We start from the raw sequence: 72,089 nt of genomic DNA, 5'->3' as shown, positions 1-72,089 counted from the left end.
CGTAAGGCTGTAGTTACGCGTACTTTGCTTGATGTCTTGCTGTACTTTGTGTGTAAGGCTGTACTTTGCTTGATGTCAATTCTTTGCCTCGAAAAAGGCGGTAGTACGTCTTTTGACAAACCGAAAGCCTCGTCACCTACAATGACGAAAGGCATTTTTTTACCGTCTCTGTCAAATGGCAGAGTTTCCGCACTTGGAATGTTGAGAGCTTAAGCTTTCAATTTTTTGCCGAAATTCGAAGCTCGAAAAACCGCAGAATCACTTGCGGAACCAAAGGTTCAACATCCACTGCCGCAAAACAGCATTTTGCATCGGCTAGGGCTAATAGCTAGAGCTATTATAAAGAGTGCATTAACAGTATGAATGATAATAGTAGAAATATTTGTCAAGAAGTTACACAACAACAAAAAAATTTCTTACTTCTGTTTAATTAATTTAATCATACTTGAATTGATTTCATTCAAAAATATATATGTATATATATTTATATATCGTCATTTCATAAGCCCGTCTTAATCATAAAATATGTCATTTGAGTTAATGTATAATCAGTATTTATTTAAAGACAAAAGATTGTTATGAACCAAAGTCTTACCTAGCATTTTTCATTACTTTACAATATATTGTGTTACATTAAACAAAGTGATGGACATTTATGTATACATAAATATTTACATAACCTGATATCCTATAAAAAGAAGGAAGTAGAAATGGGAATAAAATTATGTCATTGTAGGTGACGAGGCTTACAGTATAATGAAACAAAATTTTGAAATCTTTGAAATAAAAAATCTGCAATATATATGTAATTAATAAAAATAAAGACATGATTAGTAGGAATTAACAATATCAGTGTTTCATATTGCAGTATAACTATGGTATTTATTTATAAAGAAATTGACTTAGCTAAATTCTCTCACTCGCATTTTTATAAGAATGAGCTTAAATGGAAAATATTTTAACTATTTATTTATATATTTTTAAAATTTTTCATTTCAATTTAATGTAAATTTAAAAAATTCAAATAGAAATGTAAGGAAGAAAAACAGAATTTTTTGTTTTATTATTACTATAAACTTAAATTAATACTAGGTTCGAAAATCATTTGTTTGCGTTGAGTGTAATTTAATGTAAATAATGCAAAAAGGTGTTATAAATACTATTGTTTCATATATAATTAAATTTTTTTATACTGCCAAGAGACAGAGCCAGAGGGTGATACAAAGTACTCGGCAAAATATTCCCTTATATTGTCAGACCCCCCAATGGAAGTATTATTTGCTCCCTGAATCTTAATACTGTCCATGGAACAAAGAGACAATTCTTTTTCTTCCTCAATCACATCGAAGTGTCGTACAAAATTATGCAAGATGCATGCCGCCATTACAATTTCTGTAACAAACTCTATCCCCGCATCGATGGATCTATAAAAATTTATAAATTTTTTAGCTAAGATGCCAAATGTGCACTCAACCACCCTTCTGGCTTCGCGTAAGGCGGTAGTTAAAAACTCTTTGCTTGATGTCAATTCTTTGCTTCGAAAAAGGCCGTAGTACGTCTTTTGACAAACCGAAAGCCTCGTCACCTGCAATGACGAAAGGCATTTTTTTTACCGTCTCTGTCAAATGGCAGAGTTTCCGCACTTGGAATGTTGAGAGCTTAGGCTTTAAATTTTTTGACGAAATTCGAAGCTCGAAAAACCGAAGAATTACTTGCGGAACCAAAGGTTTAACATCCACTACCGTAAAACAGCATTTTGCATCGGCTAGGGCTAATAGTACAATTGAATGATAGCCTTTATAATTAAAAGATTGTGAGTCGGCTCCTTCAGGCTTTTCAATTCGTATGTGCTTCCCACCTATGGCACCTACACAATTTGGGAAATTTGTAACCTCGAAAAATTCTTCGGCTATTGCTTTCCAATCTTCTTCCGTCTTAGGTGCCATAAAAATGGGAGCTAAAACCGTCCACAGATGTTTGCATATCTCTTTAACTATGTTTCTTATTGTTGTTTTGCCCAGCAGAAAGACAAAGTACAACTCTCCAAAACTTGCGCCGGTGGCTAGGTACCTGTAAAAGAGTAACCAAATTTCAGTGCCTTCATTATGTGCGTATTATATATATATATATATATATATATATATATATATATATATATATATATATATATATATATATATATATATATATATATATATTTAATTCATATAACAATTATTTAATCAGAAACATCCTCCCCCACTATGAACACTTAGGGGGTTCATAAAATGTTATTACATTCATTCAAACTTTAATTTCAAAAGTAATGCAGCAATAAATCAATTACTGAAAATTTTCAGTTTAAGAATCAGTACACAAACATTAAAACAACCTTATATGAAATATATGTGAATCGTAATCAAACAATAAACAAAATTAATCAAATGAAATGCACTAAAAGACAAATATTAAACCATCATAAAATTTTGAATTGACAGAAAATTGTAATTAAGAGTTCAATGTTCGTATGAGTTAAATGTTTGAAGTCTATTATTGGTAGTGGGCAAAGTTTAACAATAGGACGTTTTAACTCACCATTTGCAGTTTTTAACCTTACCACTCTGATTTTACCGTCTGCTCCTGGAAAGGTCTCTAGCACGCGCCCCAACTTCCACTTCAATAGTGGCAAATCATCGTCTTTGATTAGCACCAGTTCATTTACAGCAAGATTTCTCTTTACTTGGAGCCATTTGGGACGCCTTTGAAGAGTGGAAAGATAGTCAGTTGACCACCGCTTCCAGAATTCTTGGATCATTCTTTGCATTAACTTCTATCGTTGTAAAGGCGTAATCACTTCCTTTGAAAGATCAGAATTAGGCACTGATGTCAATGAAGTGCCAATGAGGAAATGACCAGGCGTCAATGCCTCACAATCACCAGGATCATCTGACAAAAGAGTGAGTAGTCGAGAATTAAGGCAAGCTTCTACTTCTGCAATCAGGGTTAGGAAAGATAGGTGAGGATTTGTTCACCGACAGTTTTTTTTAAGGTGAGACTTCATAGATTTGACAGTGGATTCCCACAATCCACCGTGATGAGGTGCCGCAGGAGGATTGAATTTTCAAATGATATTTTCCTTTGCAAGATAACCCTGAAATCTTTCATCTGAAGAGAGTGATGCAATTAAACGTTTCAACTCTCTATATGCACCAACATAATTCGTCCCACACTCACTGTGTATCTGATCAGGTTTTCCTCGTTGAGAAGTAAATCTTCTTAGCGTGGCAGTCAGAAAGTCAGATCAGTAACAAGTTCTAAGTGAACGGCTTTTGTGGATAAACAAACATAGCATTTCATAGTTTTAACAGTTTTTATTAACTGCGCGTTACTACTTGAACTAGCTAAAGGGGGTGTATTTTCTCTACTTTCTCTCATACTTAAATCAACTGAAATATTTTCTTTTGTGCTCAAATTATCAATTACATTTATAATCTTTTGTTTCCATAGAACAATTTTCTCATTATATTCATCTGAAATCGAAACCTCATTTTCGATTTCACTAATGTCGCACAAATCTTCAACCTTGCTATTTACACTTATAAGCTCGCTTTCTTTGTGAATTAATTGTTCGCGAAACTCTTTTAAAGCATGAGTTTTATCCATATCAGCCAAATCAACACACTCATTGAGATACGTTTCAATTTTAGTAATTAATTTGGTGACCTTATTTCTTAAAACTTTACGCTTAGCCTTTAATTTTTCAATTTCTGACATTTTAAGAAATTGACAATAAAAGCACAATAAATCAGATCAAGGAAATAACACCAACCTTCACACGGAACTATCGTCATTAGTATCAAGAACATAGTATCAACCTCGTTCTGGAACTCAAGATTGAAGCATCGATTCGACAACTCAAAATTCCATTGCTCGCTAATATATCCCGCTAACTGACAACAAAAAATGGCTACTAAATAATTGAAACTAACGACCCCTTAAAACTGACATAATTTAATGACGAACACAAAATAAAAACATACACAAAATACTAACATGACAAACACAATATCTATTTGTACGTCATTTTAAAGCGAACTAACTGCATCATGAAACATTTACTAATCACGTGATATTTTAAAATGAAATATAGATGGCAGCACACAATTCTTTAAACAGAAACAATATTGTCTCTAATTTCGTTCGGAATTTCGGTCTTGATTTGGTTAACGATCCTTAAATTTTGAAGTTCATCAAAGGATTTAACTTCCATAGTTTTTAAATATTCTTCGAAATAAGTGGTAATTTTAAATCCGAAATCTCTCCACGATGCTGTAGCTTCTTTTTCTGTGTTACTGAATTTATTTTTTAGTTGTTATGATGTCAACTTAAATCGGTTTAATAAAAGTTTCTGTACATAATAAAAATCATTAGAAAGTTGTTCAGGTTCATGCGCTATTAAATTAGCTATATCAAGAGGAAGTAATCCAACCAAGAAATTAAACCAATCTTCTTTTGGTATTTTACCTCTACTTATTTGTTTTTCGAACTATGACAAATTAATTGCAATATCTGAATCGCTTTCCTATTTATTAAGAAATCTTAGCATTTCTGTATTCGCTGTTTCTGCTTTAGGTAAATTAATCGCTATTTTGCTTTCTAATTCTAGTTTCTTTAAATTATATTCACGTTCTTCTTTTTCTAGCTTTTCTGAATTCTCCCTTTCAAAAGTTATTGTTGTAAGTAAATTTTTCACTAGTTCCTCATCATAATTTTCCGATTCCGTGATAGTCTTAACTAATTGTGGCGTTTTCTGGTGCATTTAATTCTAGTTCACAAAGTAAATTAATCAAGTCAATTTTTCTGGCTGTACTAAAATAGGCCATTTTAAAAATAAAATATTCTACTCCCAGGTTTTGTAGAAGTCTCATGAAGTCATCACAGTTTCGTTGAATTACGAATTAACAGTTCAGGTGCATCGGCCACACAGCTTGGAAACACAAATGATCATACAATTGATCACCACAGTTCAACTATATCCCGGTTAGAGCCGTAACCCCTGAGAATGGATTCTTTCTCGGGGGTTACGTTAGAGCCTCCATAATTTTGTGGGGTTTTAGAGGAATGAGCAGTTTTTTCGATGATTAAAATATTTAATAATGAAATGAATTTACATATATGCTGAAATATTAAATATTTATGAAAAAAAAACATGAAAGTTGAAAAATATGGGCCGTCTGCCCTGTTATCATAGGCAAGAATATGGGCCGTCTGCCCTGTTATCATAAGCAAGAATATGGGCCGTCTGCCCCATTTACACAAGTATATGCCCCGGCTGGGTTATGAAGTTTATTCTATCAGCAACAAACGAAGACTGCTTCTCTCGATAAAAAAGGAATGGTGGTGGAGCCAGGAAGTTGTGGCGCTGGAATGATGGCGGCAGTAAAAGGGATGAGAGGCAGTTCTTTTCCTCATCCTCCACATATATATATATATATTACTTATAGAAATAGAATACGACGTCATGTATTTAAGGCAATAAATAACAGAATCAAATTACACACTTCCTTTTCGAAAGGAATTAATTAATACTTATATATTCGAAACAGAAAATTTAAATTTTGCTGTGTACCTAAAGGAAAACAATCTTCAGAATAGCATTCATGGAAAATATTGAAAATACTTCGCAAAATATTTTTAAATTTAACATACACTTCTTTTATCTTTCAATTCTAGAACACATGAAGTATGAAACAAAATACTTATAGAACAATATTATAAACCATTTTGCAATGTTTGCTGAAAACTAAGACAAGTGCTTTACAATTAAAACACACAAATTTATGAAACTAAATACTCATAGAACAAAAACCTTTTTTTTTTTTTTTTTTTTTTTTTTACTTTGCCGGCCGGCACAAAATTTAAATACTTAACATTACTTTCATATTTTGATCATTGCAGGTTTGATTGATCGATGCATTATTTTCGAAATCCCTGCTTAGGATTTCTAATTCGGAAATTCGACGAAAACTATTTCTAATACGGAAAAAGACGAAAACGAAAGCAATGCAAATATGCACAAACATCACTATTTTCGCTTCTTGTCCGAAGGCATAAAAATGTAGACTTCGGGCCGCCATTGTAATAAACCACTCTAGCTCAGTTCATTATTTTAACATTTTAATTACGATAAAACACAACACAAACATCACTTTTTTACGTCCACTCAAATTAAACGTTCGAGAGAAAATGCGGAGAGGATCAGGGGTAAAATTTATAACTAGCGCAGTCTTGCGGGCAAACCAGGTACCAGACATTAAAGAACTTCTTATTTTTATTCTCTGTTTTGAAAATATTTTATCTTCATGCAATTTTTTTAATTTTTTTTTGTAACGCAATAAAACTTGAACAACATTCTTTATCTGTTTAAAAAAACAAAAATAGTAAAATAGATTTTAATTTTTATACTAATTTAAGTCTCTAACAAAATATACAAGACAAATATAACATAGTTATACCAAAGAACCAAGGATTACGAATTGAAGACAAACACCAGATCTAAATGCATACTAATTTTTTAATAAAAAATATTTTGCCTTTTACAGTATATATTTGCACCAATAGTCGAATATTCTCCACTAATAATATCTTAAGAAAGCATATCAATGTTAATAAATATTAGTAAAAATTTTTAGAGTACAATATAATTTCAAAAACATTATAAATATAAATTCATTTTCATTCATTAAAATTAAATAATAATGAAATATGAGAAAAAAACACTATTAAAAATATTGCGAACGAAATGAAGTATTATTAAAAAACATCACTATTATAAAATAAAACGTCATTAAAAGTCTGAAAAATGCAAGGGGTATGAATATTGCAGAAGGTGTAACAAATGAAAATTAAATGTTAAATTAAAAAAAAAAAAAAAAAAAAAACTCAATTGATGTATATTGATGAATTAATGAGGTATATTACGAAAAATTTTTTTTTTATAATTATTAAAAAAAAATTAATTGAAGTTAACAAAAATTAATGAGGTTTAGATAAAAAGCTTAGGAATGGGTTATTTTCGGAAGAAGGGAGGATTTATAGAAAAAGTGGGGACATTTGAAGAAGAGGGAAGGGTATTAGCAGAAATAAAAGGGTTTGGTGTAGAAGATGAGGGAATAATCAAATGAGGCGAGAAGATCAAAGGTGTAGGTGATATGAATCTTGTAGGTATGGGAGAAGGGGAGTTATTGTATATGATGTTTAAAATTTCTGCTTTTACTTTTAATTTTTCTCTATTGCTAAGTTTTTTGAGGCTAGGAATTAAAGACATTGCGAAGTGGTAGTCTTCATCGTCCTCTTCTTCCTTAGTAGCTCTAATAGCGTCCTTTCGAAAGGTTCCATCTCTTTTCTTTTCCTTCTTTTTGAGGAAGTTTGTGTTTCTGATAGCTCATCATTTTAGCCGCTTCTTCATCACCAGGAATGTTCGACATGGTTTTTGATGCAACAACTGTTGGTACCAGAAAAGGAACGCTTCCTACATCCAAAGACGTGTTATTGTATATGATGTTTAAAATTTCTGCTTTTACTTTTAATTTTTCTCTATTGCTAAGTTTTTTGAGGCTAGGAATTAAAGACATTGCGAAGTGGTAGCCTTCATCGTCCTCTTCTTTCTTAGTAGCTCTAATAGCGTCCTTTCGAAAGGTTCCATCTCTTTTCTTTTCCTTCTTTTTGAGGAAGTTTGTGTTTCTGATAGCTCATCATTTTAGCCGCTTCTTCATCACCAGGAATGTTCGACATGGTTTTTGATGCGAAAACTGTTGGTACCAGAAAAGGAACGCTTCCTACATCCAAAGACGTGTTATTGTATATGATGTTTAAAATTTCTGCTTTTACTTTTAATTTTTCTCTATTGCGAAGTTTTTTGAGGCTAGGAATTAAAGACATTGCGAAGTGGTAGTCTTCATCGTCCTCTTCATTTTTAGCTTTTAGTAGCTCTAATCGCGCCCTTTCGAAAGGTTCCATCTCCTGCTTTCTTTTCCTTCCTTTTGAGGAAGTTGGTGTTTCTGATGGCTCATCATCTGTGGCCGCTTCTTCATCATCAGGAATGTTCGACATGGTTTTTGATGCTAAAACTGTTGGTACCAGAAAAAGCATGTTGAGAAGCATGTTCTTCTGTGCCTGGCACCATCACCAGAATGATGTTCGGTTTGGTCGCGAAACTCTCTAGCGAAGGAATTTTTTAAGTTGTTATATCTTTTCTGAATTTCCATACCTGTAAGAATAGCCCAAAATATATTTGGTTTAGTCTTTTTTTTTTACATAATATCAAGTCAACTAATTGTCAAACTAATAGTCAAATAATATTTTGAAGTAAATTATAATTACAATTAAAATATTAAATTGTTTACATTATTTTTATACTGCAAGAAATTAATTGTACGTAGGTATCAGTTACTTATACATACAACTTTGACAATACCATGAAAATTCTTGTTAACGATAGGAGGTTAGTTAAGGTTCATTCAGTACCAGAATATAGACAAAACTTGTCTTCATATTAACAAAACACACTGTCATGTGCACTATTGCTTTTGAAATATATCCACCAATGTAACAGCAACAAAATAATATTTATTAAAATTTAAAACGACAACACAAAACAATTATGAGCATATAGGGGCCCTCTACGGCCAAAATACAGAATTATAGAAATATTCTCTTATCGAGGAAAGACCAGCCTAAGCGCCGGTTCCTCTTCATCTCCTCTTAATCTTTAATTAATTTCTTTTTGGTGGTGAGTGTGCGAAGCGCCCTCTGGCGAAGATGTCCGCACACTACACCCCCCACGCAAGATTGAAGTATCTCCCTTTATACTTAATCTGACAAAACATATAAATTGATAATAAACAACTATATCGTAAATATATAAACTAAACTAACAATTAACATTCATCACTAATATTAATGAATATTTCAAATAATGCAAATAATTTGTAGTTACTTCAAGTAATAAAACATTTCCAATAAGCAGATAATGCACTCAATTATTTAACATAACATAGTCTTAAAGTTTAATTAAAGTAAGTTTGTTAAAGTTTAAAGGAATTATATATTGAAATAATCAAGTTATGAAATTGAAACAATTAATAAATGTTGAGATTAAAAATGAGGTTAATCTTAAATGAATAATAAAAATTAATGCCTAATACTCGTACAAGAGAGACAATTGATTCACAATGTAAGTACATGAGATCTAAGAAAAACCATAAAAATCGTGTATGTGGCAAGTCAAACCCACAAGAATGCATAGGTAACTAAAACAAATTCATATTTAAATGAATAGAGTAAGGTTAAATAATTATACGTTAAATTGCGTTAAGTATAGGCAAGCATAGTGGTGGTCCAGCATTGTTGAACACCGAATAACCCAATAGGTCCATTGGGTCAAAATTTAGAAATAAGTTAATAAACAAGAACAATTAATATGAATGATGCATATGAAAATATAAGGAAATAACATTCTTGTAAGTTTGAATATTATCTGTGCTAACTATTAAGTAAATTGTGGCTACTCACCCTATACGTCGATTACACAACGATCTGTAGCGATACACAATACTTATAAAAACACGTATAAAAAGTCATGTAGATTCATTTTTTTTCGTAAATTCATTTATTTATCTCGTATGACTATCAGAGACAGTGAAGATTCACCAACTAACAAATATCACTTCAGCTCCTTTCACACATATTTTCTTTTATATATATACCATTCGTCTCATAAAAACAGCACAAATCTTACGCATACAAGCTACCCTTTTCGCAAGGTATATCGAAGTTTTCACATTACTCAAAGCCACACAAAAATCTTGTCATTAAACAATCATGGAATCAGAGAGCGAGTGTGTTTTTTTTCCGTCATGCATCGCCTTATGAAAGCTCGGGGTATTCATTTTAAAAGCCAATGAGGGAAAAAAAAGGGTAGGACACCTTAAACAAAAGCCAATGAAAAAAAAAAGTGGGCTGTACAAGATTCAACCCCTCAAGAAACCATTGGCCGATAGAAGAAATAAGTACCGAACAGTATGACCAACACGCGTTCACGACCCCTTCGTGTGAACGGGGAAGCGAGGTCAAAAGGCTAAAGGTGAAAATTAACGATTACCGTCCGGTTCGCAATTAAAAGTACACACGCTGTGTGAGAAAAAAAAAAGGAAAAATGTCACGAGGTGAACCTGGTGTGTGAAGTGATGGGGCTTCAGCAAGGGCTTGTTTAAGCCGAGAGAACACAGAGTCATGTACTTCACTCCAGGGAATTTCTTCCGGTACTCGCTTTTTTGTCAATTCTGTTAGAGGGTACACTAATTCAGCATATTTCGAAATATATTCTCGGTAAAAACCACATAATCCAAGCACGCTTCTCAATTCTTTCTTAGTATTTGGTCTTGGAAGTTGTTCAATGACTCGAACTTTTTCTGGATCTGGCTGGAGTTCACCTGACCCAATGATATGTCCCAAAAACTTGATACTTGGTTTAGCGAAAGAACATTTCTTCAGGTTAACAGTGAAATTGAGTTCTTCTAATCTTTTCAGAATCAACTCCAAATGAACTAGATGTTCTTCAAAACTATCAGAAAATATACCAATATCGTCGTATATATGCTCGTGAAAACCTTTTAAATGGTGCTAGGGCCTTGTTCATGACTCTCTGAAACGTTGCCGCAGCATTCCGGAGTCCAAACGGCATAGCTCGAAATCTGTATTGAGAATTGTGCGTTTTAAAGGAAGTTAAATCATAACTGGCTTCCTCCATAGGTATAGCATAGTAACCTTTTAGAAGATCTAGGTTTGAGATTACATTAGCTTTTCCTATAGTATGGATTAACTCAGTAGTATCTTCCATAGGAAAATCGTCAATTACAGTCACAGCATTCAACGCTCGATAGTCGATGCACATCCGCATCCCTCCATCTTTTTTACTAACGCACACCACTGGATAAGCAATTTCAGCTGAACTCTCTTCTATTAAACCAGCATCTAAAAGCTCTTCTATCTGTTCATCTACTTTTCCTTTTAAAGCATCCGGAATACGGTATATATGTTGTATCGTTGTTTTAATTTTTAGTGAATACATTTGCTAGCTGAGTTAAATGATTGCGTTGTGTTTTCTAAATTTTAACTTTAAGTACTTGATACAACATAATTTTTTATTGACATTTGGATCCTTTACAATTTGACTCTCTACCATTAAATTTGTAGATTTTTTTTTTTAATAATTTTATTTAACGTCTTGGTCTAAGATTATATCTGGAATTTGGTTGATTTTGGCGCAATACAATTTTCACTCTACGTTTCCTTCGCATAACCTCGTGGTTAGTAGGTACCAATTCCTCTCCAGGATTACCTTCCTGACCAACAAAAAGTTCATCTGATTCATTACTTACATTTTTTTTAGTTTTTCGTTTCTCGACACGCTTTACTCTATCAGTATGAACACGTTTAACTACTTTTCTATCCTTCAGTAACTGAATTTCAACATTTACAGGTGATAATATTTTCGTAATTATGAAAGGACCTTTATTTGGTTTTAACAATTTCTTTGATAAACCTGTCTTAATTATAGGTTCGTACAAAAATATAATATCGTTTACTTTAAGGTTTTTATCTTTAGCTGATTTTTGTCTATAATTTTCTTGATTTTGAGCTGCTTGGGTTAAGTTCTTTTTGACACTTTCAAAACTTCTCTTTAAACGTTGCGTTAAATCATGAGTATACTCTTTAATTTCAGCAAAAGAATGTTTCGATTTTTCTGTGAGTATTTGATGTGGTAAAGTAATTTCACGACCATATAACACTTGAGAGGGAGAAAAACCAGTTGTTGTACAAACGACGGACCTATGCGCCATAAGGGCGAATTCTATGTGCCTGTCCCAATCATTCTGGGACTCATTTACTAAGTGTCTAAGGGAATTAATTAAGGTTGCATTTAATTTTCTACAACTCCATCGGTTTGAGGATGATATGGGCTAGTAGAGTGTTTCTTTATACCTAATTTTTTATATACCTCAGTAATTGATTTTGATAGGAAATTGAAACCACGGTCTGATATTAGATGACCAGGGACACCGTGTCGAGTGATAAATTGTTTCAAGACTCTTGCGACAGTGTCACTTTTGATATCAGGAGTAGGGTAAGCCTCGGGCCAACGACTAAAGTAATCTGACATTACTAATAAGTATTTATTTCCTGAATAAGTTAACGGTAAAGGATCCATAGCATCAATTGCTACGTATTCTATAGGTTTCGAAGCAACAGGCATTCTTTGAAGGGGAGCAAACCTCTTAGGTAAGTGGGCTCTGCGCTCATTACATGAGTTACACGATTTTACATAATTTCAAATATCTGAATACGTATCTTTCCAAAAGTAGTTAGACTTAATTCTTTTTAGAGTTTTGCAGAAACCTTGGTGAGTTACAGTGGGTGAGTCATGACAGTAAAATAAAATTTCAGGAACAACTGATTTAGGCACAACTAATCTATCTTCATTATTTACATGACTTTATATTTTGGTGTACAATATAAAACCTTTTCTTTTATGAAAAATTTAAATTTATGCTTTGACATGTCTGCTTTATCCTCAATTATTTCCTTACAAAATGGGTCAACTTTTTGCTCTTTCTCCACTGATTGTAACAAAGTGGGTTCTATAGATGTTATATTTATATTATTTATTTGTTCTATATTTCTTGAGTGGTAATCGGCAGTTACGTTCAACTTCCCGGGTTTGTGAATAATTGTATGATCATACTGTTGTAATGTCATTACCCAACGTGCAATTCTAGATGTGGGGTCTTTTAGTTTAAGCGTGTGAGAAAGGCTAGCTTGATCACAGAAAATTGTGAACTTTTTTCCCAGCAAGTACTGCTTAAAATAGGACACACCATATACAATTCCTAAAAGTTCCTTTTCAACAGTTGAATAATTTATTTCTGCACCCTTTAATTTCCTACTGGCATAAGCTATAGGGTGTAGAAATTTATTTTCATCATGCTGGCACAATACAGCTCCTAAAGCATATTTTGATGCACCCGTTCTGAGCACAAATTCCTTTTATATATTCCTTTTATATTTTTTTTTGGGCTAATAGCACAATTGAATGATAGCCTTTATAATTAAAACATTGTGAGCCGGCTCCTTCAGGCTTTTCAATTCGTATGTGCTTCCCATCTATGGCACCTAGACAATTTGGGAAATTTGTAATCTCGAAAAATTCCTCGACTATTGCTTTCTAATCCTCTTCCGTCTTAGGTGCCATAAAAATGGGAGCTAAAACCGCCCACAGATGCACATCACATTAAACAAAGTGATGAACATTTATATATGCATCTATATTTACATAAAATAATAATAATATACTATTTAAATAATAATATATTTACATAATTTACTACATATCCTATAAAAAGAAGGAAATGAAACAGGAATAAAATTACATCATTGTAGGTGACGAGGCTTACAGTATAATGAAACAAAATTTTGAAAGCTTTGAAATAAAAATCTGCAATATATATGTAATTAATAAAAATAAAGACATGATTAGTAGGAATTAACAATAACAGTGTTTCATATTGTAGTATGACTATGGTATTTATTTATAAAGAAATTGACTGTGCTAAATTCTCTCACTCGCATTTTTATAAGAATGAGCTTAAATGGAAAATATTTTAACTATTTATTTATATATTTTTAAAATTTTTCATTTCAATTAAATATACATTTAAAAAATTCAAATAGAAATGTAAGGAAGAAAAACATAATTTTTTCTTTCATAATTACTATACATTTAAATTAATACAAGGTTTGAAAATCATTTGCTTGCGTTGAGTGTAATTTAATGTAAATAATGCAAAAAGTAATAATAAATATAATTGTTTGATATATAATTATATTTTATTATACTGCCAAGAGACGGAGCCAGAGGGTGATACAAAGTACTCGGCAAAATATTCTCTTATATTGTCAGAGCCCCCAATGGCAGTATTATTTGCTCCCTGAATTCTAATACTGTTCATGGAACAAAGAGACAATTCTTTTTCTTCCTCGATCACATCGAAGTGTCTTACAAAATTAAGCAAAATGCAGACTGCCATTACAATTTCTGTAGCAAACTCTATCCCCACATCGATGAAGAATTTTAAATTTTTTTGCTAAGATACCAAATGAGCACTCAACTAGTTAAAGACTCTTTGCTTGATGTCAATTCTTTGCCTCGAAAAGGCCGTAGTACGTCTTGTGACAAACCGAAAGCCTCGTCACCTACAATGACGAAAGGCATTTTTTTACCGTCTCTGTCGAATGGCAGAGTTTCCACACTTGGGATGTTGAGACTTTTGTCTTTCAATTTTTTTGCCGAAATTCGAGGCTCGAAAAACCGCCGAATCACTTGCGGAACCAAAGGCTCCAACATCCACTGCCGTTAAAACAGCACTTTGCAGCGGCTAGGACCAATAGCACAATTGAATGATATCCCTTATAATTAAAAAACTGTGATCCTGCTCCTTCAGGCTTTTCAATTCGTATGTGCTTCCCATCTCTGGCACCTACACAATTTGGGAAATTTGTAATCTCGAAAAATTACTCGGCTATTGCTTTCCAATCTTCTTCCGTCTTAGGCGCCATAAAAATGGGCTAAAACCGTCCACAGATGTTTGCATGTCTCTCTAACTATGTTTCTCATAGTTGTTTTGCCCAGCAGAAATACAAAATACAACTCTCCGAAACTAGCGCCGGTGGCTAGGTGCCTGTGAAAGAGTAACCAAATTTCAGTGCCTTCATTATGTGTGTATTATATCTTTATATATATATCAGTATTGTTAAATTTAAAAATATTATTTATTATTATAATAATTATGATGTAAACCAGGTATAACTTAAAAATTGGTATTCAGTATTGACAAAAGTAATTCAGGTATAATTTATAAAAAATTTATACTGTTATAGTTAAAGAAAATTAAACTAACCAGAGTTATATTTAAATTATATATAGGTTCGTAAACATTGTTATAATTTATTTTTAATTTCATGATCATTTTTAACATATAATGTCCTTTAATAAAATAATAATATAATAGATCGTATAAAATTTGGAATAATTATTTAACAAGTTACACTTGCGTTGTGAAAAATTTAAATCAAAAATCAAATAACGTATCTAAAAATCTTCAAATAATTACAACGTGATTCTAATGTTAAATTAATTAGTATATTCATACCCTAAAACTAACATTTAAATTCAGTATTTACTATTTCTCCAACGTGCCCGTGCAGGCCATCCACGTGACCCGAAAACTGTTAGCAAAATTAATCTGCTAAGCTAAACAGCAATTTGGACTGGGATTAATTTTAAGCAATGTTAATTGGCATTAATTAACGAAATATTTAGTTATTTAAAAAAAAATAGATTGTAGATAATCTTTGAGAATCATGGCACTAGACTGCACGTGCACGAAATTTAATCCTATCCAAGAATTAGCACGAGGCATAGTCAGAATTAAAGACAAATATAACTTTTAAAAACAAAAATGTATTAAAACATAATTCTTGGTTACAATACATATAAAACATTCTTCGTTAACACAATAATTAGAATGTCTTAGGAATTCAAAATTGTGGTGCAACATCTCCAAAACAAATTACAACAATTTAATATATATTATGGAAAATAATTCACATTTAACAACTTATAAAAATTAGGCTGGGTTTTAAAAACAAATTATTCGCACGTGGTTTAAGATTATCGGCGTAATTAGATTATTAAGTATCTATTTTAAGTAATTTAACATTATAACACTTTTCGTTATTGTTAATTAAAGACGTTCGACATTGTTAATTAAAATTAATTACTAATTTAATACGCTAATTTTAAATTAAAAATACTTATCGGTCATCCGGTCCCTGGATCCAGGGCCTAGTAGCCCTAAAACGTCTACCTAAAAAAAAAACGTGCTACCTTTAAAGAAAAAATTACGAGACTGGCTAACGCGCTCTGCGTCGAAAATTCGAAAAAAAAGGGAGAAAAACAGCGCCCTCTGGCAAGCTCTAATAGGCTCTCCTACCATTACGTCACTCCTCTTCAGCCATTTACTGCCTGTTGGAGAAAAATCGTTTGCGAAGGGATTTTAAACTCAAAAAAGGGGGAAATCGCTTGCACGCGACCCAGCCACCAGCCAATTGTACAAAACAGATTAAAACATTAAAAATAAAATAAAAATAGTTTTAACAATTCAAATAATGGTTTGTGATGTCTCGATTTTTTTTTTGTTCATAAAAATTTATGTACCGATGAAAATTAATATATAACATTCCATCCCGTCAAGGAAAAAAAAAAGATTTTTTTTTTATAAGACTTATTGACAAACCTCCCCATAACTATCTACTGAACACACATATTAATCGAAACATCACAACATACTAGCTTATGACCCATGAGTGAAGACCTGTATCAGAGATGGTTAAAATCGCAATTATTACACAGTTCACTTTTATGAATAATAACAGTCTATTTAGTTTTTGTCTCTGCTCTGCTATCTTTAACAGTTCATTTGTAATGTGAGGACTGGCTATCATCTACTTTTTCTCAGTTCATCGAAAATCTTGGTGACAAAGGTAGGTATGATAGGAGTTATGGAGGTCGGGTGTTAAGTTGATTCACGTGGGCTCCAAGTCTGGGGAATTGCTGTAAGTTAGGGCGAGTGGGCTCCGGATTCTTCCACCTTTCTGCAACTGTGCTTACTATACATTGGAACTACTGGATGGTTGTGGCATACGAGTCTATGGGCTTCTCGACCATGACACATCCTAGGATTGTTACTCCATGTAATTGGAAAGTCCAGAAGATGCTGAAGATCTGATTTATTTGCAGCGGATGTTATTGAAATTTTGGGTCATCCGTCCAGCGGTCAACCTTACGTTCCAGGTGGCTGCATTTACTCAGACAACAACCGTGGCCATCGGTCGGTGTCTTAGGTCTCTGAAAGATCAACATTCTCTCTTCTTCCATGGGAACTCAGCTCAGACTTATCCTTGACTTCAGAAAGATCAACTTCTCTCCTCTTCCAAAGAAACTCAGCTCAGGATCTCTCTTCTTCCATGGGAACTCAGCCCGCAATAACCCAGGTTCGAATCCTGGTAACGGCACCAGTGTTAAATTTAAAAATATTATTTATTATTATAATAATTATGATGTAAACCAGGTAATAATGATGTAATTATGATGTAAACTATCTTTGATCAAATCTTTAAACACTCTGCTTATATGTCTTTTAAAACATTTGGTGATTTACTCATTCCGAAAGGGGTTTTAAGAAATTCATATTGCGAATCATCTGTTGAGAATGCTAAATATTTCGTACATTCTGGTTTTACGAGAACACTCATGTAACTCGAGCGCCGAAAAGCGATCTTAGTTTCAGTTTGGATTCTCATGTAATTTATGTGTCTAATATTTTCGACATCCTGGTTGGATTTTGAGATCTGAATTTCGTTATTAAAGAAAGTCAAGTTCAAATTTTTTAATACATTAAAACCTATAATCACTTCATTTGTCAAATTTTTCAATACATAAAAATCAACAGGTATTATATTTTTATCTAACGTAATTTCGCAATGAAAGAAACCTATTGGTTCTATTGGGTGATTTCCGTTAATTCCCGTTATCTTTACATTATCAAAACTTAAACTGGGACTGTTAATTTTTTCATAGAATTGTTTAGAAATAAGACATAGTTCACTCCCTGTATCTATTAAACATTGACATTCTTGACCAAGTATTTGAAATCTTTTAATGGGTTTGTTGTTTTCAATTCTAGTGACATAAGAAACTTTAGTTTCGGTATTTAAATTAACGTTACAGTTCTTAGCGGTATGTCCAAATTGTGAACAAATTTTGCATTTTACACCCTCTCTTTTGTATTTACACTCAGTACTTTTGTGACCGTAATTTAAACAGTTATAGCATTTTAAATAATTAGAGTGATTAGCATTATGACTAGATAGAATTACCAACATAAAATTGATCATTTCTTTGAACGTTTTGAGCATGAATGACTGGTGAATTAAAATTATTTCTAGAATCTCTATTGGGGAAACATTGACGTGATGTATTCTTATTATCCCTAACTATAACTGGTTTGTATGTGAAATCTCGCACATATTTACTCGTTTCTTTTTTAATATGGGATCTCGCAGTTTCATAGTTATCTAATTTAGATGTCAATTCTTGAACATCTTTTATCATCTGTAATTCATCTAACATATTGTCTCTAATTTCGTTCGGAATTTTGGTCTTGATTTGGTCAACGATCATTAAATTTTGAAGTTCATCAAAGGATTTAACTTCCATAGTTTTTAAATATTCTTCGAAATAAGTGGTAATTTTAAATCCGAAATCTCTCCACGATGCTGTAGCTTCTTTTTCTGCGTTACTGAATTTATTTTTTAGTTGTTCTGATGTCAACTTAAATCGGATTAATAAAAGTTTCTGTGCATAATAAAAATCATTAGAAAATTGTTCAGGTTCATGTGCTATTAAATTAGCTATATCAGGAGGAAGTAATCCAACCAAAAAATTAAACCAATCATCTTTTGGTATTTTAGCTCTACTTATTTGTTTTTCGAACAATGACGAATTAATTGCAATATCAATACAATTCGTTTTAAATGCTAGATATTTGCTAACTCGATGCGCACTCTTTCGGTCACTACAAGGGTGAAGACTAGCAAGCACTGACCAGAGAAAACATTTATTATCACTGTTGTGAATGTTTTTTTCTCCCTATTTCACGAGGGAGGGGGAAACGGGACGTATTTTGCTGCATTTATTTCGAGATAATTAACGTCATCCAGAATCCACCCACTACCTCTTTTCACGAATTCATCGAAAGATAAAATAATTTTCCCAAAGGCACAATTAATTTGTTCATCTACTAAATTATCACAATTTAAAGATATGGTGTTTCAGCCGCGGAAAGACGAGGTGGCTACTCAGCGCTCTCCATCCTGAGCAGTTCTGGAGAAAAGAGCTTTTACACAAAGATACCATTTCGTGGCTGATAAATCAATGTCAAATCGTGATTCTTACTGCTGTGGAGGATGTGAATTCTGAATCCTCCATCCAATGCGCTCCTATGTAGGGGACTCCTTTCTATTATTTCCCTCTGACTAGCATTAGAGGACTGTTTGTAATTTTATAGGTTTCCTCTCTTTAAATGTGGATATAATACTCAGGCTGTCCTTTCGTTTCAGTGGGAAAGCCCATGCGTATTTTGAAAAGACGTCGATGCACGTTAAGATTTATCGATAGTCGTCGTTGAAATTTACAATCCCCTTTAAATCCGCTATGTCCGCCTGAAATTGAATATTCATTCCACTCACCATGACTCTATTTCGTGAAAAATTATTTCTCACACCCTTATGGAGAGTATACGAATTTCGGGTAGATAACCAATTTCTTATCTCTTTACGAGAAACTCTTCCTTTCATCGATCGGTACAAAACTTCCACCCCACCGAAACTTCCAGGTAGTGCGGGATCATTATGTAAATCGTCCAATTGCATTCTAACACAGCTGAAAAATAAATATGTCACCTTCTGAAAGAGTATATCAAAAATGAGAGTAACTTAAAAATGAAAGTAATTTATAAATTAAAACAAATTGTAAATGAAAAAAATATATATATTTATTTAAAAAAGAAAATCGTGATTTAAAATATACACATGCTATATTATGCATTCATAAACAATATATGCTTAACTATATACACATGAAAGTTTAAAGAAAATGTATATAACTAAGTTCGCGAAATTCAATCCACAAAATCCCATACATAGTTCTTTCGCATTCCTGATCAAATTTGAAACATTTAATTCGAAAGTAAATCCTTATTTATATAGTTTGAAATCTGTGCGTTCGCTTCAAGAAAAATCTTGTGATAATTGCACAAAATCAAAGTTTGAGAATATCAAATCTCCACATCTTAGCAGTTTCAGTTCGTGACTTAGCGTAATACATTCATGACCGAGTTGGTTTTCGTAATTTTCGTCACAGCCGAAAGAGTTAAAAAGAGCTTTTACACTCGATGCGATATTCACTCTCACAAGTTCCAGCAAGGAAGTCGTCAACACCACGTCGACATCAGAAAGTTCTATTTCAGGAAGCGGTGGTGAAGGAGGACGCTTCTTTACTTCATCTAACACAATGCAAGGGAGTGTGTGTTGTAATAGCAAGGTCGCTATGCTACCCGAAACTTTCTCTTGAAACACTTTGTCAGAGTGTCGAAAACTCGGTATCAGAAAGCGTGCACATTGATTTTGTAAACTCTCGGGTAAAATTTTTTCGGAGGAAGTATTTTTGTAAAGTAACGTGAAGCCCGATATCTAGATCAGCTTTTGCAATTAGCAGAGTGTCTTCGAGAATGAGGACGGGACTTTCCATTGAAGATTCATTTTCGAATTCCTTAACAAAAGAAAGCCACAGAGAGAGTTGTTTTCTCCAGTGAGATATTCCCTCAAATGGATTAGCACATGATTAACATAGAAGGCGACAGCAACATAATTCGCTCCTCCGTGATGGTTAGGCAATGCTGGAACGCTTTCCGCAGAGGTAGATGGTTTTAGGTGACCGAAGATATCCTCCATCTCATCAAAAGAACGTTTCATGGTTAAGAGTAGGAAAATTTCGTGGGATGTCACTAAGGAACATTACAAAAGTTATAATGCAAACTGAACTGTAGAGCTTTTGAAGCTTTTAACAACCAATCAGAAGAGTTTCGGTGCACACGAGATTAAAAACGAGACATACTTATCGAAAATTCCATCTCTAAAGTGACGTTATGAGTTTACTTAACATTCTTAGGTTAATGGTGAAGGCGCCAGTATTTTATCGATATTTCCCAAAACTTTCTTAATCAAATTAATGTTAACGAAAAAAAATTTTAATGGTTAATAATTACAGCATATCACTGATAACGAGAAAGAAAATTCATCAAGTTATTCATACACTATTTTATTCAACTAAATACCTATCTCTTAGAATCACACATTTGCTATATCAACTAATTACACATAGACACTCAGTCTATAAAACTATTTCATCAGTTTAGAATTATTAAACATATCATTTAAAATTAATAAAAGAGTAATCTCTAAAGAAGGGTTCATTTAGAAATTGAATCAATGTAATACTTTAATGGGAAAATAATAATTCGTGCATTAATTTAATTATTGAAAACATAATCAAAATATACTAGCTTGCGAATAATTTCTAAGTCCCGAAAATAAAAATAATTCTTTCATTTTCTAAAGAAGAGATAAAAATAAACCATCTGATAAAACCCTTTCTAAAGTAGGGATCTCACAGTCTCAGAACAACCCCTGTCGTCATAGATTGTTGAGTGGTATTTCTCCTGGTGCGGCAGCAGCCGAATCTGAAATGTTTAGTTGTACCTCTTCTGCTGCGGCAGAACCCCCATTTCCCTCTACTATTGTATATATTTTATTTGCTAGCTGGCTAAAAGATATACTATTCTTAAATGCGTTTACTATTTTTAAGAAAATTACATTTTTTGAGGAGGGGCACTGTACAAGTTCTGTGCACAGGTCGCCTTTATTTCCCCCAGACAAATTAATAATTACACTCTGTTAACTCATTTTGTCAATTCAGATTATATATATATATATATATATATATATAATGCGATTGATGCTCTTAAGCGTTGGGTTTTCGCAAAAATTTATGTATTTATTTCCTTAATTTTGTAATAAGAATGTTTTGGGTTTAAATTGGAGTTACTTATTATTTAAAAAGAAATGTAATAGTTCTAAAATGATCAGTTTTCTTATTGATTGAAAATCGATCGAATAACTTCAAATTCTGTTTGACGCCAAGAATAAGTATCATCTATACAAGAATAAGTGCCATTAGTATAATTTTATCTCTAAAATGCAATTATCCCACAATCTGTGCCTTTGTGAATACAGAATGTCTAGTATTGACTAATCATGCTTTAAAATGGTTACCAAGTCCTGTGTTCAGATGTAGCCCATTCTATCACTTTCGGTATTTCAAAGAACATTGTTTCATGTTGTACCGTGAGTAGAAATTTTGGTACAATTAGTTAGAGTTTAGGCCGAAAACAACTAAAAAACATAAAGATCGTATAGTTTTAACAAAATTAACATTAGTACACAAAAGAAAAGAAAAAAAATAATAAATTAACCTAAATTTGCCAAAAGGTTCGAGCCAAAAAAAAGATTTATTTATAAAAAAAAAAAATCACTTACCTAAAGCTTTAAAATACACATGCTGAAAAGAAAATACTACCCCCCCCTCTTCATTACCTAAAACATGTTTAAATACAATGGGAAAAAGGAAAACCAATATTTTATCAAAAAGTGACTCAAAGCATTAAGAAAGAATAAAGACATTTATTGTTGATTGAAATTGCATGGTAAATAAAATTTAGGCTTGACATATTATAAGTATAAATTTCTTTTTGAGATGATTAAATGCAAATGGTTGGCCATTGGTAATTACACAATAAGGTGACTTTATAATTTAGTTAAATATGAGATGGAAATTAATTGTTCATAGTTCATGTTAACTGAATTTCTATGGAATATTAAAAGCGAAATCAATCATACCGCGTGCCTCCTGGCACGGACAGGATGGTATTTCAGGTTGGTTACACGGTCTTGGGCATCGTTATTCCCACACATGGCGAATTACACATACTGTGCCCACATGGCACGCTATCAATCTGCTTCCACATCGCTTTTCCATCCACACGTGAAGACGCCGACGACGAAGAGAGCTCCGACGTACAATTGTTTAGCAATCAGGCAAGGGGAATCTTCTAGCCCACAGCATGCACTCCTTTTTATACATATTTCCACAAAAATACCAATGCCAACACTTCGTAACTCACAAAGAGAAATAATTTTCGAAAAATAATATCATTGATTTAACCATAATCAAAAAATAAAAATAGCTTGCATATTGGTGAAAAATCTCATTAATTTAACAAAGCTTAAAAAAAAATTAATAGAAATAAATTAAATCAGCAGAAAAAAAAAATTTAAACTGAAAGTAAGTCATTATTGATGCTGCCACCTGTCTGCTCAAAAAGAAACTAACTGAACAAATGTTTTAAAAAAAAACAAACTTGTTCACTATTATTCAAAGAAACAGTTAAATAAATTTTTAAAAAGAAAAAGTTATTAGTCTAAAATTTAAATTAAATTAAATACCTAAAAAAACTGAACTCTTACAAGTAAAAATAATAAAGTTTACCAAAAATAAAAGAAATTTAAAAAGTTAAATGTAAATAAAACATGTAGAATTTTTGAATTCTACAATGTAATCTTGTTTGCATTTCTCTTCAGGCACAATTTGCTAACGTTAAAGTGTGCTCAGGTGTGACCATCTTCCCCCCCCCCCCCTATTTTCTTACGATTCCCATTGTAGAAAATAACACTGATAGACAGGGCAAGTTTTCTACACACTCTAGAAACTAACTATATAAACCATACCGTTTGAAAGGTTTCTAACCATTTGTGTTTAAGCCAAAGAATATACCTCCATATTCTTTGTTTAAGCTTCAGCGATATTTTATTCTCTCTCTTCTGACCCTCATTATGGATTACGATTCCTCTGAATTTACAGAAAACTTAAAAGAGTTGGTAAGAGATCGGCCGAATTTATACGACAAATCTCGGGTAGACTATAAAAATAGAGATTTGAAAAAAAAATACATGGGAGGAAGTTTACAAACAGCTGTGTCCTGATTTTCATCAACTATCAACAACAGAAAGAGTTAAGGCAGATAAGATCATTTTTTTAAAAATATATTTATATGAGTGTGCGTTTGTTTATTTTATATACAGTATAGTAAATTTTATTATTTTTTAATTAAATAATTTTTTTCATTTCAATACTGCGGTAAATTTAATATCGGAATTTGCACCAATTGTTTTATTCAGACTGAATAATTTTCTTTCTCCTATTTAAAAACATAGTTTAATTATTTGGATTATATATATACAGTCGAACTCGTTTATAACGAGAACTCGGATTTACCGAGGGAAATGAGAATTTTTGGTTGGATCAATGTTTAAGTCTATGGAACAGAAGTCGCTTTTAACGAGCAAGACCCGGTTTTAGCGAGCAATATTTTTCTGTTTTGCAATCTTCTTTCTAGTCTTATCTTTTTTTCAAAATGATAAAGAAATGCGAGTGAAGGGGGTTAGTTGTCATTAAATTAAGAAAAGTATTTAATTAAATTAATTAATGTAATTAAAGTAAGTATTAATAAAATTTTAAGTAAACTCAATCATTTGACCTCCCAAGCCCCCCCCCTCTTCTGGTTGCACGCCTGTCTTAAGGACCCGTTTATTACGAGCACTCGGATTTAACGAGTACATGTTACGGTCCCTTTGTGCTCGTTATAAACGAGTTCGACTGTATATGTAAGGAAAAAGCTTATTTCTTCAAGAGGATGCTACACAAAAAAATTAATTTAAAAAAATTTGATTTCAAAGGGTTTTTTTTATTTAAAAAGTTAAAATCAAAGGTTTTCTGGTTGAAGTTTTCAAAGTATAGCATATGTTTAATAAAAAAGCTTTCCGTTGCGTATAGCAACAGAAATAAATATGAATAAAAATTCAATTATATACACACTAAATGTGAAGATTAATATTTTTTTTAAAAAATTTGCGATTAAGCAAATTATATTTTATTGCTATTATAAAGTGTGCATTAGCAGTATGAATGATAAGTAATAGTAGAAATATTTGTCAAGAAATAACAAAACAAAAAAAAATTCTTACTTCTGTTTTATTAATTTAATTATACTTGAATTAATTTCATTAAAATATATATATATATATACATTTCATAGTCCTTTCATAAGGCCATCTTAATAATAAAATATGTCATTTGAGTTAATTTATAATCAGTATTTATTTATTAAAGACATAAGACTTATGAACTAAAGTCTTACCTAGCATTTTTCATTACAATATATTGTGTTACATTAAAAAAAGTCATGAGCATTTATATTTACATAACAAAATAATAATGATATACTATTTAAATAATAATATATTTACATAATTTACTACATATCCTATAAAAAGAAGGAAGTGAAACTGGAATAAAATTACATCATTGTAGGTGACGAGGCTTACAGTATAATGAAACAAAATTTTAAAAGCTTTGAAATAAAAATCTGCAATATATATGTAATTAATAAAAATAAAGACATGATTAGTAGGAATTAACAATAACAGTGTTTCATATTGTTGTATGACTATGGTATTTATTTTTATAAAGAAATTGACTGTGCTAAATTCTCTCACTCGCATTTTTATAAGAATGAGCTTAAATGGAAAATATTTTAACAATTTACTTATATATTTTTAAAATTTTTCATTTCAATTAAATATACATTTAAATTAATACAAGGTTTGAAAATCATTTGCTTGCGTTGAGTGTAATTTAATGTAAGTAATGCAAAAAGTAATAATAAATATAATTGTTTGATATATAATTATATTTTATTATACTGCCAAGAGACGGAGCCAGAGGGTGATACAAAGTACTCGGCAAAATATTCTTTTATATTGTCAGAGCCCCCAATGGCAGTATTATTTGCTCCCTGAATTCTAATACTGTTCATGGAACAAAGAGACAATTCTTTTTCTTCCTCGATCACATCGAAGTGTCTTACAAAATTATGCAGACTGCCATTACAATTTCTGTAGCAAACTCTATCCCCACATCGATAAAAAATTTTAAATTTTTTAGCTAAGATACCAAATGAGAAAAAGGCCGTAGTACGTCTTGTGACAAACCGAAAGCCTCGTCACCTACAATGACGAAAGGCATTTTTTCACCGTCTCTGTCGAATGGCAGAGTTTCCACACTTGGAATGTTGAGACTTTTGGCTTTCAATTTTTTGCCGAAATTCGAGGCTCAAAAAACCGCCGAATCACTTGCGGAACCAAAGGCTCCAACATCCACTGCCGTAAAACAGCACTTTGCAGCACATGCACATAAATTAGGGCCAATAGCACAATTGAATGATATCCCTTATAATTGAAAAACTGTGATCCTGTTCCTTCAGGCTTTTCAATTCGCATGTGCTTCCCATCTATGGCACCTAGACAATTTGGGAAATTTGTAATCTCGAAAAATTACTCGGCTATTGCTTTTCAATCCTCTTCCGTCTTAGGTGCCATAAAAATGGGAGCTAAAACCGTCCACAGATGTTTGCATGTCTCTCTAACTATGTTTCTCATAGTTGTTTTGCCCAGCAGAAATACAACTCTCCGAAACTTGCACCGGTGGCTAGGTACCTGTAAAAGAGTAACCAAATTTCAGTGCCTTCATTATGTGTGTATTATTTATATATATATATAGATAAATTCTAAAATGCAGAGAAAACATGGAAAAAATTACACGACAATGAGAAAAGGGTAAAAATAATAAAAAATAACAAGAAACCAGAAAAAATCCGAAAAAAAGGAATAAAAAAAAATTCCGGAAAGTAGAAGAAATCTTTTCATCAGCTCACACGATTATATCCGTAAAAAGGAGTACTTTCTAATATTGTATTATTATGGCCAAAGCAAAATATATCAATACAGTGGTGTGAGGAGCACTCAATAATAATTAAAAAAAAAATTATATATATATATGTATATGATTTTTTTATTTTTTTAAAAGAAAGAAAAATTTTTTCAAAAAACCGAAAAAGAAAGTAATGAAAAAATATAATCTGGTTATCAGTTCACACGATTACACACAGAAAAAAAAAAGAGTGCTTTCTAACATTTTATCAATATAGGTGAAACAAAATAATATCAATATAATAGTGTCAGGAGAGCCCGAAAAAAATGTAAACGAAAATAAAACGTATCAAGTAAAAAATACAGAACAAAGAATATAAAATAAAACATTCATTTAAGTAAATGATTTTACAAATAAATTAATTGCTTTAGTTTGGTATCCATTGCCTTTGATCAAATTTTGGAAAGTTAGTCTACTGTTTTTTTTTAGATAAATAAACATTGATGCATTTACTTTTATCCTATAGAAATTAAAAATGGTATTTAAATATGTGTTTTTAGATGCATTAAATTTCAAGTTATTAGTTTTCTTATATTAAATTTAAAATAATTTCCTTTATCGTAACGATTAACAATGCATTCTCACTTTTTTTAATCTTTTGGAAGGCATAGTTTTTTTCTGAAGTACCATAAGATCCAGCGCATGAAATGGGCACATTGTAAGAATGAACGAAACGAATATCTAGCATTTGAAAACCTAGAAAAGAATGCAAGGGGTTGCAAATTTTCGTTAACTAGTTGTGACAGCGCCCCGCCGATTGCAAAATCTGGCGCGTCAACTTGTAAAATTAATTGCGCTTCTTTCATAGGGTGAGCTAAAAGAACTGCGCTCGCAACTAATATTTTGCAATTTTTAAATTCGTCTTGCGCCGCTTTTGACAAAACAAGCTTCGTTTTTCTTTGCTCCCTTTAAGTAAGACGTTAAATGTATCTGATTTTGGGCTACATTAGGTACAAATCTACGGTAAAAATTTTAAAATCCTAGAAACCTCTGAAGCTTTAATTGCTTTCGGAAGTGGAAAATTAAGGATCGGCTCGACTTTGTTCGGTAGGGGTTTAGTTCCCTTTTCATTAATTGTCCTAAAAAAGAAATTTCGGTAAGCCAAAAACACATTTAGCAACATTTACTGTAAGATCATACGAATTTAACCTTTCAAAAACAATACGTAAGTGAGCTTTATGCTCGTCATCTGTTACACTAAAAATCAAAATATCGTCCAGGTACACGTAACAAAATTTTAAGTTGCCTAAAACTTCATTCATAAACCTTTGTAAGGTTTGTGCAGCACCACAAAGGCCAAAATTTAAAAACGGAAATTCGAAAAGACCGAATGGTGTGCAGACCGCAGTTTTCGGAATATGGTCTGGGTGTACCGGAATGTGATGATAAGCACGAACGATATCGATTTTTGAATAAATTTTCCTTCCGCTCAGCTTATTATGTAAATCTTGCAAATGAGGGATAGGATAACGATCCTGCTCTGTACGAGCATTTATTGGCGATAATCACCTACTGGGCGTATGTCACCAGAGCTTTTTGAAACGACATGAAGAGGTGATGACCACGCCGATTTTGATGGTCGGCAAATACCCTGCTCAATCATGAATTGAAATTCCTTTTTTTACCTCTTCGTATAATTGAGGCCTAATCGTCATGGTTTGCTGTGTACGGGAGGTCCATTCGTCTCAATATAGTGGACCGTGCTATGCTTAACATTACTTAAATTAGCTTTCACTTTTAATAGGTCCGGGAATTCTTTAAGGATATTGAGATATGGTGTATCCTCAGCGATAAGCTTTACCGAATAGTAATTGACACGATTAGAAATTGAACCAGTGCTGGATAGTTTTGTAATATTATCAATAAGCCTACTGCGTTTTAAATCAATTAAAAGATCGAAATTCCTTAAAAAATCTGCTCCTATAACGGGCACCGGCACATCAGCGATTAGAAATTTCCAAGAAAAATGTCGCCTAAGTCCTAAATTTACATACAATAATTTTGTGCCATAAGTAAAAATTTTAGAGTTATTCGCTGCAAATAATTGTAAGGAGTCAGGTTTCATATTTTTAGCTTTAGACGTCGGTGGTATTAAAAATTTTAAATTTGATTTATTATCGAAAACATATATAAACGGCATGAGCGAGCGACTGTCGACAAGTCTTGATCGACAGTCGCTATTGCAGAGATGCCAAGTTATGAAAGTCAAAAATCAGGAGATTTTTCACGACATAGGAAATCAATCTTAACCAATACTTATATGTATTAAAATTTAAAAATTAACATTTTATTTGTTAATATATAACAGTACATCAATGCTAACACATAAAAAATATAATTAGGACCTTAAGGGGGGGGGAACCATTTTAAAAGAAAGGATAAAGTAGTTTCCACTGGGCAAAAAATTACACATATAAAAGATTATCAGATCATTTTTGTATTGTAAACATTAACAGCAGATTTTGCTTTTTGTAGGAAAGCTGAGTCAAATGCTTGGTCATAACAATTTCCATGTAGGCCAGATTTAGCTAACAACACTTTTTCTAGTGTGTCATTAGTTAAGTTAGGTCGAAATTTGGTTCTTGTTTTTGTCACAATACGGAAAATCCTTTCACATTCCGCATTGCTATGCGGAATAGTTTAAATCGATAACATTACTTTTGAAATGTCACTATATTTCAAGTTTCCATCAGCACTTTTAATTTTTCCTATGGAACCCCACTGAGTGTCTATTTCAGTTAAGTCTTCTAACTGGAGAGAGCAAAACTGTGCCTGTAGGATATCTACTGCGGTATTAATTTCTTTATCTGGTAAAATCAATTTAACTAAAATGGGAAATCTGTTAATAAAGTACTTAAGATCCGAAAAAGGAGCTTGCTGAAGTCTTGAAACATCAGCTACTTGAGCATGCAGCACAACTTCATCTTTTATAGGAAATTTATGCAAAATATAGTCACATGCCCTGCATAAGTATTTTCTGATATTAATGTAAAACTGCTTATGTTCTTCTTTCGATAATTCAGACACAATCTTTCCAGTAGCAGTTCCAATAACCAGATCTTCATCCTCTTTTTGGTTCTCTCTCTTGTGGTAATCAACATCATAGATCGTATTGACATGCAATATTCCACAGGCGATTACAAATTTCGAGAGGATATTTCTGAATAATTTTCTGAGCATAGAATTAAAAATATGAATTTTTGGAATTCTACACTGCAGAGTTTTATTAGCGACATCAAATGTAGGTAGAATAAATTGCAATGAGATACAATGGAAGAAATGAGATGATTGTACTTACAAGGGAGACTAGGGAAGTGTGACTCGCCAATTTTGAAATAAACTAGTGGAATGTATGCCTTATGACAAATAATTTTAGGGGGCAGCATTGGTTTCGGCCCATAAAAGGTCCTATGAGAGATAAAAAATAATTCTATATATGGAAAAATCGGTATTTTATTACTTCGATGCAGACTATTAGTTATTGTAATTATCTCATACTCCAATTAATTTTGTGGTACTTTCACGTTACAATTGCTGTCACGTATAATGCATACAATTATTGTCAAAATTGATTTCGAAAATATTATATATCGCCAATTAATTTTTTTTTTAATTAACCTAACAGTTTTTCAGAAAAATCTGTTAGGTTAATTAAAAAAAAAAAAAAATTGGCATCAAATTTTTTTAAAAAAATTTTCCAATATAAAAACAGGTGAACAGTACTCATATAAATTTCATTTATATCACAGTCGAAATATAAGAAAACAGTTTCGAAAAAATCAAAGTCTTAAAAAAAGCGTATTTTCCAGAAATCAATGTTTAATATATATACAAGATGTACCTTTTTAAACAGTATTTTGGCAATACTTGAAAAATACGTTTTGTTCCCTAGATTATAATGAGACAGAAGTTATTATATAATTATTTTCTAAGATAGATCTTCGTTTATAAAATAAGTGTATTCAAGACAAAATTTTTCTTGGAATGAATAAATATACATCAGAGTTTCAATAAAAAAAAATTAACAATTTTTGCTATATAATAATAAATTAATTTAAATAACGTGACTCTAAACATATTATAAATAAATCAAAATTTCTGATATTCAAAGAATATTTAAATTGCAACTATAAGTGCATTATTAATGAGGTATCAAAGATATTTAATTATTTTGCAACTAATCCATTTTCCATCTGATTAAAGATAAATAGTAACGTAAATCTCTAAAATAACAAAAAAACACATTATATAATTTATAATAGATAACGTACTTCCAATCCATTCTCCAATCTTGACGCATTGGTAAGAGTAGCACCGCCATATAGAATAGCACGGACCAAAAACGTGTAGTCTCTTTTCAAGATAGTTTCAAGACTATGTTTCAAGATAGGAGGATGCAAACTTTTAAAGTTAAATATTTCAAAAATTAGCTAGGATATCAGATATAAAAACAATTGTATGAATAATATTATACAAATAGCAATGTTTTAACAAAATATTGAACAATTCACAGGACATAGGTTTCAACGGATTTTCCACCTTAAAGTAACAAATCACCTCAAATTTTGTGTATACAGTACAGTTGATCTTTTATGAAAAAAATCGAATTGAAATATTAAACATTTTTTGAGTTCAAATTTCCCTCGGAAAAAATTTGAAAAATTTTTTAAAAAAGCAATTTAATTTTATGCAATCACATAAATTATTTCAGACTTTTTTTTACAAGATCTAACAATATGAAAAAAATTAATTTTTTATAAATCACATTTTTGGATGCTACATAAGCTGTACTCACAAAAAATTCCATTAGTTTGGGAAAATGCGTATCTTATTTCGACTCTGATATAAATTAAATTTATTACTGTTCACTTGTTTTTATATTGGAAAATTTTTTGAAAAAAAAAATTTGACGCCTTTTTTTTTTTTTTTTAATAAACCTAACAGGTTTTTTTGAAAAACCACAGATATATAAAATTTTCGAAATCAATTCTGACAATAAATATGCATTATATAGTACGTGAAAGTACCACAAAATTAATTGGAGGATTGAGATAATTACAATAACCAATGGTCTGCATTGAAGTAATAAAATACTGATTTTTCTATATATTGAATTATTTTTTATCTCTCATAGGATCTTCTATGTTCCGAAACGAATGTTGCCCCCTAAAATTATTCCCCATAACGCAAACATTTCACTAGTTTATTTCAAAATTGGTGAGTCACACTTCCCTTGTTAGTGATATCACTGATAATTTTAGCGAGGGCGAAATTACTTTCTACTTGAATAAACCAAAGTTTAACGTTATTTTTCCACAACGGCGGAATTTTAACCGCAACATGCGACACTTGAGACTCTGTAGTCGGTATTTGTCTGGTCTTCCGATCCGGGCATTTTTTAAGAAATATAAACATAAATTGATAACCGAAAACACTTAAATTATGCCTTACTGTCGAGTGAAATTTATAATGCCTTAAATAATATTATTGAATCATAATAGAAATTTAAAAGTAGCTTAATAATCCGTTGTCGGATTGAAACCGAACAGGTTAGGCGAAATTTTAATAATGCACAAATAACCAAAAATTAGAGCAATAAATATTAATAATAAAATAGAAATAGCATAACGCAATTACAGACCAATCGCAGATAGGGAAAAATAATCAATCACATACCTGTAAATTCCCGCTATGAAACGATAATCCTCGTGTGTATCCATGTGCACATAATTAGTAAATAGAAAGAAAATAAACAGAGGATAGCGATTAAATTTCATTATATAATGTATTTTCATAAAAATTAGGCATAGGTGTTGCGTTTAAAGAAAGATTATAACAGATCGAATAAAAAAATCAGAAGAAGCGAGAACAGAATTAAGGGTCACCAATGAGGCACGTGCCCAAAAAGAAGAAAATAAGTTTTTAAATAAAATAATGTGAAATCACCAGCTAGCCATAATATTTAAGTTTAATTTAATATTTAAAGAAGGTTACATAATAATTGCTTAATTAGTAATAAACATCAAAATGGCACATCCCCAGCGACATTCACTAAGCCATATGTAATGCAGACTGCGAGGAAAGAAATGTTTTTCTCCCTGCATCCCAGGGTTGCCACAGTCAAGTCCTCCGCCAAACGACGGTCTTATCTTAAGCGTTACTGCCCATTTGGCGGTGCCGCCGCAATCTCTCAGAGATGCCAACTGCTCCGGACATGCCAAAATAAATTAAAAAAACGGTAAATTACTACAATGTAAATTTTGCAAATATTTGACTATTTTTGCTTGCTTTTTAAAAGGTATAGCATGACATAACTAGTACAAAGTGATGAATTATATAAGCCTACGAATTATTTAGAAATAGTGGTGGATAAAAATCTACTAAATTGAATTTATTAAGCCAAGAATCACAATTAATAAACTACCACTTCAAAATATATATTTGCCGTCCGGAGCAAGTTGGCATCGCTGATCTCTTACAGATATCTAAAGGTGAAACATAACATTTTTGCCTCATTCATGATATGAGTAGATTGTTATCGCATCTAACTGCACATAGAGCAGCAGCATTTTATTGCAATTTTTGCCTCCATCGTTTTTACACTAGAAATGCACTCAATAATTTACCGTAGGGAACATAAGATACAAAAAAATAACGATGCTGAGCGAGAATGATCGCATTTTAAAATTTAGTGCTTTTCATATGCAGCATAAAATTCCTTATATTATTTACGCTGATTTTGAGTGCATTTTAGAAAGAAAATCGTCAAATTTAGGGTCCCATACTCAAATTGATGCCCAACACATTTCGTGCGGATATTCTTATGTCATCATTGACTACGAAGGGAAGTGCTTGAAACCACCAGTTGCATTTCATGGAGAAAACGCAGCGGAATATTTCATAAACAGCTTATTGGGGGAAAAAAAACTAATCTTAGATTTACTTTCCGTTAAAAAACCAATTTGACTGACCGCAGAGGAAGAAGAATCTTTTTTAAATGCAACGCATTGTTATATTTGTAAAGAGCCTTTAGAAAATGATAGAGTACGAGATCATTGCCATCTCACATCTAAATATCGCGGCGCTTTACATTCCAGTTGCAATTTAAACTATAAGTTAACTAAAAAAAATGCCTGTAGTGTTTCACAATTTGAAAGGGTATGATAGTCACCACTTAAAAAAAAACTGTGAGCAAAATTGGTAATAAAAGAATATCCTAAAAGAATATAATCATGTATTGGAACTAATGCAGAACAGTTTATTACTTTCTCCATCGGTCACTTACAATTTTTAGACTCCTTTCAATTCATACCCGCCTCCCTTGATAAGCTTGTCTGAATTCCATGTACTATCTTCTCAATTCCCTCTCGATCGTCTCCCTCTTTTAAAACGCAAGGGTGTTTACCCTTACGAATATTTTGATTCAATGACTAAATTTAATGAAACTGAACTACCCCCACGAGAATGTTTTTATAATACTCAGGGAACCGATTATACGGAACGATCGGGACCATCGCTATTCCGGATAACTGATTTTTCCGGTTTTCAGAATCGCTACAAAAAACCGTTTTTTTATTGTTAACCCAACTAAAGAGGAAAAAAAATATTTGGAAATATTCTTAAAAAGAAGAAAAAACGATGAAGTAATACACTAATGATTATTTCCAAAAATGATGGTAAGGTAATCATCTCTCAAAAAAGAAAGAAAAATCCTAAAATCTTATGAGGAAAAAAATTTTTTTTTTAAAAAAATGGAGGGAAAATGTATCGAATTTCGTTCCGGTTTTCTGATTTCCGGATAACGGGTTCTTTACTGTAGTTTAAATGAAGAAGAGGTGAGCGAATCAGATTACAATCACGCGCGCTCTGTTTTTCAAAATTTTAACATGCGAACCTTAAAAGATTATCACAAACTATATGTAAAGACCGACACGCTCCTTCTCGCCGATGTCTTCGAAAAATTTAGAACTTTATGCTTATCGCATTACGAAATTGATCCGGCGCATGTGTTCACCGCCCCCTGTTTAGCTTGGAATGCGTGTTTAAAAATGACGAAGGTGAAATTACATCTTTTACTGTTTGTCTAAGATAGATACTCTGACCGCCACTAAGTCTGCGGCAGTTTGGTGTTATGGAAACAAGAAGAGGGCATTTTAGGGAGGGTAGCTTCGATGAAGAGGTCTCCTTTTCTCTCGCCGAAACCAGTCCCAAAGAGGGACCACGCACCCCTACTTAAAATAATCATACCTCGTTACCATAGTCACCGCCACAGCTCCAGACGAATGTCTGGCAGAGTATCTATCTTAGACAAACAGTAACTGACCCTACAATGCATCTGTTTATTGAGAAAGGGGTACGCGGTGGCGTGTCGATAATATCCAATAGGTATGCCAGCGCAAAGAACAAATACATGACTGGTGGTTACGACTAGCATTCTCTTTTCCTACATAATTTATCTGGATAAAAATAACCTCTATGGCACAGCGATGATGAGTCATCTACCAACGAAAAATCTTCGGTGGTGTCAAAATTTAGATTTAAGTGTCAGTGACATATTAAATATGTCAGATGATCAGGAAGAGGGAATGATTCTCGAAGTAGACTTGGAATATCCTACGGAAATTCATGATTTACATAGTGATTTACCTGTCTCTCCCGAACAATTAAAAGTTACAGCAGATATACTTTCACCCTATTCTCAAAGAGTAGCGTCAGAATTAAATGTGAATAATCCCTCAAACGTTTCAAAACTAATACCTAATTTATGTGATAAGAATAGATATGTATTTCATTATAGAAACTTAAAGTTATATTTAAAATTAGGATTAAAGTTGAAAAAAATACACAAAATTTTTGCGTTTAAAACAAGAAGCTTGGTTACAAGCATTCATAAATTTTAACACAGAGATGAGAAAAAAGGCAACTAATTCTTTCGATATAGATTTCTATAAGCTTATGAACAATAGCATGTTCGGGAAGACTTCAGAAAATATTGATATCGTTGTAGATAAGAAAAAAGCTTTAGCCTCCTCTTCCTTCAACAGTTTTAATATCATAGATGATAACCTAGTCATTACATCCCGTCATGTTACATCCTTAATTTTAAATCGTCCCATATGTGAAATCCTATATGTGAATAGGATTTGCCGTCTTAGATAACAGTAAGATATTCATGTACGAATTTCATTATGAACATATTAAAAATAAATATGGTGAGCAAGCAAAATTATTATTTACGGACACCGATTCGTTATGCTATCACATCGAAACAGAAGATGTTTACCACGACATGAAGAAAAATATCGATTTATACGATACATCTGATTATCCAAAACACCATTTTTTACAGAGCCAGGTAAACAAAAAAGTTCTTGGTAAAATGAAAGATGAGTTGAATGGAGTAGTAGTGGTTGAATTTGTGGGGCTGCTTTCCAAATTATACTCTATATTGAGCGAAGATGGGGAAAAAGAGACAGCAAAGGGAGTAGTGAAGAGTGTTAGAAACAAAAAACTAAAACATAGTAGCTATATTAAATGTCTTTTTGAAAATTCTAGAGAAATGAAAACCATCATCTCGAAAAATCATCAACTTTATTCAGTTACGACAAATAAATTGGCCCTCTTGACGACAAACGATACATCTTAGAAAATGGCTGCGATACGTTCGCACACGGTCATTTTAGAATTAACAACATTTAAATTATTCTCACATCTAATTCGCATTACCTCTATTAATTTTATTTACATATTTATTGATTTAATTTTATTCATTTGCTCACATAAAAACTGTGTATTTTATCTCATTCAATAATGAAAGAAAAAAATCCCAAAGGCACGATTAACTTTTATGTTATTACCTGTATTTCAATGTGCTCCAATTTTTCACTCTCATCATTAATGTTAAGGAGAGTTTTTTTTTTTCCTGTTTGTGAAACAATTTGTTTACATTCACAATAATCGAATGCTAATTATTCTATGTGTTCCCATTTAAATTCCTGATGTAGTGGAACATTATTGTATAAAGCGAAATTTTCTGTTACGGTTTGTTTATCTTCTTAATAATTTATTGAATAAAGATAGTTTTTATTTTATTTTGTCTTTTGTCCATATTATTTTATATCTTTCATCATAATCATAATTTTACACTGCTTACATATCTATTTTAAAACCATATTTAAAAACTAAATTTGAGAATGTATCAGACTTATTTTTTTCACAGAGTGTAAAAGGGATTCTTGCTCCACTGATATACAAAACCTTACATTTGTGTAAAATGGATATTTTTTCTTGGTACAACAGTTAGCGTCTTATCAAAAACCGTTATGTCATTAAAAAAAAAAAAAAAAATTACAGTTGAGAGATTGTTGGTTTGAATCATATTTTTGAAAACTCTTTTTTTCTTCTTTATATTAGTTTAACATATATTCTGATTAAGTTACATTGAAAGAGAGTTGTTCAAAATTTTCACCTGTACTCCAAGCGTAAATATTTACAAAATACAACACCTGCCTATCCCGACTGGCCAGTGGACACCTGAAAAGTCTCACATTTTCTGCAAATCAAAAGATCTTTCCTCTTTGCCCTAAATGCCAACAAAACCAGGCATCACCTGAGCACATCTTGATCTGTTTAGGGCTGGACTGGAACGATATTCATTCCTCTCCCATTCTGGTTTCGGATTTTCTCAATGTTAACGGATTCATTGATCTGGTCTGACCCCGTCAGACCAGATGGGAATTAGCAACAACAACAACAACAACAAATAATAAATAGTGTACGTTTTACAGAGTTAATTTGGTTTTGTTAAACTCCTAATTCAACTTCCTTTTCATTCCGAATTTTAAAATAAAATAAAAATCGAATTTTAAAATAATAATAATAATATTCTATTACGAAGGGTGGATAAAAAGATTTCCTTCACACTTTTATAAAATCTTATATTCTCGTTGTACGGGGTATGTGTTCATATCACAACGGTTAGCACGTCGGTTATAAACCGTTGTACCATGAAAACATTTTGTTAATATGAGATTGCTGGTTCGAATCTTGTGTTTAAATATTACATTTATATATTACTTCAGCAGACATTCTGTTTAAATTACACAAAAATAGCGTTGGAACCTCCTCTAATAGATGGCAGCATGAGTATTCCTGTTACAAAATTTTTTTCTTTCTGATGTGTTTTATAAAATTAGTATTTATTTTACTCACTAGATGGATCCACGATTATTGAACAAGAACCAAAATGCATATGAAGAAAAATTAGCTTAAAATAAGATAATTAAATTAGAAAATCAGATTAACCGCACCATTTATAATTATTAAAAATGGTATCTCTAATAAAAGGTTTCATTTCAGAAATCGAAGTAAATATCAGTTATTAACAAGGAAAATCATTTATTTAAAATACTAATTTAAATATTGAAAACATAATAAAATATACTTCTTCACGAAAAATTTCTAAGTCTCGAAAATAAAAACAATTCTTTTACTTTCTAAAGAAGAGATAAAAAATCCCCATCTGATAAAACCTTATCTATAGTAGAGATCTTGCAATCTTAGAAAAACCCCTGTCGTCATGGATTGTTGAGTTGTACCCCTCCTGCTGCGGCAGAACCCCCATTTCCCCCCTACTATAGTTCTTAAAAAAGTTAAATTTTAGAATTTAAAGAATAAAAAAAGATATTTATTTCTTTGATATATTTCTGATTTGATTTTGATTACAAGAGTATACATTTGTTTTGCTGTTACAAGCAGTTTTAAATATTTTTACCCATATTTGTTTTTGAGCATTTAAATATGCTCAAATTTCACTTTTGAAAAAAAAAGAAGATATTTTTTAAATTTTTGAACTTCTACAAAATACTTAATTTAAAGGATTTTTAAAAACTGTTAATATAATTGAGATTCTATTTCTTCGATTGAAAAAATTATATTTAAAAGTATCCATATTTTAATATTATTTTTAAACTGTCTCTTGTTGAAAAATCATTAAATATTATACTTTTATGGAAGTCACAACCTCCCTGAGAGCTCATAACGAATCTATTAGCTGTATACTTTTCATTTTGGTTTATTAACCTTTTTTTCTGTGACAAGAAAAAAATTACATTCTGGCCTGTATTAATTGACTTTCGAAAATAATGTTGTTTCTACTTTATTTTTTCTTAATTCCAGATTGACAATTAGAGGCCTAAATTTGGTATTAGCTTTATTGTTTGCAACAACCTACAAAAACTGCTTTGGCATTGAGAGTATGGCAAGGCACACCTTGATGATGTATTATGCATTCCATGTTCCATGCCATTTCTCGCATTTTCTTGTTCACTGTTTAAAATAAAAAAAAGATTATTGGTTGAGTTATTTCGTTGTTGAAGTATATTTTCATCAGGTTTCTAATTTAATTGTTATCTAAATTTGTTTATATTATTTTTATTTCAATGCTGCAATTTAAATTTGAATTAAATAACTTAGAATTTTCTATTGAAATTGAGAACGCACTATTCAAAGCGTTTTTCTATTCTTGAAATATGAAGTTTCAGTTTATAAAGCAAAATTAGTTATAAAGCAAAATTATACATTTATATTAATTTTGCTAGAAAAGGAATTTATAAGTATTTTTATTTCTAATGTTCCGACAGAATTGTTCAACTTGTTTCAATAAGCTATTTGATTGTGTTTCCAGATACTCCATCTGCTGGTTCTGAAAAGAGAGATGAAATTTCTTCAACTGTTAATAGCGGAGAAGCAGAAATAGCTAATCTATCTGAAGAAGATGTAATTGAAGAACCCGATGATGGCAATCAAGATGAAAAAGAAAACATGAAAGAAGTCGAAAATTTTCTGAGGGAAAGATGTGAAATTAATAGAGCGATGATAAAAGATCAATTCTTGAAATTACGTACAAGGGATTGCCTTCCAACACAGCCGGCTTTGGATTCTTATCCCAAACATCAGGATAGAAAATAGTTTCGCTCATTTAAAACAGTGATTCCCAAAGTGGTCTATATCGATCCACAAAGGGTAGACGACAACCTGCAAGGGGTCCATGTCAAGTGAAAAAAAAAATGGTCCATGAAATGAAAATGGGGTCAACGATAGTGGATCTCGTATAAGCAGGTTGTGACATTAATTTTGGCCTTTCATGAATGAAATAATCAACATACACTGATAGTTTACTTATTTACTTATATTATACTACCTTATAATATAAAGACATATACCTATCTACATTCTACATAATTTATAAAAGTAGCTATGAAGTAAAAATTTTATTAAAATTTAAGTTATTAGGATTATTTTCTGATATGTGAAACTGAATTATTATAAACTAGCAGTTGCCTGCAGCTCTGCCCGCGTGCGTTTTTATTTTCTCTGCGTGTAAGGTTTTGTTTTGTTACAAAAAAGTATTTTTCCGTGGTAAAGTGTAGCCTAGCCTGTGTCAACCAGCTAGACCTCCAACTTTATCTGTGCATAAGATCACGGAGATTGTTGCTTAGTTTTTACGTAAAAACGTAATAAACAGACCGGCAATACACTACTACGGTTTTGTATACACACTTATTTCCGCAATTATAATATTAGTATCGGAGTACGAGCTTTATGATGCACTATTTCATTCCATTTACATATTAATTAAATTAAATTAGTTTGAATTTAATTACGAAATGTATAAAATTAACATGCATTTTTTTCTTAAGTTTTTCACACTACAGTTGGAAATTTAAATCTTTCATAGTGAGTAGCACTATACCAGCTGTCAAAAATACATTTGAAGTTGATGAATTTACAAAAAATCAATAATGGGTAAGCGGGGGTCTACGAGATAAAAAAGTTCGGGAACCACTGATTTAAAAAATCGTTTTATAAATATTCATGGTTAGAATATTTTGAAAAGAAAGATGCAGTTTATTGTTTCTACTGTAGGCATTTGTCTGATGGCAATGATTCACAAAAAGATTCCTTTAGAATTAGATCACTCGGTTTCAGACATTGGAAGAAATGCTACGGAAAAGACCTCAGAGAAAACAGATTACTTAAACATCAGTTAAGTATTTCCCATTCTGGGGCTGTTAATAAGTATAAAATGTATCAACAAATAAAAGAAAAATGAGATGTTTTCACTCAATTAAATTAAGAACAATTAAAGTCAGTAAAAGAAAATCGACACTATTTACGAACAGTATGTGAGCTTTTGTTGCATACTGCAGAACAAAAGATTAATATAAGAGAAACATCCAATTTTCGAATTGCTGATGTTACAAGCAATGGTAATAGTACAGATTTTGGCCCTCACTGTGGAAATTTTTTAAGATTGTTATTATTAGTAGGAAAACATGATAGCCTAATCGATAAAAAAAATTAAACACGGTTCATCAAATGCTAAGTATACTCACCATTTCATTCAAAACGCTCTGCTTGATATTATGGCAGAACAAATAACTATAGAAATATCGGAAGAAGTGAAAACGGCTAAGTTTTTCTCAATTCTTGCAGATGAGTCGAAAGATGTAGCTAAAATTGAACAATTATCAATCGCCATACGGTATTTGTACAACGGAAATGTCCATGAAGAATTCCTCTCTGTTGAAGAATTATCAAAGTTAGATGCAAAATCATTATCATTGAAAATCATTAACGTACTTGAAAAAAATAATATAGCTGTAGAAAACTGTATAAGACAAGCCTATGACGGATCATCGGTGGTGTCCAGAAAACACGCTGGCGTTAACGCCATAATAAAAAATACTTTTGCTCCTCTAGCATTTTATACCCACTGTTTCAACCACAGATTAAATTTTGTTATAGTTGAAGTGGTGAAATTAATTGAATGCGTCGATGAGTGCTTTTCTATTCTTCAAAAATTGTACAACTTTATAAGCTGTAGCACCATCCACTCTCTATGGGTAAATACTCAAAAAGCTGCAGGCTTAAAAGTAATGGAACTGAAGCCAATATTTGACACGAGATGGGCTTCCCAAGTAGTTATGCTGCGAATATTTTGTAAAAGACTACAAGCCATTTATGCGCTATTAATAAATGTGAATAATAGCAACTCACATGGTTCTGACCGAAAATTAGAAGCTCAGAGTTTATTGCAATGCATGTCACCAGAATTGGCACTGGTCTTACGAAGAATTTTTGAGTATTCAAAAATACTATCTGATCTTTTACAAAATCCAAAACTTGTTTATTCTGAAGCATTAAACTTACTTGAAGTGCTAATGGAAAACCTTCAAGATTTAAGAAATGAAGCTGCATTACAGGAATTTTGGGATGAGGCTCATTCGATTTGTCAGGAAGTGGGAATTGGAGAAGCAAAGAATTCGGCAAATGCCAAAGAACTTGCTCATATATTTAGTTGAGTCACCCGTAGAAAAAAATGAAGTAGGCACGTTTGAAAACTACAGTAGGTAAGTTTTGTTTCAGTTAAAAATGATTAAAATAGTTTTTCGATTTTCTTGGATTAATAATATGTTTATCTTTTCCTTCTGTTTTTCAGAATTATTTATTCAGTCATTGACAATACTCTTGCCGAAATTGAGAGGCGTTTCTTTAAAGAAAACAGCATTGATGCTAGGAATAAAAGCTCTTGTGCCTGGGACTGCAACGTTTTTGCAAGAAGATCATATTTTATCTTTGGGAGAGATTTATGAATGCAATAAAGAAGATTTGCGTTTAGAGCTACGCAATATGCACAGAATCATGAAACGAAAGAATGAGTCAGAAAAACCAAAGACCTTACTGGAATACACGAGCTACGTTTCATCTGTAACCCTCGCCTTTTTTAAGCTCAGCAGAATTACCAAGATAGTATGCTTGTTTCTGTGAACGGAGTTTTAGCACAATGAGAAGCATTAAAAATTGCATGAGGACTAGTATGATCGAAAAAAGATTCCAAAATCTCATGTTGTTAGAAATACATTCGAAGTAAGAAAATTAATTTAGATAAAGTAGTCGATATATTTGACCAAAGATATCTTAAAAGTCGAATTAAATTACATTAGGAAGCCATAAATATTATATTATGAATCTTAACTATACACAGTCAATTATTTTTATTAAAATTACAGGTTATAGTTCTTCCTGCAAAAATAACTTCTAGAGGTTTTTTGGTCTTAGCGATAAAACTTTTAAAATTATAAATTTATTTATTAGATATCTAATATTTTATGGAAAGATAAGAAAGACATTTATCTTTTATCATTTCCAAATAGCTTTATCTTGCAAATAAATTTGTCATAATTTTAAAATGTTTTTTTAGCTAATTCCAATAAGATTGCCAAATAAGATTGGAATTATATATTTGAAAGTAACGGTTGTTACAATTGGTACTACTTTCTTCAGTGTATTTTATTTTGTGGTTGTGGTACCTGTCACACTTTTAGATACGAGGATTAAATAGAAATCACAGAAGTGGAATGCCATTTATCTGAAAAAGAAAATTAGTTCCATCCAGTTAATTTAAATCATGAAAAAAAAAATTTCTAATATTTTGAAACCTGTCACTATTATTGTAAATATCTTACTTTATAAGTATCTTACTAATTCATATTCTTTTTTTTTAGGTTTCAATACTTCCAAGACAGAGGTTTCAATACTAGGTTTCAATACTACTTTCAACAGAGAAAAGGAATCAATATTTAAAATACTTTTGTTGGTTTGTAAAAAAAAATGAAATCTTAGTTTTAAATAAAAGTATTTTGAATTTCAGCTGACTAATTATTTAAATTTGAGCTTGAAAAATTCAAGCACCTTAGACATCTATCTTATAAAAAAGTAAGTTCCCACAAATAATTTTTTTTTTTAACTTTAGAATTCGGATAAGTGTCATATCAAGATAATTTAATTGAATTTATTAAAATTGCAGAAGAACTATGTATTTGAAACTTTCTTTCACAGTTTAACAAAAGAAGCAATTACTGCCGAAGGTGTAATCTTAAAAACTTCATGTTGATAAATGAAGATCTGTACTAGTGAAAAAATGTAAAGATATGCATTATTTTTTATATAATAGTAAGGTTAAAAATTAATAAATTAGGTGAACCGTATAACACCTCACGTTTGTAAATTCTTACCTTCGTTAGGTATAAAAAAAGAACAGCTTTAAGTTGAGCTATATTAAGCCTGACGTGTAAAATGTCGTATCTTAGGTTGATAAATTAATGCTTCTAAAAATACAAAAATATATACTTGAGGTTACAAAATAATAACCTAAGGTAGAACATGGAACATAATGAAAAATAACCTTTCAAATACACTCGTGGTTGATTTATAATAACTGGAAGTGCAAAATGGCACACCTTAGGTCAGTGTTTCCCAAACTTATGACTTTTGCGTACCCTTTCTAAATTTTTCGTAACTCAGTGTACCACTAATAAAAAAATTAATGTATTCTTTTAAAGACATTTTTCGTTTTTGGTTCAAAAGTTTTTTAGATACTAACCAACCATCCATATTCTATGTTAGGGATAAATATTATATTTTATAAAAATAATCAAAATAAGTAGAATTTATTACAAATCTTTACTATGAAGAAATTGCACAAAAATAAAAATCACAACTATCTGTTGACATCACCCACTAATTATTAGCTGTTAACTCTGCAAAAAATAGCCAATGGAAAAATACGCATTCGTAAATTTTCATGGCTAGCTTTGTTTTCAAATAAATTTTTTTGAAATTTTCGTTTGTTGCAAGATATTTCGCTTAAGAACGCGTACCCCCGCTAAACAGTTCCCGTACCCCTGGGGGTACGCGTACCACACTTTGGGAAACACTGCCTTAGGTAGATAAATAAATGCCTGTGCAAGCATAAAAATATACTTGAGGTAGAAATATAATAACTTGGGGTAGAACATAAAACACCTGACGTTAGTAGAAAATTACCTTTCCAACTGTCAAAAATTACAAATGAGGTAGATTTAAAATAACCTGAAGTATAAAACGGCTAACCATTGGTTGATAAATAAATACCTCAACAAGCATAAAATTAGATACTTGAGGTAGAACATAATACACCTCTCGTTAGAAAAAATCACCTTTCCAACTATAACAAGTAACACCTGAGGTAGGTTTAAAATACCCTGAAGTATAAAACGACACAACATGGGCTCATGAATAAGTACCTCTACAACCATAAAAATAGATATTTGAGGTTGAAAAATAATTGCCTGAGGTCAGACATATTACACCTCACGTTAGTAAAAAATTACCTTCTCAACTGTCAAAAAATACACCTGAGGTAGATTTACAATAACCTGAAGTGTTGAATGAAACACCTTAGGATGTTTAATAAATACTTTCACAAATGTAAAAAAATATACTTCAGATTGTTAAGATAACCTAAGGTTGAAAACGAAACACCTTAAAGTAGTGAATATCTCCCTCTCCACAGATGTAAACTGAAACACCTTAGGTTGATACATATATACCTCTGGAGGTATATTTAAGGTTAATTTTGAGGTATTCATTTGCCCCTTTTTCAACCTAACGACGTATTTAAATAACAACCTCCTTTATACCTTTAGAAATACCTCATTTAAACCCCGATTTTTCCTTAAGAGAATAGAGGGAATTTTTATTTCTTATTTTTGTCTATGAATGTGGTAACCATTCAAAGCGCAATCTTTGCGATAATTAAGGATGATATTTCAACTATGCTAAACTATTCCATTTATTACAGCATTATTTGATTTAAGTATATTAATATTAAGCTGTTCTTTATTTTTTTAAGTTTCACCAGAAATTAAAAAAAGTATAGCTAGACTAATATAGGTCATTCAAGAGTACAATGATTGTGTGTTTCCTCTTAATATATTGTGTACAATATGTACAGGCAAAACACAGGGAATTTTCTCTCCAGATCTGTGTGGCAACCCTGTAATATTTGATTCTGGATTTTAAAAAAAAATTAGTTATTCTGATTAGAACTGCCTGAATTATTAAAATATATAAAACTAGATACCGGAAAATAATGTCGTGCCGTTGCTAAGCGATTTTGATCTCTAACCTTCCTTTTAATTTTTTATAATCGTCGTTAAACAGCCATCTTGAGTTTGTGACTACCAATGTTCAACTTCGTAGCCTTGTAATTTTAAACCCAATCCATCATACAAGGGAACTCCTGAATCATGTAATGGGTGAAATTTAACCTCCAACCCATAACCCGTCTACCACTGAAGTTACGGTGGTCAGTGCGAGCCAGGTGCAGAATTCGTGTCTACCAGTCAAACGTTGAGATTCAAACCCACGCCATATCATTGGGAGGTAAGCGTTTCATCTCTTGAGGATTAAATTTAAAAAATTTTTTAAATACTTTTGTTTACTTTTTTCTTATGATTTTCTACGTTTTGAAAAAAAAATGGCAGTGTGATAAAAGGAACAAAGTAGTAGCAGGAATTCAGTCAACTTGCAATACATATAATAACCCATGAGTTCTTAAATAAAATGTACTTTATAACATGAAGTTTCTGAACAAATTCCAAACAAGAAAAATATGATAGATTAATTCATTTAACCCTTTGTAAAGAAGTTTACAAAAGCTATGAATGTTTACAACAAACTCTGATTTTCACACGATTAGACAATACGCACTTCAAAAATCTCAATAATGAAAAATCATTGACAATCATTTCGACATCTTTATAACTATAGATAACAAAGGGAATGCGACAGGACCACCTGAGGAAAGAGTTGGTGGTCCTGTCACCTCGGTCTTTGTTCATAGAAAGAGTTCAAGTTCATTGAGGGCTAACGACAAAAGAAAGAGGGGTTTAAATCACTTTCTCCAGATTTTTGCAATCCATTGATATGCAGGGGAAAATGTTGAAAGCACAAAAGCCTTTAACTGCTCTTTTTGATGTGATATTCTTGAATTTAAAAAGGAAATGAAAAGAAACTTAAATTCGTTTTCCATAGTGGAATAAATGGCTCAGTTTCGCATTGACATTAGAATAACAGTGTGTAAACGTAACAACAAACTGGTATCAGGTGTTATAATGGAGTGTTTGCAGCAATAGATTGTAACTGGTCTCACAACAATATGAAAACACCCTGTAAAAGTGTTTCACTGTAGAAGGACAGAACGCGTCAGTAAGCAGACATTCCCCAAAAAACGGAAAAAAGTAACGGTAAACCAACGAGAAACCAACTAACTCGTGAACAGTATCTGTCACTAAGGAAAGATAAAAACTGTTTATATATTTTAGAAATAGAGTTTTCAGAAAGCTTCATTCATGATACAACCTCTTTAACCTCTGCTGGACCTCTTAAAAAATTAATTATCTCATAGCGACTACTTACCATTTTCTTCAAAATCTTCTAATTACTCAAATCTCCCTCATAAATTAAAATATTTTTATTTATTATTTAATATTACAAAATAAATATGAAATAATATTAATAAATAAATACTTGTTCACATAACTTTTACAATTAGTATTTTTTTTTATCATTTCCAAAGTTGAAATTTGAATTTTTTACGAAATTAATCAAATTTTCGCATTAAAAATAGAAAAAATAAAATACAAAATAAAATTTTTTTCATTTAAAATTAACAAAAATCCATGAATAATAATGAAGATCATAAATGATTACAAATGAATAATTAAAAAATAAAAACCTTTTCACATATCGCTTAGAACTAATTAGTATTTCCTTTTATAAATTAATTCTAAGAGACATGTAAGGAAATTTAATAGATATTATTTATTTCACAAATCTCCAAATAAGAAATTGAAAAAAAATACGGAATTTAAAACTAATTAATTTTAATTATAATAATAACAAGATTATTATTCATTATTATTTAAAAATAATTTTAATTAATAAACTTTTTTTTACAATCCAAAATTAAAGAAAAATAAATCTAATAAATGAACGTAAAATAAATAAAAACTTATTCACATATCTCTTAAAATTTATCAGTATTTCTATTTGTTATTTCCGATTATAATTTCCGTTTCTCAGAAATCTGCTAATTGCTGAAAGCTCCACAATATAAGTGAAAAATATTAAATAAAATATAAAACTTTTTTCGTATATGATATAAAATAATTCGTTATTCCATTTTTAAGATTCGTATTAGTTTTTGAATTGATTATTTATTGAATTGATATCGTCTGGAAATAGATGTATGCGTTTTAATAATCATTAGCTTTTAAAAAGTTACGAATTTCGCTTATTTGCATGCGTATAAGTTATAAAATCTTTTTGATTCAACCGATAAATTTTGAAAAATGTTTTTCTCCCCTCTTTTGGATATAACGGTTACAATTTAAAAGTGTCAGACTATAGCTTAAAATTCACAATCGAGTTAATTAAAATACATCTATTCATTTATTTAATTACTTTTTTCTTCTTACATTTGAGTATGATGTGCTAAGGAAATGCACTTACGCACGATTGATGTACTAAGGAAAACGTATTTCTCGATTCTGATCTAATACTAGCTTATAATAAAAGAAGAGAAAAAAAATTATTATTTTGATTACATTATTAAATAAAAACAAGTTTGCATTTAATTATTACCCAACCAGTAAAATAATAGTAATATTTTTGCAAGTTTCTAATTAAATATGAAAGGGACAATTTATATTTATTTTTTTCAATCAAGTATTCGTAAAAAAGTACAAGAAAAATATATGCTTAGGCTATTTAAAATATCTTTTAAGAAGTAATATTTTGTTACAAACAATGTGTTTATATATATATATATGTACACACATTCTTTATAATAAAATGTTACTTTTTATAACGAAGGTAAATTTTTATTGAATCCTGTGAGTAATTGTATTTAACTTCTAAGGAAATAACATTGGACAACATAGTTGTTTTCTTTGTATCTTTTTTTTAAATAATAATAATAATAGGGATCTACCACAGCATCACTTTTCAGTTTGACCACCTTGCGAACTAAGCTGCAATACCCCATACATAATGTCTATGTGAAATATTAACTATCTGTCATAAATTTGCATTCATAGTTATGAAAGTCAAGAAAGTGGGGGGGGGGGAGAAATAACAACCAATTCAGAATCTTATCTGAACTTGTTGCCATTGTCCCTTACAATGGGGGGATAGCCCCTTCCCACCCCACCTGCTAACTAAACTTTATCAACACTAACCAATGAGATGGGTTTTTAACTCATTGCAACATATAAGAGTTTCATAAGGAGTATATTCTGTGTGTGCATCTATAATACAGCATCTCTGTACATTCAGTCTCGTTCTTAAAAACGTAGTTCTTTCTCTTCAGTTTTGGCAGTTTTAGTTTTGTTTTTAATTAAATAACCGAGTGTGTTTAAATGGAAATGTTCGATCGGTGGTATTTTAGTGTAGATCAGTTAACATCTACGCCAAGTAGGAAACACGGAGTGTCCATCGAGAAAGAAATGAAGTATCGCCAACATGCTGCAGCCTTCATCCAGTCCATGGGAAATCGCTTGCTACTGTATCCTTTTTTTTATATATATATTTTCAAATGTATTAACTGGTGTTAATTATATTGTATTTTGTGTGAACCGGTATAACAGTTAACTAGTTCGTAAGTTTGCACGTTTTTTATGTTTTCTCAATGCTATTAACATGATTATATTTATACATTAAAAATTTCTAGTTTAGAAAAATACAGGAGGAAAACTGCCACTAATTAAAAATTATGCATATAGTTTAAACGTTTTTAATAAATTAACGATAATAGCAGTGTAAAAATTATTGTTATGATAAATGTGTGATACTAATATTTATAAATATGGTATACTAATAGAATAGTTAATTTTTTTTAATAGATTCTTTTTAATATCAAAATCCAGCACGTGTTTGCTATACATATGCCTGTTTTGTTTACATTTATGCATTCTTTTTTTTAAATATATTATTTTTGGAACCACCAAAAGCCATAACATTAAAATTTAGGAGTTTAATTCTTTTTTGTAGTTTGAAATGCATGCGAGACGAAATATATGCTTTAATGTTTTATGAGTGGATTTTTACTCTTGTTAAATTATATGGCAGTAATATACATCGGTACAGAGCAATAACTTTATTTTCAGAGTTTAATTAATATTGTCTTTAATTTGTTTTAAATAAATTTCTCTTTCTTTTAAAAATTTCTCTGATATGTAAGGGCTAGTTTTTCGTTTAGTTTTATTTTGTATTAAGTATTTATACACGAGAGAAAGTGAGTTATTTCTTTAACTTTGTATTAGAGATCAATTGTGCATTAGTACTGCTATCGTTTTCATGCATAGATTCTACATGATCCATTCTTTTGTGGAGGTTCCGATGTTAGTAAGTGAAAATTTGTTATTTTATTATCTATTTTTTAAATATATTTTTTTTCTATTTAGTATCAAACCTTAAATAACATGTACAAAACTTTAATCTTCAGTTAAAGTTTTTATTTATACTTAAATCAATTTTAATGTAAAAATGCTATATTCCCTTACTAGTTTTGAACTACAGAACTTTGCGTTTTAACTCAGCTTTTTCAGATTTACATTATTTTTTTTAGGTATACGACTGGTTTCGATGCATTTCTCTTCTTTTCTTTTTTTAAAAAAAAAGCTTCATTAAAGCGTTAATTTTATATTTTGTAAGATGGGGACCCTAAAATTATATGCTTAATTTTTCTCCATACTTAAGTATTTTTTTAATCCAACTTTACCTGTGTTCTTTTTTATTAATTTGAGTTTAAAAAAACAAATTCAGCTCTACAAATGTACAAAGACAAATAAGACAAGATATACAAACGCAAATGTATTAAATGTACAGCTATACAAAGACAGATGTATAAAATTTACCGTATTAGCATAGTGAGAGTTTTGAATCTCTTAATACAATATGAAAAAATTTGTAAGTGCTTCAATATAATACTGTTGCAAAATCAAACAGAAAAACCTTTACATTTCTAAAACTTTTACCATTGATATATTGGAGTACAGCAATTTTTGAGTTCTTAATATCTTAAAAGTTAGTGCAAAAAATTACTATTAATGCTAAAAATCATTGCAAACTTATAAATTTAAATTTGAAATATGATTATTTAATTTTATTTGATGCTATACGAAGGGAAATCCGAATTTTTAAAGGTTTTAATTATTTTTAATTATTTTAAAAAGGTTTATTTAATTTAAATAATGGGTTTTAAACATAATTCGTTTTTAAGAAGACAGGTAAAAACTCATTGAATATGAATCGAAATTGAGTAAAGTGAAGATCAGATAATATGAATACTAAGTATTTTTGTATACATCAAAAACATTAAATTAATTTATATATTTTGAAATTTATAATTCCGAAGCTTTCTACGAATAACGAAATCACAGACATATTCATACGAAAAGAATATTCTACTTATTTTGACGAAATTATTATGTCTGTAAAACAATGGACTTTTACGCTTTTTAATTTAAATAGGATGCAGAAAGCATGTTTTTTTTATATTTCGTAAAGCTTATTTTCATTAATGTGTTTTATGATGAGAAAGAAAATTTCAAATCTTGTGAAAAACTACTTTGTTTATTTCTTTCCCCATTTCTTAATCTCATTCTAACCACGTTCTTACAGTTTTTTTTCCCCTTCATTTTTTAATCACATTCTAACCATATTCTCGCTCTCTTTTTGCAGAGACTGTCGGCGGCTGCCGTATTTCTAGCATCTAAAGCAGAAAGTCAGCAAAGGAGACTGGAACACGTGGTTAAGTTGTCCCATTGTTTAATTAATGGACATACGGCAACGTTAGATGTTCGCTCCACAGTAAGTACGATTGACTTACATTTTAATAATTGTTGTTTTTACTTTAGAATAATAGTATTAGAGTTAACTTAATCTTCATTAATCAGCAGTTTTTTTAAAGTTTGCTTCATTATTTGGTATTTTTTTTAAATCCAGCTGAAACTGTATTCTTGTTTATTGATTTATGATTGTACTTGTTTGTTTAATGTTTGACGATTTTATACTATCTAAATGCGTATGGTTAAGCAACTTTATTATTTTAACTTTGAATATATGGTTTTACATTATAGGAGGTGTATCCAAGGTTTTTTCTTCTTTTTTTTTTTCCAAACATTTCTCTTTTCGTTTACTCCCTTTTTTCCGATTGCAGTGAAAATCTAAAAAAGTTAACTTTAATGGGGTTTTAATGGCCTAAATTCTAATTATTCTAAGTTTAATGTAAAATAATCATTTTCAGATTTATTTATATGAAGAATTTAGCGTATTTTTCTTATTTCAAGGTTTTCTTTTTATAAACTCTAGTAGTTATTGATGAAATTACTTTTACCCTTAATTTTTTTTAATAAAGATTTACAAATTCTCCGTAATATTTCAGTAATATAGCGAATACAATTATTTAAATTTATATATATTTATGAATTGATGAACAATTTAAACTGAACGGTTACCTTTGTATGCTTAATTTATATGTTTTAATTTATTTTTTTTTATTCGTTATCTATTTATTTATTTTTAGGGAACAGTCTATATTTGGTTACAGTACCAAAATTAAATAACTTTGATGTAACTGTTTTGAAATAATAATAGTTTACAATAATATTTTATTTTATTTTGTGAGTTATACATATATATATATATATATATATAAGAATTGAATTTCAATAGTTGTTTTCTAAGTTTCTAATGATTTTTTTTCTCCATCCAGGCTTATCAGAAAAAGGAGCATGAATTAATTGCACTTGAACAAGCTTTGCTTTTGACTTTAGGTAATTTTAGCATAATTTATTTTTCTATTTCTAATTATTTATATGGCAGATTTAAATGTTTTGGTAAAGAGTAAAGCCGTAATCCAACTCCAGGACATTCTAAATTTTACAAGCAACAATTAAATTTCTTGCACGCGTGGGCACTCGTTTTTTTCCGTCACAGTTTTTACATCAACAGGCCGAAAACCTGAATTTACGGAATGAATTTGCAACACTATCTTCATAAATACGAATTTGTCTGCTACTTAACGCAGGCAGATTGTTATTGTAAAAGTCCTAGTCCTTTAAATTTTATCCTTGAAAAAATTATGAATAAATTTAAATTAATGTTTTATCAATTTCATACGAATATTCTAAAAAATGGAATAAATTAAACTGTAATCAAGCAAAAGAATTTTTTTTTTTAATTTCTGTTCTTTGTGGCGTTCTATTAGTGACGACGTTCTGTTTTGTTTGACAGGAAAACGGATTTTAAAAAGAGAAGAAAAAGGACTATCTTTTGAAAAACAATAAAGGCCCATGTCGAACTTAAATATTCCCATCGCTTTATTGAGAGTTTATTTATTTGTATTTCGCTCAGTGTTTATTGATTGTTTATAATTTTGAATAGTTTTGTTTGTCTACAATATAGTATCAGATAAAATTGAGTTACTTTTTTTTCTTCCAGGATTTGATTTGAACGTTGACCATCTTCATCCCTATGTGGAACGGATTTGCAAAATGGTTAATGGTGAGTATTTTATTGCATTAATAAAGCTTTAACTTTAGTTTTGATTCTGGAGCGTTCTTAATAAATTTAACTGATTTAACGTGAATTGTCAAAAGTGAAGAGTAATTCTTTTTTCTGTTTATAAATACAGGCGAAATCAGTTTAACTAGTTTTGTCTTATGATATACTAAATTGAATTTTCTTGCAAATTCTTCAAGTTTATAGCTTTCAGAGCTAAAGTTTAATTTTGTGTTTATTTTTTTTACTGTGTTTTTTTACACACTAAATTAAAGAAATTTGATAAAAGCCAAAAATTCGAAGAATCTTTGAATTTAAGAAAAACTTCTTTTGTAATGTTTTAACCTATATTTTTACTATTATTTGGAGGGCAAAAAATTTAAATAATTTTTATGATTGTTAAACCAATATTTATTTAACATTTTCAAAAACACAATTTTTACTAGTTAAATAAATTATGATTCCTTTTCTAACTTTAAAGGTCTAATTCTAAAAATATATATATATATAATATATGTATACTTTTGTTTTTAATTTTCTACGAAATTTTGCTCAAATTTATTAAAAAATTCTTTTTTAACGTTTTTTAAACAATTTACATTAGTAAAATGTGCCTTTGGGGTTAGTAAAATTGTAATTTTATCTTGCTTTAAAAAGATTATTTTATTTTAATTTTTTTTTTTTCTATTTACAGCCGGAAAAGATCTTACTCGAGTGTCAAACCTCATCGCTACAAACAGGTATGATATTTTATATTTCCCATGTATTTTAATCATACCTTATTTTTTTCTGTTTAACCTGATTTATAGAAATTTTGTTTCTATTGGGTTGGCAACTAAGGTCCCGTCTCTTTTTTCTCGAATGTTATTAAAAGTTTACTGTGAGAAAGGGTAGTTCAATTTCTTCCCTTGTCGTTCGGCAAGAATTTTCGTCTAAAAGTTTAATCCCCTCAATTTTCAACGAAATGTTCAGAACGAGGTACGTCTTTCAGTTCAAAGTTGACATTTTTAAATTTTCCATACGACTTCTTCAGCTACGGCATTCTCTCCATGCACAGCACATATATTACGAGCAGCTTGTGCCGTCTCAGAACCTAGTTTAAAGACAAAAGAAAGAAAGAAAAAAAGGGTCGACAATACTAGTTTGTCAGAACTTGGATGTTCCATTTCAATATTTTGAAAATAATCACAAATTAACTCGAAAAAAAAATTTCAATAGAACAAATCCTCTTTTGAAGGAACTAAAACGTGCCACATACGCATGCAGAAAGCAAAAAATTTTAAAATAAATGGTGGGATCGCATAATTTATAAATTTTTATTTTTGGAAACTACTATTTACTAATCTCTTATCTTTACTATTTACTAATATTTTATCTTTTTAATTTAGCTTGCATCTGACCAACATGTGCCTCAAGTACAAGCCTAGAGTAGTTGCTTGCTTTTGTTTTCATTTGGCCTGCAAGTGGACTAATTGGGAGGTAAGATTTAAATGAGATGTTATTGACATTGACTCTAATTTATAATTTGATTTAATTATTTTCAGGAATTAATTCTTTATTGTATGAAAATAATGTATGCTTTAATTTTAAAAAAATTAATGGCTGTTTTAAAAAAAATTTAACACAAGCAGGAATTAATTTTTTCAGAGGTTTGTTTTTTTATATTAATCACAGTTTCTTAAGCTTAATTTCTTTTAATTTTCATAATAATGTGTAATGGAGATTTAATTTCTCTTTTAATTTATCCTTTTTTTTGTATAAAATAATTTTCTTTTACAATGATTATTAATTTTTATTTAGTATTTTAAAATAGGAAATTTTTTTTGTGCGACTTTAAATTATTTTTTTAATTTAAATTCTCTTTATCAAGAATTTTCGACGGTAATTTAAAACTGTATAAGAATATTTTACTTAGCACTCCGATATGTTATTATCGTTAAAAAGGGTGCTTCAATTTTTTAAGTCCAAGATTCCGTCTCTTTAAGATGGTTTTAGAAGAATACATGAAATTTATTGCAGAAAAGTGCATTGAATTACTCAAACTTGACAGTTCTTAGAAACAGTTGGAATACATAAAACTTTTAAAGCATACTGTGTACGTTTATTGTAAATTAAAAATTTATATCCAATAGCATTTACTAATATATTTAATTTCAGATATATTTTTTGAATGAAAAAAAAAGTTTTAGAGGAGAAATAATAGTTCAGTTTCAATTGAAACATCAAAACTCATATTTTTTCTGATTGTTTTCGTGTAACACGATTTCATGATGAATTGCATGAACTCAAATAATATCTCTGAACATTTGTACTTCACGTTCAGAACACTTATGTGTAATTAGAAAATATTTCATTTGCTTTTTAGCTAAATTTCAAAATTGATTTCTAATTAATAAAATTAACAATTTAGTTTAATCTCAGCTAGCGTAGATTACTCCCGATTTTCTTTACTGTTAAAAGTAGTTCCGATAAAACTATTCTATTTAGTTTTGAATATTTAAGTACTGAAAGATTAAAACTCTTGCTAAATTTAATCCAATAATGTGTGTGTATATATAACACAATAAAAAGATATAAAAAAAAAGAACACAGATAAGTGAGAACACAGATTTTTTCTACAAAAATTAAGAAAAAATAATAAGTCTTATTTCCTGTGCATAAGCTGCAAGTACATAGAACCTATGAAATAAGTTAAAAATACAAAGAAAGCAAGAAAAATGTATTTTTAAAGAAAGAAAAATAATTGCTAAATAAATTATTTAAAAAATTTTTTTTTTAAAATTAAGACTCTAAAATACAAAATAAGGAAAAGATAAGATCTCATTCTCATCTTACAGCATTATATCTTTTTCTTTTTTTTTCTCCGGCTTCTTAATTTTTTTAAAATTCTCAAAACTTTTTTAAGCAATTTATTTAGCAATAATTTTTCTTCTATCTTTCTCTCTATACACATAATGTTTAAAAATATGTATGGTATATTAAATTGCATTTCATTCTCTGCTTTAATTTTACAGATTGAACCTTGTTCAAAAGGAAAGGACTGGTTTCTTTATATTGATCCGAGTGTGTCTTATAAAACTTTGGAAGGTACGCATCTTTTCTTTTTTTTTCTCATTACTTTTATTGATAACGTTTTTATTCCAATAAATTACAGGGAGGGATTTTGTGTAGCGTAACTTTTTAAGAATTAAAATTTCCGAATCTTATTTTGAGTTTTTATATTTTATTAATTCGTCTATTAGAGAAAATTTATAATGTAAAAATATTTCAACTCGTTCTCTTCCAACTTGATCTCTTCCATCTGCAGTCGAAACTGTTCTTGCATAATAGTTTTTCTTTCTTTCTTTTTCTAAGAAAATGTAATGTTTTTATGAAATAAGTGAACCGGTTTAGTGTTTTTAACTCTTGATAATTCCATTTAAAGTGTGAAAAAAACACGTAATAAAGATATATTTTTATATAATATGCTTTCAACAACAGATATTGTTGTGTTAAAAATGGTTATACTTTTTGTCTAGCAAACAATAAATTTGTTCCATTTTTATTAAGTTTAATTTGTCACTACATTTTAATTACAGTTTATAAGGGTCTTTTAATTTTATAGGAATCTCAGCTCTCAAACTCTCTTAATTGCTTCTCCTTCGTCATTCTTTTTTCCCCTTTTAAACATCAATATCTTCCACAAAAACACAGAATATTTAGTTTTCAAAGCATACCATATACATAACATTATTGTAGCTTAATGTGAGAACATTTTATGAGCTTGTTAAAAATGGCAAAATGGACGATTACTTCGATTTAAAAAATAAGCGTCTGAACTTGGAAGAAAAAAAAAACTTTAACTTGAAGTTTACAGATTGCGTGACTCAATAATATTGAATAAATGAGAATTAACTGTAACATTATATAATAACAATTCAAATAGGGAACGGTTTTCATTGCTCGTTATTAAGTTTTTTAACTTAGAAAAATTTCTTTATAAAAGTTAAGATTTATATCTGGCAACACGCACATAATCTCTCGCTCTTGTTTTTTTTTCTTCTTTTTTTTCCAGCTACTTTGATTGAAATTAACTAGAGCTTATAAAATAAAGAAATAAAAATCTCATAAGGGAAAAATAAATATTCTACAACAATTGATGTCACAACTAAAAGCCAAAAGTTAGAAAAAAAATTCTTAAACTAACAAATTGTAATTTCGAAACAAAATTTAGTTAAAATCACACATAAAAATGCTCTTCCAGCTCGTCAAATTTAAACTCTGTAGTTGCATTTCAGCGGGCTACAGATCAACCGCGTGTTTTCTTTGTTGTTTTTTTGCGCAACAAAACAAAATATAACGTTAAATTGAATGCCCAATAAATCAGTTTTTAATATTTTGCTACTCAGAAAATTGAAGATCCATTTTTCTTTAATTTTAAAACTTCTAAAAAAGGAAAATCCGGAATACATGATGATGATGAATTAGGAGTCATGTCCAAAAATACGTAAGAGTCAGACATTCTGAAATTTCAAGAAATCAGTATTTAATGAATGTGTTCAAGAATATCAAACTGTTTGATATACTCTTTGTAATGATTTTCTCAATCGATTAAGTTTTATAGATATTTCAATGGTTTTTATTTTTTCCACAGGTCTTATTCATGAATTCCTCGATGTCGTCGAAATTAGTCCTCACAAATTAAAGCAGCGATTTGTTCAAAAGGTAAATTTGCTTCTTATTTATAAGAACAATGCTACGTTATTTTAAAATTTTTAAATTTCCTTGTAAGCTTGTGTAATAGGTTTTCTCACAGAGTGATATTTATGTTATCAATATTTTATTTATAAGGCTTTGCTATTTTACTAAACTTGCATTTTTTTATGCTAAATGTAAATTATTCTATTATATTATGAAAGGAAATAGAATCTTCGTAACTTCAAAGTTTAAAGGAAACAAATTTTTTAATTGTATTCTAACTGTCTACGCAAAAACTGTAATTTCTATATTGGATATTCAACACAATATTATAATCATTTAAATAACTTCAACATAATAATTTAAATATAATATAAAATAATTTTTCAAGCTATAATAAATCAAGCTTAGTTATTACTCTCTCTCTGTCTGTCTTTTAAGTTGCTTTTGACATAAACTAAAGCACGAAAATAAGCGCCTATAAAATAAAGATCTTGAGAGTGGGATAAATAAATTTTCTGTCAACAATAAATAAATAGTCATAAAGCAAAAAAAGTAATAAAATTTCAGAAGAAAGCACTTGCATTTGCAACAACTTTTGAATAAATTCGTACTGCAAAAGAATCTATGTCCATGAACAAAAAATCCAATTCGAATATTTGAAAAATGGTTAATATATATATTTTTTTAATTTGTATTCGTTCTATTATTTTATTTTTTTTAAAGTGCTGAAACCACTGTTTGAAAATATTCCTCAACTTTGCACATTTTCAGACATAATATTATACAAAACTTATGTAAACCAACTACATTTTCATACTTGAGATGCTTAATGTATTTTTTTCCCCTGATTTTCGTATAAAAATTTTAAAAACTATTTACATATCAATTTTAAGCATACGCTTTTTTTTTATTATTATAATCTAAGTATAGTTTAAATAAATTTTACATATGAATTTTGACAATGACTGGTAATTTTTTAGGAACCCCATATATTCCAAATTTAACGTACTTACAAGAGATTTAAACTGAAATTACATATCTAGGAATTTACTTTTAAAACACCAAAACTTAGTCTAGTTTTTATTTTTTCATTTAATGACACATTTATATGCAATCTATCTTTTACTAAATATTACATTCTTTTCTCTGTGATAATTTAAACCCTTTGTGCTTTTTCAAATATTTATATGCTTATGTTTTATCTTAGGTTCACAGAATGCCTGAAATAAAAATTGAGGAATCTTCCAAAATCAAAGTAGAACCTGATGTTTCGATTAAGACTGAATGTAAACAGAATGGTGCCTCATTATTCGGAAAGGTGAAAGCTGAAACGGCATTGGAAACAAAATCCATTTCAACTGTCCAATCGGAAACAAGTCCTCTCAAATTAAACCAGCATTTCATTCAAAAGGTAAATTTGCTTTTTATTTATAAGTACAATTCTTTGTTATTTTATCAGATTTGTATTTTTTTTTAAATTATGCTAATGTAAAGGATTTTACTGCAGGATATTATGGAAGGAAATAGTCTTTGTAACTTCCAAGTTTAAAGGGAACAAATTTTTTAACCATATTCAAACCAGCTACTCAAAAATTATAATCCATTTACCGGATAAACAAAGCAATATTATAATTTACGTAAATATTATTTAAAAAAATTTTTCAAGCGAAAAAAAATTACACACTTAAAATTGAAAATTTTGCTATTAGATTCAGTCGAATTTACATTTTATTCACATTTCGAGTAAAAAAGTGAAACAATATTGTTACTTATTTATTACTCTCTCTCTGTCTGTCCTTTTAAGTTGCTTTCGACATAAACTAAAGCAAGAAAATAAACGCTTATAAAATGAAGATCTTGAGAGAGAGAGACATAAATTTTCTGTCAAAAACACTAAAATAGTCATTAGTTGAGCAAAAAAAGAAATGAAAATTCAGAAAAAAGCACGAATTTCAACAGCTATTGAATTAATTTGTAATTCAAAAAAAAATCATTTTACGTGCAAAAAGAAAAAGATTTAAAAACTTAAAAATGATTGATATTTTTTTTATAAAAATTATTAGTTCTATTTTTTATCTACTCCAAATTTAACGTACCATTATTACAGGAGATTTAGGCTATAAAATAATGTCCAAGGATTTAATTTTTCCTTTTAAAATACCAAACTTCTCCTAGTTTTTTCCTTTTTCATTCAATGACGCATTTATAAACAAACTTTTATTAAATTTTTCACTCTGTTCTTTGAATTAATTTGAACCATTTTTGCTTTTTTCTCAACCATTTATATATTTTATTTTAGGTTAACCAAATGCCTGAAATTAAAATTGAGAAACCTCCCAAAATCAAAGTAGAACCTGGTGTTTCGATTAAGACTGAATTCAAAAAGAATGGTGCCTCATTATTAGGAGAGATGAAATCTGAAATGCCATCACCAACAGAATCCATTTCGACAGATTCTAAAATATCGGTGAAGATTGAAACTAAACATTCTATATCTTTGAAAACATACATCGAAAGAAGAAAGAAAGAAAATGAGCTGAACAAAGCGCCTTTTTCACCATATGTTCGTAATGGCACTGTGATCAAGTCAGAAAATCTAAAAGATCGCCCTATGGAACTGCCGTTACCTCCATGGCATAGAAATTTAAAAAAACACATTGCTGTGAATAGTCTAAAAGTGCCAAAGAAAGAAGTTGCAAAGGATATTTTCCACTCTAAAATCGCCACCACAGCTGTTAAGCGGTTAAGCTCTGATGACAGCGATAAGCCTTTCACTAAACTCCCAAAACTAGATCATTCAGCGATGATCTAACAGCTATTATATGCGTGCTTGTCAAAGTGCCTTCTACACAGAATTAAAAACAGAATCTGTCATTGTACGTAAATGTAAAAACATTTTAAATTTGTCTGTTGACCTATAGAGTTATTCCCTTGGTTTGATTGTCTAATCAATATGAATGTGATATTTATCATCTGAAAGCTTTTTTTAGTGCTTCTGTAATTGTAATTCTTAGTTCTAGTCAAAGTGCCTTCTACACAGGATTCAACGTCTGCCCTTTGTTATTTAAAACAGAATCTATCATTGTACGTAAATGTAAAAACATTTTAAATGTTTCTATTGACCTATAGGGATATTCCCTTGGTTTGATTGTCTAGTCGATATGAATGTGATATTTTATTTTTTATTCCTTTATATATGTTTTTTTTTTTTTTTTGAATATTTCATATTTTGTATGAGATATGTGCATGCGCTAATTTTGTGATTGGTATTAGATTTTCATTATTGTTTTAGATTTTAATGAATTCTCCAGTAGAATTGTATGATTTACTACAGCAGAAAAAAAGTAAAAATAATTTTTTTTTTTTTTTTATAAAGTTGAATGTAAAAAAATATATTTTTCTTTTTAAATCAGTTAGGTTTTTCCAACGTACCTTGGGACTTATTAAGTCTTTATAAAACTAAAAGATGGTAAAAATTTCAATTTAAACACCTTTACACTTTTCTAAAACCATATTTCAAATCATGTTTTAACGCAAGATTAAATTAAAATTAATGAAGAAAGCAATGTGTAATATTTTTCCGGTGGAAACTAATTTATGGTGTCTATACTGATGAATCAATTTGTATCACTCATTTTTATCAATAAATTTAATTACAGTTTGAAAACACTTGTTTCAGTTGATGAAAGGAATGTGCCTTTGTATGATTTTCTAGATGAAGTGAATTCTGTATTAAAATATTTTTTTATAGTGCACATTATCATGCATTATCAATACTATCCAATTATTGTACTTATAGCCATTCCACTAGTATTGATTATTATTCCTTAATTTTGAAAAGAATAATGAATATATAAATCAAAAATTTTATTTCATTTGATGGAATGCGATTTCCTAAGGGAAATTAATTCTTTGCACAAAAGCATCCCAGTTTATAGAAATGATTTAAAATACCTAACTTTGAACAATAAAATGCGTGTTATTGACGAATGATTTATCTTAATCTAATTAAATTCTGTAAATAAGTATAATGTTGTTGTCTATTGTTTATCTTATAAAAACTTTATATTTCTAATAAATTGTTTTATTTACTTTTTACTTAGTACTCGTTTATTTCTATTGACATTATAACATTATTTTTAACATTTGGCTATTGTCTAATACACTTAAAAAATAGAAACACATGTAAAATAGGAATTTTCTCTTAAAAATCTTGAATTCAGGACTAAAAGAATATGGAAGCATTTCGTTATTATATCTAATAATCTGTTTTTTTTTTTTTTTTTTTTTTTTTTTTTTTTTTTAATTTTATTTTGACCTATATATATTTTTATAAAGCATAACATATTTTTATTCTGAGTGCCCTTCAAAAATCTTGTCAAATTTTGATTTTGAAATTAATATTTGCTTTTTATTTATTTTTATATATATTTCACACTATTTATAAATATTAGTTTTAGATTACCTCGTACACTCTAAAGAAAATTCAGTTTTATTTTATTTTGTGTTTAGTTTCAACAGTGTCATAAATTGTTACATGATTTTCTTTGTAAACATGCAAAAATTTGAGGACAAATAAATGAAGTAAATAAAACATACTGAAAGTATAGGTTGAAATTCTGAGAAATTGCCTCCATTGTATGCACTTAAAATTTTTCTACACTTAATCAGATTTAGAAGTTTAGTGTATTATTTTCTTAAGACATAGATTTACTTAGAAACTTTTTTTTTTCAATATTCAGAAAGCAGCAATTCATTGTCATGCATATTTATGCTTTTCGATGATCTCATGTTGTTAGGAATACATTTGAAGCAAGAAAATTAATATTAGATAAAGTAGTCGATATATTTGACCAAAGATACCCTAAAAGTCGAATTAAATTACATTAGGAAATCATAAATATTATGCATTATAAATCTTAACTATACACAATTATTTTCATTAAAATTACAGGTTATAGTTCTTCCTACAAAAATAACTTCTAGAGGTTTTTTGGTCTTAGCGATGAAACTTTTAAAATTATAAATTTATTTATTAGATATTTAATTTTTTATGGAAAGATAAGAAAGACATTTATCTTTTGTCACTTCTAAATAGCTTCATCTTGCAAATAAATTTGTCATCATTTTAACATCTTTTTTTAGCTCTTGTTGACTTGAATGATTCACCTGATAAAAAATTTTTTACCCAATCTTAAATAATTTTTTTTAAGAAGTTATTTATCGATCTGGTATTATTTAACAATATTCTTGAGTTTCTTAACAAGTGAAATTGAAGCGTAAAGGAGAAAACTATTATGTTTAAGTTAATCAAATTATAGTTTTGTTTTAATATAGATGATGATTTATTTAATTTCTAAAATACTAGAGTTCTAAAACATTTAATGTTTAAATTAAAATAAAATTGAACTACCTAGTTATTAGTTAATTATACAAATTTTAAAAAAAATATCTCTCTTACAAAAATAGCTAAACTGGTTTTAATTTGCTCTTCGAATATCTTTGGAATTTTTTCTAGTTGTGCATAAATTTTTTATTGTGTAAATAGAATAATATTTAATTAAGAACACTGTAGAATCTTATGCTGGATGTGCATTTACTTTTTACTTACTCAGATATCACCTTTATATTTTTTTCTTTGTTAATATTTGAATCATGATAAATCCTTTATCAGACCAAAATTGTCTATATCATATTATTATTATTCGTATATTAAAATGTATTGTGTATTTTCAAAATTATCTTAGCCACCCTGTCGGGCTAAGTCTAGCGCCACTCTTGACTAGTAACTAGTAGAATGCCATTTATCTGAAAAAGAAAATTAGTTCCATCCAGTTAATTCAAATCATGAAAGAAAACAAAAACAATTTCTAATATTTTAAAACCTGTCGCTATTATTGTAAGTATCTTACTAATTCATATTCTTTTTTCTTCTTTTTTTTTAAGTTTCAATACTTCCAAGTTCCAACAGAGAAAAAGAATCAATATTTAAAATACTTTTGTTGGATTGTAAAAAAAAAATGAAATTTTAGTTTTAAATAAAAGTATTTTGAATTTCAGCTGTCTAATTATTTGAATTTGAGCTTGAAAAATTCAAGCACCTTAGACATCTATCTTATAAAAAAGTAAGTTCCCACAAATAATTTTTTTTTTGACTTAAGAATTCGGATAAGTGTTATATCAAGATGATTTAATTGAATTTATTAAAATTACAGAAGAAATATATATTTGAAACTTTCTTTTACAGTTTAGCAAAAGAAGCAATTACAGCCGAAGGTGTAATTTTAAAAACTTCATGTTGATAAATGAAGATCTGTACTAGTGAAAAAATGTAAAGATATGCATTATTCTTTATATAATAGTGAGGTTAAAAATTAATAAATTAGGTGGACCGTATAACACCTCACGTTTGTGAATTATTACCTTCGTTATGTATAAAAAAAGAACAGCTTTAAGTTGAGCTATATTAAGCCTGAAGTGTAAAATGTCGTATCTTAGGTTGATAAATTAATACTTCTAAAAATACATACTTGAGGTTACAAAATAATAACCTGAGGTAGAACATGGAACACCTCACGTTAATGAAAAATAACCTTTCAAATACACTCGAGGTTGATTTATAATAACTGGCTGTGCAAAATGGCACACCTTAGGTAGATAAATAAATGCCTCTACAAGCATAAAGATATACTTGAGGTAGAAATATAATAACTTGGGATAGAACATAATACACCTGACGTTAGTAAAAAATTACCTTTCCAACTGTCAAAAATTACAAATGAGGTAGATTTAAAGTAACCTGAAGTGTAAGGCGGCTAACCATTGGTTGATAATTAAATACCTCAACAAGCATAAAATGAGATACTTGAGGTAGAACATAATAGACTTTCCAACTATAACAAGTAACACCTGAGGTAGGGTTCAAATACCCTGAAGTATAAAACGGTTGAAAAATAATTACCTTAAGTCGGACAGATTACACCTCACGTTAGTAAAAAATTACCTTCTCAACTGTCAAAAAATACACCTGAGGTAGATTTACAATAACCTAAAGTGTTGAATGAAACACCTTAGGATGTTTAATAAATACTTTCACAAATGTAAAAAAATATACTTCAGGTTGTTAAGATAACCTAAGGTTGAAAACGAAACACCTTAAAGTAGTGAATATCTCCCTCTCCACAGATGTAAAATGAAACACCTTAGGTTGATACATATATACCTCTGGAGGTATATTTAAGGTTAATTTTGAGGTATTCATTTGCCCCTTTTTCAACCTAACGACGTATTTAAATAACAACCTCCTTTATACCTTTAGAAATACCTCATTTAAACCCCGATTTTTCCTTAAGAGAATAGAGGGAATTTTTATTTCTTATTTTTGTCTATGAATGTGGTAACCATTCAAAGCGCAATCTTTGCGATAATTAAGGATGATATTTCAACTATGCTAAACTATTCCATTTATTACAGCATTATTTGATTTAAGTATATTAATATTAAGCTGTTCTTTATTTTTTTAAGTTTCACCAGAAATTAAAAAAAGTATAGCTAGACTAATATAGGTCATTCAAGAGTACAATGATTGTGTGTTTCCTCTTAATATATTGTGTACAATATGTACAGGCAAAACACAGGGAATTTTCTCTCCAGATCTGTGTGGCAACCCTGTAATATTTGATTCTGGATTTTAAAAAAAAATTAGTTATTCTGATTAGAACTGCCTGAATTATTAAAATATATAAAACTAGATACCGGAAAATAATGTCGTGCCGTTGCTAAGCGATTTTGATCTCTAACCTTCCTTTTAATTTTTTATAATCGTCGTTAAACAGCCATCTTGAATTTGTGACTACCAATGTTCAACTTCGTAGCCTTGTAATTTTAAACCCAATCCATCATACAAGGGAACTCCTGAATCACGTAATGGGTGAAATTTAACCTCCAACCCATAACCCGTCTACCACTGAAGTTACTGTGGTCAGTGCGAGCCATGTGCAGAATTCGTATCTACCAATCAAACGTTGAGATTCAAACCCACGTCATATCATTGGGAGGTAAGCGTTTTATCTCTTGAGGATTAAATTTAAAAAAATTTTTAAATACTTTTGTTTACTTTTTTCTTATGATTTTCTACGTTTTGAAAAAAAAATGGCAGTGTGATAAAAGGAACAAAGTACCCTTACGAAAATTTAAGGTATATTTAAGGTTGATTTGAGGTATTAAGGTTGTTTTGAGGTATATTTGAGGTATATTTAAGGTTGCAGAGAAAACAGCAATAAAAATTATACCTTGTAAAGGTTGTAATTAAGGTGTACGAGGTTGATTTACGTATACTTCAGCTTGTTTTGAGGTTGTTTAAAATTCACTTCAAATCATCCAGACTGATAAGGTGATTTTTAAGGTATACCAGGTTTATTTTCTTACACTTGTAACAAAAGAGGTATTTTTGAGGTATAAAAATTTTTACCTTATTTCAACTAACGAGAGTGAGGTATTTATTGAGGTATATGAAGTCATTTTATTTATGCCTAAGCTTATTTTGAGGTTGTTTTAAATTCACTTCAAATCATCCAGACTGATAAGGTGATTTTTAAGGTATACGAGGTTGTTTTTTTTTGCACTTGTAACAAAAGAGGTATTTATGAGGTATAAAAAAATCAACCTTATTTCAACTAACGAGAGTGAGGTATTTACGAGGCATAAAAAAATATACCATTTTTCTACTAACGATAGTGAGGTATTTATGAGGTATAAAAAATATACTTTATTTCAACTAAAGAGAGTGAGGTATTTATTGAGTTGTATGAAGTCATTTTATTTATACATAAGCTTGTTTTAAGGTTGTTTAAAGTTCACTTCATATTAACTAGTTCACTTCCCAGAGTTCCATGCGAACCGGTAAATGGCGTGTGTGTTGACAATCGAAAGTTTATTTGAAATTCGGTAAGTGTGCTTGACATTTATTAATTTAGTTTTACCACTTTTAATCAAATGTGTTTAAATTTTCAAACTTAAATTTTATTATTTTTGTTTTAGCCACGCGTCCTGATCTTAAATAATTTAAGTTGGAGGATATTCTTAGAGGCTATCGTTGTAGGCTTAGCAATAAGAGAGAATAACCGAAATATTTTTCGTCGCTGTTTAGGGTAACGTTACTGGTGAATCGTTACAGCAGGTTATGCACAGTATAGTTTATTGTTTGTAATTTATTCAAACAGAACTATTCTTTTTATTTTCCTTGAATGTATATGTTTTAACGTAGCAGTATGCACGCTGATTAATTGAGAAAAATGTTCATAATTTCTCTTATAAATAAGTCATTGAAAATTGAAAGACTTTCAAAATAGCAATTTTGCTTTGAAATACTACTATAGCTGTATGCTTATCGTTTGGATATTTGTTGAAAAGTTTATATTGTTTATATATATATACAAAGTTTATTTATTTATTTATATATATATATATATATATATATATATATATATATATTTACAGAGCTTATTGCTGAGATGACCTAGGTTGTAAATAGCACATGCGCAACGGCGCAGAAGAAGAGACTAGCAAGCTGCTCAGCCTTCCCCTAGGTAATAGTTCTGAATTTATACCTAAAAGAAAAAGTAATCTCTCCTAATAAATTACAGAATTTATCTAATTGTTGATAACAATAGTTTGATAGATATTTGATAATTGAAAACTAGTAACTGTACTTGCTCACTTCTTCATGTTTGATCACAAAACTGCTATTTTCACTACATGTTATTTTCTCTCATTTTACCCACGTTAATTATTTACTAAGCAAATTATTATTACTTATTAGAATACTGTGCAGAATTAAATTAAATCCGATTTCAAGTTTATATGACTATTTGTTTCATGGTTATGAGCATTTTCATGCAGTTGTTTATGGTTCACTACTTCAAAAATGTGCGAATTTCGGAAATCTTAAATTTTTTAGAAATAAGTCAGTATAGTATGCAATTTTGATCCTGAATGAAATCAAATCAATTGCAAATAAAAACATTTATGGTTGAAAGTAATATGCATTGTTTTGAATTTCATCCTATGGGATGTGTATTTATATTTAAACAAGTGTTTGTAACAACTAACTATTAGTTTTATTCTGCTCGGTATTATAAGTTATGTAGGAGATATTATACTCAACTTATTTTGAAAGTATTATTTCAAATCATTCTCTCTTAGACATTTTTCTCACATAAAATTCTTCACAGCTTTAAAATAAATGCTCCTTATCAGCTTGTAATTTGTTCTATTCGATTGAGTGTAAAAAGAGAATAAAAATTGGTACATAACTTTAAAATTTAATTTATTAAACGATTGTTGATTCTTGATTACATAGATTAAAAAATATTAAAAAAAACTATTTTTTAAGAAACTCTGATGTGATTGACAATAACGTAAGTCTTTTTCAGAATCAACGTCAAAAATTTAAAAAAAAGATATTAGTTTCATGAAGTCTGGCAAAAAGTTTAAAAATAAAGACTAGGTTTATTGAGTTTAAAGATTTTTAAAAAAATAAAAAAAATGAAATCTAATTATTAAACTTAGAAGTACCATAATGTTACAGATGTATAGAAAAATAAAAAGTGTTAAAATTGCATAATAAGATTGGAATTATACAGGGTGTTTATAAAGTCCCGGACCCATTTTGATGTTTAATAACTCATAAAATAATAAAGGTAGATTAAAATTAATAACATTAATGGTTAGATAGACTCAAAAAGTTTCACGACCCTTGTCAATGAACTTCCACGTGTGCCCCCTTCGTCGCACGGAGAATATCAAGTCGATAGTCAATTTCACTCCAGGTAGCTTTCTTTTTTACAGAAAAGACGGTCTCATCAGTCGTATACTTAGACATGTTGGAAAACTTTGTATTTCCACAACTGGAAGAGCTTCACCTACATGTCTTTTTGCAACAAGATGGTGCACCACCTCATTGGGGTATCATCGTTCGTAGTTCTTTGAATGACCATTTTCCAGGAAGATGGATTGGGCGAGGAGGTCCAATCCCTTGGCCACCCAGATCACCTGATATAACGCCACTGGATTTTTTTCTTTGGGGATTTATAAAGGACAATGTTTACAGGTACAGGAGGATCGTGTCGAACATTGATGACCTAAAAGCCAGAATTACAACAGCAATACCCTCTGTGGATGCCGACATGCTTGCCGCTACCTGGCGTGAAATTGACTATCGACTTGATATTCTCTGTGCGACGAAGGGGGCACACGTGGAAGTTCATTGACAAGGGTCATGAAACTTTTTGAGTCTATCTAACCATTTATGTTATTAATTTTGATCTAACTTTATTATTTTATGAGTTATTAAACATCAAAAGGGGTCCGGGACTTTATAAACACCCTGCATATTTCAATTTCTGTAAATGTTGTTAATGGTAATACTACCTTCAGTGTATTTTATTTTATGGCTGTGATACATATCATGCTTTTTAGCTACGAGGATTGAATTGAAATAGCAGAAGAGTAATACTATTTATCTGAAAAAGAAAATTAATATCATCCAGTTAATTTTAATCATAAAAAAAGCAATTTCTAATATTTTAAAACCTGCCACTATTATTGTAAATATGACTTTCTTACTAATTCATTTTTATTTTCTTTAAGGTTCCAATAATTACAAGTTTCAACATGTAGACGGAAGCAGTATTTAAAATAATTTTGTTGATTTGTAAAAAAAATGACATTTTAGTTTTAAATAAAAGTAGTATTTTGAATTTCAGCTGACTAATTATTTAAATTTGTAGTTTTATAGCTTTAAAAATTCAAGCACCTTAGACAACTATCTTCTAAAAATACGAGTATGAGTTCCCATAAGTAATTTTTACTAACTGTAGAATTTGGATAAGTGTTATTTTAAGATGATTTAAATCAATCGATCAAAATTATAGAAGAATTATGCATTTGAAACTTTTTTTATAGCTTAACAAAAGAAGAAATTACTGCCGAAGGTCTAATATTAAAAATTTCAGGTTGATAAATGATCTCTACTAGTGAAAAAAATATAATGATATACATTATTCCTCATGTAATATAAATAAAATCTTCATATATATTATATTTTTTATATAGTGAGTCTAAAAATTAATAAACTAGGTGGTCCGTATAACACCTCACCTTCGTAAGTGCTAAAAAAACAGATTTAAGTTGAGCTACATAAACCTGAAGTGTAAAATGTCGCATCTTTGGCAGATAAATTAATACTTCTAAAAATAGAAAAATATATACTTGAGGTTACGTAATAATAACTTTAGGTAGAACATGGAACACATGGCGCTAATAAAAAATAACCTTTCCAAGTGTTGAAAATACACTTCAGGTTGATTTATAACAACCAGAAGTGTAAAATGGCCCACCTTAGGTTGAAAAATATATACCTCTACAAGCATAAAATTATGTACCTGAGGTTGAAAAATAATTACCTGAGGTAGAACAAAATACATTTGAGGCTGATTTATAACAACCAGAAGTGTAAAACGACACACCACAGGTTGATAAATATATACCTCTACAAGCATAGAATTATATACCTGAGGTTGAAGAACAATTACCTGAAGTCGAACAAAATACACATGAGGTTGATTTATAATAACCTGAAGTGTAAAATGACACATCTTAGGTTGTTGAATAAATACTTCCACAAGTGTAAAAAAATATACTTCAGGCTGATAAGTAATAACCTAAAGGTTGAAAATGAAACACTTCAAAGTAGTAAATATCTACCTCTCCCCAGATGTAAAATTAAATACCTCAAGTTGAAACATATATACCTCTGGAGGTATATTTAAGGTATATTTGAGGTTGGTTTTGAGGTATTCATTTGCACCCTTTTCATCCTCAACGACGTATTTAAATAACAACCTCCTTTATACCTTTAAAATATACCTCATTTATACCTCGATTGTTTCATAAGGGTAGTAGCAGGAATTCAGTAAACTTGCAATATAATAACCCATGAGTTCTTAAATAAAATGTACTTTATAACATGAGGTTTCTGAACAGATTCCAAACAAGAAAAATATGATAGATTAATTCATTTAACCCTTTGTAAAGAAATTTACAAAAGCTATGAATGTTTACAGCAAACTCTGATTTTTTCTGACACGATTAGACAATACGCACTTCAAAATCTCAATAATGAAAAATCATTGACAATCATTTCGACATCTTTATAACCATAGATAACAAAGGAAATGCGACGGGACCACCTGAGGAAAGAGTTGGTGGTCCTGTCACCTCGGTCTTTGTTCATAGAAAGAGTTCAAGTTCATTGAGGGCTAACGACAAAAGAAAGAGATGTTTGAATCACTTTCTCCAGATTTTTGCAATCCATTGATATGCAGGAGAAAATGTTGAAAGCACAAAAGCCTTTAACAGCTCTTTTTAGTGTGATATTCTCGAATTTAAAAAGGAAATGAAAAGAAACTTAAATTCGTTTTCCATAATGGAATAAATGGCTCAGTTTCGCATTGACATTAAAATAACAGTGTGTCAACTTAACAACAAACTGGTATCAGGTGTTATAATGGAGTGTTTGCAGCAATAGATTGTAACTGATCTCACAACAATGGGAAAACACCCTGTAAAAGTGTTTCACTGAAGAAGGACAGAACGCGTCAGTAAGCAGACATTCCCCAAAAAACGGAAAAAAGTAACGGTAAACCAAAGAGAAACCTACAAACTCGTGAACAGTATGTGTCACTAAGGATAGATAAAAACTGTTTATATATTTTAGAAATAGGATTTTCAGAAATCTTCATTCATGATACAACCTCTTTAACCTCTGCTGAACCTCTTAAAAAATTAATTATCTCATACTTTCCATTAATAATGGAAAGTAGTCGCTAATTTCCATTTTCTTCAAAATCTTCTAATTACTCAAATCTCCCTCATAAATTAAAATATTTTTATTTATTATTTAATATTACAAAATAAATATGAAATAATATTAATAAATAAATACTTGTTCACATAACTTTTACAATTAGTATTTTTTTTTATCATTTCCAAAGTTGAAATTTGAATTTTTTTTCGAAATTATTCAAATTTTCGCATTAAAAATAGAAAAAATTAAATACAAAATATAATTTTTTTCATTTAAAATTAACAAAAATATATGAATAATAATAAAGATCATAAATGATAACAAATGAATAATTAAAAAATAAAAACCGTTTCACATATCTCTTAGAACTAATTAGTATTTCCTTTTATAAATTCATTCTAAGAGACATGTAAGGAAATTTAATATTAT

The 72,089-nt window shown here is 29.9% G+C and overlaps 3 protein-coding genes and 1 long non-coding RNA gene across 5 annotated transcripts; 3 read left to right on the top strand and 1 right to left on the bottom strand.

Annotated features, from left to right (window-relative positions):
- Nucleotides 1-25,202: 25,202 nt before the first annotated feature.
- Nucleotides 25,203-32,849, bottom strand: LOC147813207 (uncharacterized). Of its 2 annotated transcripts, none has more exons than XM_087158892.1 (3): nucleotides 32,339-32,849; nucleotides 30,934-31,063; nucleotides 25,203-26,388 (listed from the first exon to the last, which is right to left on the bottom strand). In XM_087158892.1, the coding sequence occupies exons 1-3, from the start codon at nucleotides 32,455-32,457 to the stop codon at nucleotides 26,245-26,247; spliced, it is 393 nt and encodes a 130-aa protein (XP_087015018.1). In that variant the 5' UTR covers nucleotides 32,458-32,849; the 3' UTR covers nucleotides 25,203-26,244. The 2 variants fall into 2 exon arrangements, with proteins under 2 accessions (XP_087015018.1, XP_087015020.1); XM_087158894.1 differs by lacking the exon at nucleotides 32,339-32,849 and adding an exon at nucleotides 29,961-30,070 and having other exon boundaries at nucleotides 30,934-31,035.
- A 77-nt stretch (nucleotides 32,850-32,926) lies between these two features.
- LOC147813206 (zinc finger MYM-type protein 1-like) lies at nucleotides 32,927-42,379 on the top strand. Its single transcript, XM_087158891.1, has one exon. The coding sequence runs from the start codon at nucleotides 41,089-41,091 to the stop codon at nucleotides 42,025-42,027; it is 939 nt and encodes a 312-aa protein (XP_087015017.1). The 5' UTR covers nucleotides 32,927-41,088; the 3' UTR covers nucleotides 42,028-42,379.
- A 5,247-nt stretch (nucleotides 42,380-47,626) lies between these two features.
- Nucleotides 47,627-61,891, top strand: LOC107445703 (uncharacterized). Its single transcript, XM_087158890.1, has 11 exons — nucleotides 47,627-49,115; nucleotides 49,873-49,954; nucleotides 51,293-51,421; nucleotides 52,326-52,386; nucleotides 53,054-53,116; nucleotides 53,808-53,853; nucleotides 54,502-54,592; nucleotides 56,128-56,200; nucleotides 57,747-57,817; nucleotides 59,001-59,204; nucleotides 60,093-61,891. Exons 1-11 carry the CDS (start codon nucleotides 48,970-48,972, stop codon nucleotides 60,603-60,605), a joined length of 1,479 nt encoding a protein of 492 aa, XP_087015016.1. The 5' UTR covers nucleotides 47,627-48,969; the 3' UTR covers nucleotides 60,606-61,891.
- A 4,409-nt stretch (nucleotides 61,892-66,300) lies between these two features.
- LOC147813205 (uncharacterized) lies at nucleotides 66,301-69,540 on the top strand. The gene is made up of 3 exons (XR_015432265.1): nucleotides 66,301-66,739; nucleotides 67,292-67,380; nucleotides 69,443-69,540. It is a non-coding gene; the product is annotated as an uncharacterized LOC147813205 (long non-coding RNA).
- The last annotated feature ends 2,549 nt before the right edge of the window (nucleotides 69,541-72,089 follow it).

The sequence above is a fragment of the Parasteatoda tepidariorum genome, chromosome 3 (genome assembly GCF_982258835.1).
Source record: "Parasteatoda tepidariorum strain Cologne lab strain chromosome 3, Ptep-v5.0, whole genome shotgun sequence".
Classification (NCBI taxonomy): domain Eukaryota; kingdom Metazoa; phylum Arthropoda; class Arachnida; order Araneae; family Theridiidae; genus Parasteatoda; species Parasteatoda tepidariorum.
This window is presented reverse-complemented; position numbering and strand designations above follow the sequence as displayed.

Excerpts from the sequence above, each read along its gene's own strand:
- LOC147813206 (XM_087158891.1), top strand. The coding sequence starts at position 41,089 with ATGGCAGAACAAATAACTATAGAAATATCGGAAGAAGTGAAAACGGCT.
- LOC147813207 (XM_087158892.1), bottom strand. The coding sequence starts at position 32,457 with ATGAAAATACATTATATAATGAAATTTAATCGCTATCCTCTGTTTATT. Across the intron at positions 31,064-32,338 it reads TTCATAGCGGGAATTTACAG|TTTGCATCCTCCTATCTTGA; the intron begins GTATGTGATTGA and ends TAACTTTAAAAG. Across the intron at positions 26,389-30,933 it reads GATTGGAGAATGGATTGGAA|GTACCTAGCCACCGGTGCAA; the intron begins GTACGTTATCTA and ends ACTCTTTTACAG.
- LOC107445703 (XM_087158890.1), top strand. The coding sequence starts at position 48,970 with ATGGAAATGTTCGATCGGTGGTATTTTAGTGTAGATCAGTTAACATCT. Across the intron at positions 53,117-53,807 it reads GATTTGCAAAATGGTTAATG|CCGGAAAAGATCTTACTCGA; the intron begins GTGAGTATTTTA and ends TTCTATTTACAG. Across the intron at positions 56,201-57,746 it reads GTCTTATAAAACTTTGGAAG|GTCTTATTCATGAATTCCTC; the intron begins GTACGCATCTTT and ends TTTTTTCCACAG.